Source organism: Rhinolophus hipposideros (genome assembly GCF_964194185.1).
Source record: "Rhinolophus hipposideros genome assembly, chromosome: 11".
In the NCBI taxonomy this organism is placed as follows: domain Eukaryota; kingdom Metazoa; phylum Chordata; class Mammalia; order Chiroptera; family Rhinolophidae; genus Rhinolophus; species Rhinolophus hipposideros.
In genome coordinates, this window is record NC_138057.1 from 22391981 (window position 1) to 22464069 (window position 72089).

Below are 72089 nucleotides of genomic sequence, written 5' to 3' on the forward strand. Positions count from 1 at the left end.
GAAGGCTTGCTCCACTCTGGCCCCAGCTTGAATTAAGAGAGGAGGCCGCTTTCCAACTTGGAACTGATACCAGGAGGAACAGAATGGGGAATATTATCCATTTCTGATGGGCAACAAAGTTAGTGTTCTCGAATCCCCCGGAGGCCTTCACACCGAGTTTCCATTTTAACATTAGAGTTGGAACTGCAGCCTGGGCTGCCTCTGCCTGTAATCGCTGCAAAGCCTCACAGCTGGACGCAGAGAAGGACTCGAGGAAAACATGGTCCTCTGGCCTCTAATCTGTTTGTTATTAGGTTGTTGGAAACCCCTCAGTGGGGCTGGAAGCTGATGTCAGAAGAGTATAATTCAAGTGTATGTTTAAAAAAAATAGAAGGACAAAAAAGCTCCCTTCTGTGATAATTTACATGTGGTGAATGCAAGTGTCTGGGGGGATTAATTAGCTGAACAAAGCTGGGGAAGGGACTGCCAGTGAATTGGCAAAAATAGTGACCTGAAGAGTGTCTGACCTGCTCTTAATTTCCTCTCAGGATTTAAGCAAATGCGTTGCAAAGCTTATTCCGGGGGGGGGGGGGGGAAGGGAACCCCCTGCTTCACCCCCAGGCCCAGACTCAACCTACGGGTATATGCTGAGCTGAGAGTCTATGAACTGGCTGTGTCCACCGATATCCAGGGAACCAGTGCTGACATTCCCATTTTTAACTTACTTAAGCAATTGATGGGTGCTCACCTCCTCAAGGCTTACTTAATAAAGAGAAAAAAATATGTTCTTCGCTCTCCACAAATTATGCCACTGTTCACAAGGAAGCTTGGAAATGGGGTGGTGTAATCTCAGTTTCACTGAACTCTTGTCTGGGGTAGATGATAGGTCGACAGAGGAATTCTGGAGAGCTCCCTTATGAAAAAGAAAAAAAGAATCTCCCAAATTTTCAGGTTGTTGATTTAGGGAGAAGAAAACTTTCTTGAGATTATCACTTATTTATCTGTCTATGTGAAGGTCAATCTTTCCCAATACTATTTATGTCCATCATTCATGGGCCGCATCTCTCTTGCTGCCACTGGTTTTCGGGATGTCCCAGCCTTGGAGTTTAAAGAAATCCAAATGAGACTCAGATTAGAGCTGGCTTGGAATAAATTTAGTAGTGTCGCCAAACATCAAAGCTGAAGAAGTAAATGTGCCCAGGAGGAGATGCTAACAGAGGCGAAAGCACAGCATTGGTGAGAACACAAGGACTGGGAAAACAGTGGGAGGGAATGGGGCTAGTTACAGAATGAAAGGCACCAAAACAAACCCAAACTCATTTCTCTGCACAATGGTTTAGTTGAAAAAAACTTGCATTTTATTTGTCTGATGCTCAGGACAGTAAACAGGGCATTTCCTTAAGTCTCACAGATACTCCTCACCACCCCTCATCATTTCTGAAACTGGAACGTCGTACAGCTGACATGACCACTAAATGTATCATGCCCACGATATTAACACGATGGTGTATCTTGTAGCCAATGTGCTTGCAACAGGAAAATATGGTAAGAAAGAAAGTATTTAATCTTTGCAAAATGCCAATGAGACGTGTAGTCATTTGCTCTTGGAGAGAAAGCCTGCACGTAGTTCTAAGCATGCACATAGATGAATTGGGTATATGCTGAGCTGAGAGTCTATGAACTGGCTGTGTCCACCGATATCCAGACAATGAATGAGTGGAGCCAGTGCTGACATTCCCATTTTTAACTTACTTAAGCAATTGATGGGTGCTCACCTCATCAAGGCTTACTTATTTTGGCAAAATGATAAATTGCACTCATATTTTTTCTGCCCCAAGGCAAATTGGTGAGCTTTAAAAAAAATAAAAAACAGAAAACTCTTTTGGGTCTGTTAATAATTTCCAAAGAAAAGAGCAGCCAATGGTTGAATAAATAAACCATTCTTGATGACAATTTAAGAACTGCAGTAACAGTATGTGTGCATATGTGTGCTTGTGTGTGTGAACACACAATGTGCAATCAATTCCTAATTAATCCAATTAATTTGAGAAGTATTATGCTAGCTGATTCTATGTTGAGTGTGTGCATTTGTGTACACATATACAATATTTTGCAGAGGACAGTAAAGAAAAAAGCTAATATCCAGTATCAAATTATGCTTTCTTAACAAAGCATAACAAATTCCTAAGAGTAATTTAGTAATTTACAAGAACAATTTCAAAGGTAGTTGGGCTGCCTTAAGAGGTAGTGAGTTCCTGGTCATGGGGATGTTTGAGTAGCAAGTGTTGAATGTTTTGGTTGGAGTCCTTTTATGAAATGTGGGGAATTGGATGTGATGAATTTTTAAGTCCCTTCCAGTAGGAGAATCTATGGTTCTATGACATAGAATCTGCAATATCATCTTAAATGAGAGGATATTGAAGCCAGGGTTACATCGTATTTTAGCACAGTTCGTAGGCCATAAAGCCAATGTGTGTGAAAGCATGAATGAGTTGGATTAATGATTTCTGATACCCTTTCCAGCACAGAGATGGCAGTTGATGAAATAACTGTATTAGTCAGGCTTCTCCATGTGCTGGGCTTGAGTTTCAGATTTATTATGAGAAACTGGACCACACTATTATGGAGACTGAGAAGTACCAAAATTTGTTCTCTATAACCTGGAGACCCAAGAAAGCCAGTGGTGTAATTCAGTCTGAGTCAGAAGCCTTGAGAACAAGAGTCGCTGATGCTGTAAATCCCAGTCTAAAGGTAGAAGACTCATGTCCCAGCCAAAGCAGGCAGACAGGAAGGAGAAGGAGGGGTAAATTCCTCCTTCCTGCACCGTTCCTTCTATTTGGGCCCTCAACAGATTGGATGATGCTTAATCACACTGAGGAGGGAAATCTACTTCACAGAGTCCACCAATTCAAATGCTAATGTCATCCTGAAACACTCACAGACACACCCAGAAATAATATTTAATCTGGGCACCCTGTGGCACAGTCAAGTTGACACACGAATTAGCCATCACATGAATGTGTATCAGCCTGTGACAATAATGTATATGGGATGTATGATTTCCTTCCTCGAGAATGCATTCTACCAAGCCAGCGGATCTCTTCCCTTTTGCAATCTGCACTCCCAGAATCTGCAAATTTTCGGTGGCACCTCCAATGGGATTAAGTTATGTCCGCAGTTATTTCACCGTTTACCTGCCTGTCCTTCAGCACTGAGTTGCCCTTGAATGGAATTGCTGACCACCTGGATCACACGTTGGTATGCCCTCCTAGGGAAAGTTCTCCCTGAGCATTGACTTCTTATGCCTCACCTCTTATACTTTCTCACAGGCAGGTGGACCCCGATCCACACTCTTGCATGGTTGGCTCACCTCCATTTGCCAGACATCACTGGAACAGAACGCATCCCTGTTTTAACAAAAATGAATTTTACACACTGATTGATATTTGATGGCCCACTGGTAAAAGGAAAGAGAGCCATTGTTTTAAATGTCTCTGTGCTGTTGAACATCTGATGTTCTGCAATAAAACAGACCAGGTCATACTTTAATCTTCAGTGCTCAAGTCTGTCCATGACCTTTAGTTGAAGCATCTGAAGCTCTGTGTGCTTTGTAAGAAGTAAGGCTTCTCCGTGTGCCAGGCATGGTTTTCAGAAACTTTGCTGAAAAATCAATGAGGGCTGGCAGAGGCAAGGGAGCGTGGCTTCTCAGTACAGGCACCTTGATAAAACAGCCTATGACAACAAAGTAGGCATTCATGAACAAACAGTTAAGCATCTTGGAGATGACCCAACAGGTGCAACCATTTTCCTGACTGTCCCCCAGATTCAGCTTTGCTCTTGAACTTTAGCTTTTAGGCATCTTTACGGGGTCCTTGGCTCCGCTCCCAGGTGGAGGGAGCAGAGATTTTGATGTGAATGGAGGCTTGCTCACTAACTCTGCTAGCTACTTCTCATCACAAATCTTAGTCTTTCCTTCCTGTGAAAACCTGAGTCTGTCTAGTTTGCTTCAAAGTATGATGGGTTCAGCTGAGACTTTATAAGGGAGATAGGCTCTTGTGATTTTTTTCATTCTATGTCTCCCACTTCCTCCCAACAGTTGGAACACTCTGTTCCCCCCCTCTCCCAAAGAACGCTGACCTCCACTTTTACACGGAACACAGTGGGGTTCAGCAAATCCTCCAGCAGCTTTGATTTTAATTCAAGTGGTGCGAGAGCATTGAGGACTTCTCAAGAGGATATCTTGCAAACTTCAAATTGCTATTGCCTTTTTGGGACATTAAAGAAAGTTTCTCGTGCCCCTAGGCTTCCCGGAGGACACTTCCAAACACCAAAGTTGCTTTGACTTGAAGAAAGATGACATGTATGGTAAGGAGCAGCGAGGAATAAAGATGTAGCAGGGTTGAAAATTCAGTCACACTCCACTCGGATGTGCAATATCAAATAGTTTCTGTCCTTCCTAAAGCGGGTCTGATCTTCCTTTGACACCCCCTACTTGCCAATTAACAATATCTGAGTCTCTTCCAATTTAAATGTTCTCGTTTAATTTAAATATTTTATTTATTAGAAATTCAATTTCTTTCTAGCGCTGGTTTAAATTTTTCCCGTTAGACATCTTGTCCTCTGTAGGTAAAAGCTCATTCTCTATCCCAAGGTGATTTCAGGGTGGTGAAAGAGGCTTCCGTGTTATTCAGTGAGACAGAAAAAAAGGGGCCTGTGGAATCCTCTTGATTCTTACCGGTCTTTGCTGCAAAGTGGCAGGACTGGCTTGCTCCCCAGACTAGGATCACTGTCCCCCTGGTCTTTTGAGGTGATGTAATGGCACAGGTGTCTGGCCATTTTTTCCTGGTCTCAGGGCCTGTTATGGTTTCTTTATCCTGATCATGGTTTTCATTTCCCACCTTTTCATCCCATTATCCTGGAATCCCATATGTGCCACCTCAAAGGCACTGGGGATCTATACCATTGCCTTAGACTCACGGGCCTAGGTACCTTCTGCTCCCACTGTTGTCCCATTGCCTTGTATCACGCTGGCAGTGATCACACAGGGGGCTTCTTGAAGCTTGGAGCCTCCCCCAAGGATCCCCAGAGAAGTGTGACAAGAAGTGAGTCTCTAGTCTTCTGATGTCAGCCTTCCACTCAGTCTATCTACTATGCTCCCTGTTCCAGGACTTAGGGCCTGAACGTTCAGGGCCCACCTGGCTTCCCTGGTCTGCCTACCCCTTTGCCTTCTTCATCCAGGCCCTGGGGCTGAAAGTTGCCAGCTTTCCACTCCACATCCCATCCTGATGGCAGAGAATAAATCTCTAGGATCTATTCCACCAGGTATGGCTCTTGATATACTAATGGGAACTAAAGGAATTTAGAAAATCCCTTTCCTTCTCAACAATGCCTGGCTTTGAAGATGATTTTCCTGCTTAAGAGGTCAAGAAAGTCAGCTTTGAGATTCAAACTGATCAATGGTCTCTTTGTTCTAGGCAGTGTCCCTGGGGCCAGAAGCCTCGTGCCTCAGCTTTGGAGGTGGAAGACAGCAGGGGAAGGTGATTTAAGAGGAAACCAAAAAGTTAGAAGAGTAATATTTGCAAAATATTATCCCTGTTACAGAAATATGATTCTGTGCTTTCAAGAAGCACAGTTAAATACTCCCCTTTTAGGAAATGTCCATTTATACAATTTTCCTGTTTGAAACATCCATAATTTTCAACTTCCTTCCTAAAACACTTTCCCCAGAGTCCTATGTACTTTGAAAGACTGTCTTTGAAGGGTTTTATTCCACATTCTTTCTCTATTTTTCTGGTTAACAAACAACACTGAATCAGCAATAAATGTTATCTCTATCTATTTGCTCTTTCCCTATCACCTTTGATTCTCCCTTCACTTTGTACCCCGTTTCCCGTTGGGGAACATCTAAGTCACAGGGCATTATGCAGAACAGAATCACAATCCTCATGAGTGGAAGGAAGTAGGATGGTTTGGTAGCAACATGCTGGGTGGAAGCTGTGATAATTACTAAGAAAGAACAGCCAACTAGGTTTTCATTAGGGGAATAAACTCTAGTTCTTCTTTGCATGTTGTCTCCCTGGTAATGGCCATGACCCCAAAGAAAATGGGCACAGCACAGACAGAAGTAAGTTTTTCCTCATGTTTGTCAAAGCATGTCAGTGTTCTCCCATGGACTGTGGTACAATTCTCCTAATGCAATTAAGTAGTGCCTTCTTTTTCCAGGGAAATGCACTTACAAATGTCAGTCAGATTTGCAGTCACCAAGCTGGGAAGAACTTTGTTATAGAACCTGAAACCTGGCCTGATTATGTGTTTTGCAACAAAAGCCCAAAGTCCACATGAACTTTTCAACTAGTGAGTTTGACGGCGGGGTGGGAGGTCATCATGGATGCCCTTGGCTTTTTGGATAGAAGATTTTGACTCAGTGGTGCTTAGTACCTGGTGTCTTGTCAGTCTTCCCAAACCTTCTGGACAGCACTCTCAATCTTACTCTTTGGATGTGACAGGAAGCCATGTTTCCTCTACAAATCTCTGTGGATAGGATACACTCTCTATGGCAGGTTCTAAGTAGAGAGCAGCTGGTCTCTGCTGATCAACAAGCCACCAACCCTGTTCCTTGGCTCCTCCCATGACTGGTTCAAACTGTGTTGCAACGACAGTCTTGCCCTTCATTAGTCACGTATGTGTGATAAAAATCCCTTCTATGAATAAAGGTATATAACAATTACTCAGCATGTTCATTTAATTCTCATAGATACCTGGTAGGAAGGTGTCTTGCATTGTCTCCACACTACTTCTAAGGAAACTAAAGCTGGAAATTGAAGCTCAATGTCATGGCCAGAGGAATATGTCACAGATATAGGACAGTGTAATGGTGGTCAATACAGCCCTTTGTACCAACGTACATGCAATGGTTATGGGAATGGGACTGGTCTTGAGGATGTCACATGGTGTAGCAGCTAATGATACCAGCTTTAGAACTTCCCCTCAAAGGCCATCTACTTCTGTGGGGCCCAGTGCAAGATGAAAACACAGGGACTCTTGTTCAAACAGCAGGAAAATATGCCATTAAAGGTACTAAATATAAAGTCTTTTCTTTCCTTTATGGTCTCTCTCTTGACTTATCATGGTGTTTTTTATTTGCTATTTAATGTCATTCTACATAAAGAGAAATTAAAATCTTAAATTATTAGCATACCTTTTACCATTCAACTTTATGGCGTGGAATGCCAGTTTTGCATAAGAGCATTTAACTCATGCAGAATCATCAAACCTCCACAATTCGTATTTCATAGCTGGCACATGTATTTCATTATTACTAGAATAGTGGAGACATTGCACAAAACTAACTCATCTGTTTTATTTCACTTCTTCATATGCACACGTTCTACCAACACTCTCTACGTTTGGCTAACTGCTATGTAAGAAAGGACTGAAAGGAAAAGGAATTGTGGGTTGTGCTATCTCTCCTTTTCCTTCTATGTGATCATTTTCAGTGTAAATAGTTGGCTGATAAGGGGAAGTAACAAGAGTAAGAAAGGATATGGTAGGATTCATTGATTGTTTGTGTTTCGTAAGATGCCATTGCCCTCTTTCTGTGTTAGAAGCAGTTCTAATTCAAAACAAAATGATGTAGCCTCTCAGGGCTGTCAGCATTCCTGGCACACCCCCCACTTCCCCACCCCACCCCCCGTTAATTAGATGTAGACATAACATGCTTACCTTGTACTCATGTTGAGTTTCACTGAACTCTCACCATCATTGGTCCACTGAAATTCTGTGCCGTGGGGCTTCTCACATCCTGTATGTGAATGGGGAGGCAAGGAACAGCGGTACTTACATTGTCCTCATGGCCTCTGTTCATGCGCTTGCTCCATTTTTGTCTCGGACTTCACCTACAAACCCAGGTTCAAAGATAAAATTATTAAGAATCTCAAAATGGTGACAGTGGAGCATTAAACCCAGCACCTAGTGCTCTTGAGTATGGGGCCCTGTGTGACAGACAGTACAGGTCATGTTCCTGTGAACCTGCTCTGTGGCTCTGTTTCTCACTTACGTTCCATCATAGTATGGGCCAATAGAAATGTATTGTGAGTCAAAAGAGCAAGTCCCGTATATAATTTTCAATTTTCTGCGAGCCACCCTTATAGAGCTCTGTCTCTGATTTTCCCAGATCTTTGCTCAAATGTAACCTCCATGAAAAGTACTTCCCTGACCATTCTGTCTGTAGTAGGCAAATTTCTAAGATGGTATCCATGATCTAATTTCTAAGATGGCCCTTGTATACTGTCCTTGTGCAGGTAGAACCTGTGATTTAATGGGATATAATCCCCATAATTAGGTTACGAAGCCATGATTTTGAGTTAACCAAGGGGAGATCACCCTAAGTGGGCCTGATCTAATCAGAGTAGCCCTTAGGAGAGGAAGAAACAGTAACAGGCACTGTCCTTCTGCCTCCATGAATTCTATAGTTATAGAAACTGAATTTTGCCAACAAACACATGAGCTTGGAGAAGAAACCCAAGGCTAAAATTCGACCCAGTCCTGGCTGACTCTTCTGACTACAACCTTGTGGGACTTAAGCAGAAAACCCAGTGAACCTAGGCCTTGATTCCTGAATACAGAAAATGTGAGATGACACATTTGTGTTACTGTAAGCACTCAGTTTGTAATGATTTGTTATGCAGCTAATACAATGTCTAAAGTACACTCTCCACCAGCATTCTCTATTCTTCTTTACTGTATTATTTCTCTTTATAGTATTTTTGCTACCTGCAATTATATTGTGCAATTATTTACTTGTTTACTCTGACTGTCCCACTGGAATATAACCTCCACAAAGGAAGGGACTCTGGCTTATTTATTATTGAATTCCCAGTTTCTTAGAGCAGTACTTGGCACACAACAGGTACTCAACAAATATGTGTTGAATGAACTCATAAACAAATTGATGTATGTTCAGTGTGTCATAAACAAATATATGTGTGTTCTAATTTTATAAACAGTTCTTATAGGTGTACTTCAGTTCAAGCAAACTTGGCATTAGGAATCTGAATTCACTTATTAAAAAAAGTTGAGTATTGTTCCGTGTGTTTTTTCTAAAACAATATAAAATATGAAACAATTTACCAGAAGTGCTATTAGGTATAACTTTTTAGGAGTATATGTATTGCATAAAGCAAGGTAAACCTGGCAGTTTAACAGCCTCGTTACTGTTTCTTTTATGTTACTGTGTTTTAGCATCAAACATAGAGGAGCAGGATGGAAGATAAGCAACCTTGACAATGTGAACTTGTTGAAGGACATCTCAGTTAGAAAGGTGTATTGGGTCATCAAAATGGCGGCATGAGGTGAGCCTCTGGAAATCTCCCCTGGAATTTACAACAAATTGAAAAACTATAACTCCACAAAGAACTCCCTGCACAGCAAACAGGCAAGACGAGAGACTCACTACTGAATTCACCTAAAGGTGGGCAAATTGTGCGAGGGGGGGAAGGAGGGAAGGGAGAAGTGTGGAGACAGAGCCACATGGGCGCAGGACGCAGACCTAGCTCAGTGCTTCAAGCTCACAGCATCCCGGAACTACCACAGCTGTGGGAGAGAGAACTCGGACTGCTAGGGCTCCGTTTATGGCCCACAGGGCTGAGGGGACAGCACATAACACAGCTAACCCCAATGCTCATGGCAGAGACCTCGGAGCAAAGACTGAGGGAAGAAGGCTGAAAACAGTGGTTTAAGCCCTCACTGCCAAGCAGAGAACGGAAGTCTTAGGAATTGAGACTAGCCGCCCCCACCCCACCCTCTCAGAGCTCGCCCCACCCGCACGTGCCCAGTGCTAGAAGCAGAAGAGTAGCAGTGTCAGATCAAAAGAACAGAATATGTGCAGTTCTGAGAACTGTGGTCTGTAGACACAGATTTGCAGCCCAACTATTCAGGCAAAGGGGAGGGAGCTGTGGAAGCAGGACCGGCTGCCATCGCTCTGGGCCACCTCTCACAACTCACCCCGCTCCTGCCCCACCTATCTGGGTGGATCCCTGCAGGAGTAAACAGAACTGCTGAAACACATGGGCTCTGAATCTGGTACAGGAAGAGCTTTGGAACTTCAAAAGCTCTCTGCATCCCCACAGGGATGCGGTGCCCTATGACCCAGGAAAACTGTTAACAGAGGAGAAGCCCGCCTTCCATGGAATCCACCCATTGTGTGAGAAGCTGGAATAGTGCAGAGAAAATATAACACTACATTGTGAGAGAGAAAACAAGGCTGCAGTTGGAGAGAAAATAAAACATTCTATCAACACATACTGGAAAACAAAAGAAAGACCTCTTCCTATCAACCTGTTGCAGAACCCTCTCCTGTAGATGTCTAAGAAGATAAATAATAAATTATTAATTGCCATGAATAACCAAGACAACAAGACAGTTCAGAAAGAAAGTGAAAAGTCTCCAGTAAAGGAACTTAAAGAAATGGAAATATGTGACTTAAATGACAGAGAATTCAAGATTGCAGTTCTGAAAAAACTCAACGAGATGCAAGAAAACACAGAAAGGCAATTTAATGAACTCAGAAACACAATCAAAGAACAACATGAACATTTTACCAAAGAGATTGAAATTTTAAAAAAGAACCAAATAGAATTTCTGGAGATTAAGAACTCAATAGAAGAAATTAAGAATGAAATAGCCAGCTTAGGTAGTAGAGTTGACCAGATGGAGGAAAGAATAAGTGACATCAAAGATAGAAACCTGGAAATGACACGGATGGAAGAAGAAAGAGACTTGAGACTTAAAACAAGTGAAAGAACTCTACAAGAATGTTCTGACTCCATCAGAAAGAGCAATATAAGAATAATGGGCATACCAGAAGGAGAAGAAAGAGAGAAGGGAACAAGAGTATATTCAAACAAATAGTTGATGAGAACTTCCCAAACTTGTGGAAAGAACTGGATCCTTGAATCCAAGAAGCATATAGAACACCTAATTACCTCAACCCCAACAGACCTTCTCCAAGGCACATTGTATTGAAGCTGTCAAAAATCAACAACAAAGAGAATCCTCAAGACAATCAGGGAAAAGAAGACGGTAACCTACAAAGGAAAGCCCATTAGATTATCATCAAATTTCTCAGCAGAAACTCTACAAGCCAGGAGGCAGTGGAACCAAATATTCAAACTATTGAAAGAGAAATTATGATCCAAGAATAACATACCCAGCAAAGATATCTTTTAGATATGAAGGATATATAAAGAACTTTCCAGACATACAGAAGCTGAGGGAATTTTCTAATACACGGCCTACACTACAAGAAATACTAAAGGAGGCTATTCGACCACCATCAACAGGGACAATTTGTGGCAACGAAAACATAAAAAGGGGGAGAGTAAAGGCCTGAACTGGAATATGGGAATGGAAAAAGTAGGCATGCTGAAGAAAATGTAATATTCTAAATATCAAACTTTCTTTTACATAAACTTAAGGGTAACCACTCAAAAAAAAAAAAATCTGGAACTGAAATATATACTGTAATAAAAGAAGAAACAGAGGGAAACATCATAGAACACCACCACACAGAAATAATAGACAACAACAAAAAGTTTTCTTACCAGAAAACTAGAGATAGAATGACAGGAAATCCTCACGTATCAATAATCACCCTAAATGTAAATGGACTGAACTCACCAATAAAAAGGCACAGAGTAGCAGATTGGATCAAAAAACTAAAACCATCCATATGCTGTCTCCAAGAGACGCATCTCAGCTACAAGGACAAGCATAGACTCAAAGTGAAAGGGTGGAAATTGATACTCCAAGCAAATGGTATCCAGAGAAAATCAGGTGTAGCTATACTAATATCAGATGAAACAGACTTCAGGATGAAAAAGGTAACAAGAGACAAAGATGGACATTTCATAATGGTAAAGGGGACTATACAACAAGAAGACATAACAGTCATCAATATTTATGCCTCTAATCAAGTAACACAAAATATACCAAGCAACTACTAGCAGAACTAAATGGAGAAATTGACCAAAACACAATTATAGTACGGGACATAAATACATCATTGACAGCTATGGATAAATCATCCAAACAGGAAGTAAATAAATAGCCCTAAATCACACATTAGATGAAATGGACATAACTGACATTTATACAGCACTTCATCTTAGAACATCAGACTATAAATTCTTTCCTAGTATACATGGAACATTCTCAAAGATAGACCATATATTGGGACATAAAACTAGCTTCAGCAAATTTAAGAAGATTGAAATCATACCAAGCATATTCTCTGATCACAAGTCTTTGAAATTGTATATCAACTACAAAAAGAAAGAAGGAAAACCCACAAATATGTGGATATTAAACAACATACTTTCAAAGAACAACTGAGTAAAAGAAGAAATAAGAGGAGAGATAAAAAGATACATAGAAACAAATGAGAATGAAAATACATCCTACCAAAATTTTGGGGATTCAGCAAAAGTGGTTTTAAGAGGGAAATTTTTATAATTACAGGCCTATCTCAAGAAACAAGAAAAATTCCAGATAAATAACCTCCCATTACACCTTAAAGAACTAGAAAAAGAAGAACGAATGAGCAGAACTAAACGAAATAGAGAACAAAAGACAATAGAAAAAATTAACATGACAAAGAGTCGATTCTTTAAAAAGATTAATAAAATTGACAAACCCTTGGCTAGACTCACTAAGATAAAAAGAGAAAAGACACAAACAAAATCAGAAATGAAAGGGGGTAATTATCACGGATCCCACAGAAATACAAAGGATCATCCAAGAATACTATGAAGGATTAGATGCCACAAAATTCAATAACCTAGAAGAAAGGACAAGTTTTTAGAAACATATAGCCTTCCTAGGCTGAATTATGAAGAACTGGAAAACCTAAATAGACCGATCACCAGTGAAGAAATTGAATCAGTCATCTGAAACCTTCCCAAAACCAAGAGTCTGGGACCAGATGGCTTCACTAGTGAATTCTACCAAATATTCAAAAAAGATCTAATACCTGTCCTACTCAAACTCTTCCAAAAAACTGAAGAAGAGACAATACTCCCTAACTCATTTTATGAGGCCAACATTATCCTGATACCAAAAACTGGTAAGGATAACACAAAAAAAGAAAACTACAGACCAATATCTCTGATGAATACAGATGCAAAAATCCTTAACAAAATTCTAGCAAATCGAATGCAACAATGCATTAAAAAGATTATTCATCACGACCAAGTGGGGTTCATCCCAGGGGCACAAGGATGGTTCAACATCCGCAAATCCATCAATGTGACACATCATGTAAACAAAATAAAAGACAAAAATCATATGATTTTATCAATTGATGCAGAAAAAGCATTTGACAAGATACAACATCCATTTATGATTAAAACACTTAATAAAACAGGTATAGAAGAAAAATATCTTAATAATAATAAAGGCCATATATGACAAGCCCTCAGCTAATCTCATAATTAATGGTGAAAAACTGAAGCCCTTTGCTCTACTTTTAGGAACATGACAGGCCTGTCCCCTATCACCTCTGCTTTTCAACATAATGTTGGAAGTCCTTGCCAGAGCAATCAGGCAAGAGAAAGAAATAAAAGTCATCCAAATTGGGAATGAAGAACTTAAACTGTCACTCTTTGCAGATGACATGATGCTATATAGAGAAAACCCTAAAGACTCCACCAAAAAGCTATTAGAAACAATCAACGAATACAGTAAAGTTGCTGGCTACAAAATCAACGTACAATAGTCCATTGCATTCTTATATACTAACAATGAAATCTCAGAAAAAGAAATTAAAAAAAAACACCACAATTCCTTTTGCAATTGCAGCAAAAAGAATAAAATACCTAGGAATAAACTTAACCAAGGATGTGAAAGACGTATATGCTGAAAACTCCAAGACATTTTTAAAAGAAATTGAAGAAGACACAAAGAAATGGAAAGACATTCCGTGCTCATGGATTGGAAGAATCAACATAGTTAAAATGGCCATATTACCCAAAGCAATATACAGATGTAATCCAATCCCCATCAAAATCCCAATGGCATCTTTTAAAGAAATACAACAAAAAATCATCAGTTTTGGGCCAGCCTGGTGGCTCAGGCGGTTAGAGCTCCATGCTCCTAACTCTGAAGGCTGCCGGTTCGATTCCCACATGGACCAGTGGGCTCTCAACCACAAGGTTGCTGGTTCAATTCCTCGAGTCCCGCAAAGGATGGTGGGCTCCGCCCCCTGAAACTAAGATTGAACATGGCACCTTGAGCTGAGCTGCCTCTTGGATGTTTCAGTTGGTTGGAGCACGGGTTCTTAACCACAAGGTTGCCAGTTGGATTCCTCGAGTCCCACAAGGGATGGTGGGCAGCGCCCCCGGCGACTAAAATTGAACACGGCACCTTGAGCTGAGCTGCCCCTGAGCTCTCGGATGGCTCATTTGTTTGGAGCACGTCCTGTCAACCACAAGGTTGCCGGTTTCGATTTTCTCAAGGGATTGGGGTCTGTGCCCCCTGCAACTAGCAACAGCAACTGGACCTGGAGCTGAGCTGCGCCCTTCACAACTAAGACTGAAAGGACAACAACTTGACTTGGAAAAAAGGCCTGGAAGTACACACTGTTCCCCAATAAAGTCCTGTTCCCCTTCGCCAATAAAATCTTTAAAAAAAAATCATCAGATTTGTTTGGAACCACAAAAGACCCTGAATGGCCAAAGCAATCTTAAGAAAAGAGAATAATGCTGGAGGTGTCACACTCCCTGACTTTAGCTTGTACTACAGGGCAACAATAATCAAAACAGCATTGTATTGGCAGAAAAACAGACACAGAGACCAATGGAATAGAATTGAGAACTCAGAAATAAAACCACATAAATATGGACAGATAATTTTTCACAAAGAAGCACAAAACATACAATGGAGAAGAGCCTTTTCAGTAAATGGTGCTGGGAGAATTGTAAAGCCACGTGCAAAAGAATGAAACTGGATTGCTATCTGTCACCATGTACCAAAATTAATTCAAAATGGATCAAAGACATAAGCATAAGACCTGAAACAATAAACTTCATAGAAAAAAACATAGGTACTAAACTTATGGATCTTGGGTTCAAAGAGCATTTTATGAATTTGACACCAAAGGCAAGGGAAGTAAAAGCTAAAATAAATGAATGGGATTATATCAAATTTAAAAGCTTCTGCACAGCAAAAGAAACCATCGACAAAATAAAGAGGCAACCAACTGAATGGGAGAAGATTTTTGCAAACCGTGCCTCCGATAAGGGGCTAATATCCAAAATATACAAGGAACTCATGCAACTCAACAACAAAAAACAAACAACCCAATTGAAAAATGGGCAGAGGACCTGAAGAGACATTTCTCCAAAGAGGACTCACAAATGGCAAATGGACATATGAAAAAATGCTCAACATCGCTAATCATCAGAGAAATGCAAATAAAACCCCCAATGAGATATCACCTCACCCCACTTAGAATGGCTACCATCAACAAGACAAATAGTAACAAGTGTTGGAGAGTCTGTGGAGAAAAAGGAACCCTCATCCACTGTTGGTGGGAATGCAGACTGGTGCAGCAGCTATGGAAGGCAGTGTGGAGGTTCCTCACAAAATTACGAATAGAATTACCATATGACCCAGCAATCGCTCTCCTGGGTATCTATCCAAAAAATCTGAAAACATTTATCCATAAAGACACATGTGCTCCAATGTTCATTGCAGCTTTGTTTACGGTGGTCAAGACATGGAAACAACCAAAATGTCCTTCAATAGATGAATGGATAAAGAAGTTGTGGTACATATACACAATGGAATACTATTCGGCAGTAAGAAAAGATGACATAGGAACATTTGTGACAACATGGATGGATCTTGAGAGTATAATGCTAAGTGAAATAAGTCAGACAGAAAAAGCAGAGAACCATATGATTTCACTGAAATGTGGTATATAAACTAAAAACAACAGAAGAACAAGACAAACAAATGAGAAACAAAAACTCATAGACACAGACAATAGTTTAGTGGTTACCAGAGGGTAAAGGGGGTGGGAGGAGGGAGATGAGGGTAAGGGGGATCAAATATATGGTGATGGAAGGAGAACTGACTCTGGGTGGTGAACACGCAATGGGATTTATAGATGTTGTAATATAGAAGTGTACACCTGAAATCTATGTAGCTTTACTAATAATTGTTACCCCAATAAACTTTAATCAAAAAAAAAGAAAGTGTATTGAATGGATGGGATGTGTGATCAAAGTGCTACCAATGCAATATACTGGCTCTCACTAATAAAAATCACTTTAGAAAAATATTCCAATGATAGCAGTGCCCAGAACAATTTATTGGATTATTTTAAATTGTTAAAATGGTGAATGGCTTTATGAATTCAAAATGCATTACCAAGTGGAAATGGACAAAATAAACTTGCTAATACCCAATGAGCTCCCCTGTTTGTTCTCTCGTGATGATTGATGATGTACTAGGATACTCATTTTTACTCCCTTTTTGAGAGGGGATTTTAACGTTGAAAATTACGAAGAACAGAGAGATGTTTGCCGCTCTAAGAAGATGTTTCCATGATGGTGGAGCCCAAGAGTGCTACCCCGTGGGCTGTCTGCTAGGCAGGTATCTCTTGGCATCATCGCCATTGGTCTGGGGTGCAGGATACTCATAGGTGGCTGCCTTCAAACTGGCTGCCCAGCTATGTTGTCCCCTTTACCTCCGGCAGCATATCAGCAGCAATGCTGTGACAGCACAGGTGTGCTTTGAGATCTTGGGCCATTTCTCACACCATAGGTAAAATTTACAAAAGCGAAGATTCTGAGCTGTTGGAGTGACATCTGACTTTGTGGGCTACTGTGCCTAGCCTGCAGCCACGAGGTGTTTGTCACACCTCCACTAGGGAGAGCATGGGGTCTAGTGGTGAGAGGCAGCCATGGGGCCAAGAGGATTCCCCCCACCCCTCATCCTTTGCTGTGAACCCTCATTCCTGTTTCCATACACAAAATGAAATGATTTTATTTTCCTCAGAGAAAATATCTGATAAAAGAAAAAAATATTCTGCAGTCACCAGGAGGATAGAGACTGTTGCCTTATCTGAGCAAAAACTTTTCATTCATGTAGATGAAGGTCTCAGTAGTTCTCACATGCATGTTCCCTAGAACTATGGGACATCAAAGCAGACCTTCTTGGGTGGCTTGCACCCCCAATATACTGCCAGGGTTGCCTTCTGTATACACCCCCTAGCCTTCCTCACTGGCCTGCTTTAGTTCCCTGGATGACCTGGATGACCACAGAGTTTGCTAACTGGTCTTCTTTCTTGTTACTCACACCCCCACCTCCACCTGATTCAGCCTTCTCTGGGTCCCTTCCGGTGTAGCCACTTTGAACACTCAGAGTGTTCCAGGCTGCTTCATGCTATGGCACATTGGCTCATGGTTGCTCCCTCTTCTCCCTCGTGCCCTCCTAGAAACACGAGAAGGGTCAGTTCCAACTCCTCTCTCTATGAAGCTCTTCTTCAGGCTTAACTCCTAAGTTTCAATCTCATAGCCGGCTGACCCTGGGCTAGGTGCTGGCTGCAGCTTCTGTGGGGATAAAACCGTGAGTAAGGGAGGCACGTAGACTAACCGCTCCCCCGGGTGCCCCATGGTACTCTGTACAGAGGGCTTCCTTAGCACCTGCACGCTTTGCCTTAGTTGTGTTCACTTCTCTGCATTCCCTCTTAGACTGTGCACTTCTTGAGGGTGAGGGCAGTTGCTAATTCATCTTGATCTTCCCAGCACTTGGGACATTAGAGCATGCAATAATCTGTGCTGAATAATAATAATAATAATAATAAATCCCAATGCCAAATAATTACAAAGGGCTTGCCATATGCTAGACCTTGTTCCGCCTGATGTTTTATGTATATTTATGTATATTTATGTATAATAACTCATCACAATCCTACATTATTATTATTCCTAATTTCCAGGTAAGGAAACTGCGGACAGAGTTTAAGTAAATTGTCCCAAAGGACATAGCTGGTAAGTGACAGATATGTGGCTTCCCTAAACCATACAGAATTCAAAGGAGATGGAAAGAAGGAGTGGCGGGCAGGATAGAGGTATAGCCAGAAGGCATGAGCTGCGTCTTCAAGGTCAGTTTCACCTTCAAAGCTGATGCTAAGGGAGGTATAGAGTACCATGAAGGCTGGTGCATGGAAAACTGCTGGCTGCCCCACCACAATCAGGCCCCGTTTGACTTTTCACGGAAGAGACGACCTTATACAGGGAGGGGTGATGGGAAAGCCCTCTGGGTCCCTGCTGCCTCAGTTGCCTTCCTCTTGGAGCTGTCCACCAATCTTATCACTGTCACCACAGTTCTGAGGTCCGTTGTGAAAATTTGCACTCTATGGCCAACTGGAAGAACTGTATTCGGTTCTGTTCAAGTAACTTGCGAATTACCAAAAAGCTGTGTAAACACTTCCCAAGAATAGCATCATAGGGAAACATGGACCCCCAGTTTTCACACTAGAACCTTCCATGAAGCTAACAGAACAAGGTTGTCTCTGGTTGGCCCATACTTCAGTACCTGAGGCTTTTGCTCGAGGTAAAAATACCTCTCAGGGAAAATAATCTTATTCCCAACTCTGGGATGAATCCTGACTAGTCTATGTCAATCTTGATAGTTCCATTTCCCTTTTGGTGATTGGTTAGGAGCAGGCATATGACTTGGTCTTGGCCAGTGAAAGGTGATTGGGAATATACTGATGGGCTTCTGGTAAAGGTTTCCCTGTTCTTAAAAGATAGAGTCACATCTTCTGCTGATATTTTGAATGTGACACTGGAATTACTGTGGGTATTTTGGAACATGAAGTTCTAAAACCCAAGCCCCAAGGGCATAACCAGAGGATGGGAGAGAGGAAAGATGGAGAAGGAAAGAACCTGGGTTTTCATTGATGTCACGAGTTGCTGAGCTAATCAACACTAGAACCACACTGCCATGGGACTTCATATCCCATAAGATAATCACATCCTATTGCCCACATCAGCAGAAGCCGCGTGTGTCCTCTTACTTGCAGCCAAAGGCCTCCCAACTGATAATGAGTGGTTGGGGTTATAGGAGCTGAAGGACTGTCACAACCTAATTTATTTGTATTTTTTTAAATGTCTTAGGATGTTACTTTCATTTTTGTCAGTTTCTATATTTTACAAATAAAAAGAAGAACTGAAATGGCCTATAGATAAATCTGCCCATTCTTACGTTACACCACTGGGCAGTGGGGTTGGCCCTGATCCTGGGGCCAGACAAATCTGGCCTTTCCTTTCTAGCTATGCGATTTTACCTAAAAATCTGAGCCTTCTGAACTGTAAGAATGAGAATAATTATGGCCACTAACCACTAGGATTGCTATGAAGATTGAATGTGAAACTCAGATGAAAGCCTGTCTGGCACCTCACCAAATGTTATTCCTTCTATTCTGTGAACCTCCACCTGTAATTTTTCCCAGGACTTCTGTGGCCCAGGAAATAAAGGGATAGATGGTGACAGTAAAGAAATGGGGTTTGGTTCAGCTCTCAATCTCATCAAGATGGTCCAGGGGGTGAGAGGAAACATACATCTAACTTGGAACAATAGTAATCTGAGGGCACCTGATAATGTCGGGAGGGACAAAAACCTGCTTTCAGCTACCCAACAGTTGCACACAGCTTCCTTGCCCGGCAGTTGAGAGTGCTACAGAGGTGAACAAAGGCCACACCTGGGTATCACTGCTCCGTCTTTGGGCTGCGACGGGGGAGAATAGGACTGGACTGTCTGGGTTTTGCAAATTTCACTTAGGGCAGCTTCAGGCAAGCACGTGGCCCCCACTCCCTTTGCGATCGGTGTCTTGTACAAGCTCAGGGCAGCAGATCCCCCACAGCTCCCGGGGCCCTCTGCTCAGTGGGCTATAAAACACAGCTTTGAAACTGCCACTCTGAAACCCTAAACCGGGGCCCAAACCTGTGTGTTGGGCCAAGTGCTTGGGAAAGGTTGGCCAAGGTTCGCAAACTCTAGACTGAATTTGGAGGGCACTTTCTCAGCCTGGGTTTCTTTAGGGCTTGAGCCTGTTTCAGCAGGTGGTGGTCTGGGTGGTATGTGAACAGGCCAATTTACAGGGCTCGGGCAGAAAACTTTGAGGTTTTTGGAAAAGTGATTGAACCTGAGTTTCACCTTCTGGAAGGAATTCTGGCCCTCTCTCCCCAACCTCATTCCCATAAGGCTCATATATTTCTTTCACCCACGACCCCAACCTTTCAAGATTCAGGAAGTGAATGAACTAAGCTACCTTGAACAGATTGGCTTTTCAATAATTTGGACACGGAAACCGCAGCAGGGAATAGTTTTCACTTCAATATGGTTTGTAAAGTCAGGCTTATGATGGCACAGGTAAGTACTCCAAAAGATAGTGTTAAGATCTCCCTTCTTACTTTGAACAAACTATGACAAATCGTACCCGGGCTGCTACTGCTAATTGGAGCCCAGGAAGCCTTTGTCAGCTGTTAGCCTCTGGTCTAAGCACTAGGATAAAGGGTCCCATGAACTAACTAACTAGCTAGAAACTCATGAGTGTCCCCTTTACACCACATCCCTTATGTGTGTGCGTGTGTGTGTGTGTGTGCGCGCGTGCACACTAACTTCACCGGTGGAATGCCAGTCAGAAGATTGAAAAGAGATTAACAAAGCACTATTTTCAAAGGTGTGGGCAGGGGTAAAGGGAATTAAAAAGAGGTGCTGAAGAAGCACCTAGGCTACCTCTCATATCCTGATCCTCAGGGCTGGACCCAGTGGGAAGCCAGAGAGCAGAGAGCACATGAGGGGATGGTCTGTAATGTTCCCCTTCCCCAGGCACAGCAGGCTGAAGGAGTCACCAATCAGTTCTGCGTCATAATCACCTGGAGCGGTTCGGTGACAAGTATAGATTCCCAGGCTGCCCCTGGGAGATTTCAGTTCAGGAGGCCCAGGATGAGCCCAGAGAAGCTAGGCCTGTATATAGCTCTCGGGTGCTTCGGATGCCCGGCCAGGATGAAGAACCCCTTCTCACATCACAGTGATGCACTTGTGAATGAGTGTTATCATCTGGATCTCACGATAAAATTATTAATTTTATCGTTGTGTTTTCTTAGTAGGTCTTTGTCAACCATCTCCTTCATCTCTGGACTCCAATAAAACAAATAAATGAGAAAATGCCAACTCTAGATTCCGAGTTGGACTACTTCTGATCGTTTCCTTCAGAAGAAATTCTGGCCACATCTATGACGTGATGGGGTTTAATACCTATATGCTGTCCTAGTCATATGTTCAGTCAATACATTTTTGTATAATTTTTAGCACAGCAAAGAGGTTCATAGGGATGCAGGGAAGTTGGAAATGGCTCGAGGGTAGTGATTTTAAGAGTTAGCAAACAGAACTAAAGGGGAAAGATGAAAGGAACTGCAATAACGAACTTGGAGAAGACATGGCTGAGGGGTTAGAGAAGCCATCATCTGAAACGACAAGATTATTAAAGAGAGAATGGCAAACGATGCTTATTCGGAAAAGACAGAACAAACAGAAAGCAGAGAGTGTGGCAAGAGGGATTTCAAGCTCTGACTTAAGGATCATTTTCCAACAGAGGTGGTTATGAGCTCCAGAATGGGCTGTGAAGCTCTTCACTGGTTCAAAAATGCAAAGGATTTGCACAATGTTCTCTGGAGGTCCTCCCCTGATAGGGCCACACTTGAATAGGCAAAAAGTCAGCCTCAGTAAGGTGGAAAGGCAGATTTAGGCCCCCTACCTCACCCCAGCTGGCATAAAAACTTGCATAACGTCCCACGGCCTCAGAGGCTTCCCGTCCCCTCATCTGTAAGGGAAGGTTTTGGACTGTTTCTGATACACCACATACTCTGCGCAGGCCCCGAGGCCCACCTAAAGTTCCTAATTCCTGTGGACGCCCCATGTGGTGAACACCTTGCTGGCTGGCACACCTTCTGAAATGCTGAATTCCTCTTTGAAGATGAAGAGTCTTTGTTGACTGGTCAGTTGAAAATTCATCACACCCGCATATGGAAATTGTGTGTGGCTCTAGACAGTTTTTTGGCTTGAAATTGATTTCACTTTGCAGGATTTCCCAGAATTTTCTACCTCTGGGGAAGTAAAAAAGTGCAGCAAGATGGCTCCGGTGACAAGGACCCACTAGGTGTCCTCACTGTCGTCCGGGGGCCAGGCGCTTTACATAGGCTGTAGGAAAGTTCTCTCCTCATGGCCCCTTTCTGTCTCCCGGGGTCTGCACCCACAAGGCTGGTATAACAGAAGGAGACAGACCCTCTGTTAGCTAAGTACTTGGGATGGAAGAAGTGCTGTGACTCTGCACTGAGAGCCCTGCCCGTCCTCCACCTCCTGGCTTGCCCAGGGATTTCTACTTGCCCCAATCATTTGGGAGAAAATGTGACCCATCTGAAGGAGTAAAATGTAGCGAAGTCCTGAGAAAGGGATGGAAAAGGGGGTAAACCTCACCTGGAAGGTTGAGAGACGAAAAAGAGGTGGGATGTCCAAAAGGAAGAGGCTCTCCTGCTAACAGAGATGTGGCATTGTGGGCTCGCTAAGAATTGAGAATTACGAGCCCCAAATAAGGAAGAAAATGGGGAAGGAGAAACTAGTAGGTTTGCATGAACAAATGCTCTTGAATACTCACTCCCTTTGTGGTGTCTGTAGCCCTTGGAATGTCGAATTTGAACCTAGAGTGAAATATTTTTTAAAGCATTCCTCTAAACTAGGAGTCGGCAAAATTTTAAAGAGCCAGACAGTAAATATTTTAGGCTTTGAGGGCTTGTCGTGACTATTGCCATTGTAAGGGAAAGCAGCCATGCATCTACTTTGCTTAGACATAGAGAATACAAGCACAAATGCATATAGCTGTATTCCAATAAAACTTAATTTACAAATGCAGGCAGGTAGCTGGATTTGGCACGCAGGCCGTAGATTGCCACTTCCAACCCAGACCAGGGCTTCTCACTGTACATGTAGATCACCGGGGGAATCTTGTAAAATGTAGACCCTGACTCAGTAGGTCTGGGCTGGGGCCTGAGATTTGCATTTTGATCACACTCCCAGGTACTGTTGGTCTGCAGACCACACTTTGAGAAATGAGAGTCTAGAAGTGTCAAACAGCAGTGGCCACAGAAGCCAGAAGGGAATGTATTTGAGTAACATGGCTTGTGTGGGCTCATCTGAGGGCTGAGAGCTGGGGCCCATGGAACCCGCAGGGAGCTTGCTGGACTAGAGACTGAACCCACTCACAGGTCCTGCTGTTTGGTGCTCTCTGGGAATACCGTCTGGGTGCCCAGACATTCTAACTCACCAAGAAGAACTAGAAGTATGGCTTTTATGGGAACAATCTCCTGATTTCTAAAGTTTTTTTATCCTCCTGATTTTTAAGGTATTTAAAGGTTGGCTCAGAAGTTTTTAAAACCTTGTGTGAGCCAAATCAAATTCATATGTGGAAAGGCTCCTACCTACAGGTTGTCATTTTGCAACTGCGGTTATTGACCAGCGTTCCCGACCCCTTGACATGAATGAACGAATGAATGAATGAATGAATGAATGAATGAACGAACGAATGAACTGGGACTCCTTCCCATGATAGGAGAATGGGATTGGGTTTATACACACCTCATCTCTCAAGCTCAGGACCTGGGAAAGAAGATATGCTCTTGATTTTATGAAAGAGGCTAATGAGTTTTGAAGAAGATGTGCCTTTATTTAGGGGTGCAACTTATACTTGCAGTGAGGTAGGTATTAAGCCACACCCTTCAGGCAGATGAATAATAATAATGCAGTCCCTCTAGACAGACTAATTACACAAAGCCTTTTTTTGCAGGACAGAAACTCCACACCTATGGGGAGATGACCTGATAAGCAACTTTCTCAAAGTCCCTGGGCTAGTAATCAAGATGCTGGTATTTGAGCCCAGGACTTACAGACCCCAAATTCCATGCTCCCTCTACCACTACCCTCTGACTCAAGTTTTGATGGATAGTTGCAAGTGAAAAAGTTCAACCTCTCATCTCCCTCAAGTCCAGACATGAGCCGCATTTGTAAGACACAGGCATAGCCAATGTGATATTTTTATCTGAAATATTTACAGGTGGAAAGGATTAAAGCAAATGATGGACTATTGAAGGTTAATGCCACCTTTTAATATGGAAAAACTACTCTCTCCACAAGAAATATACTTGTGGGATAATCTTGAGATATGTGTGTGCGTGCTCAAAATGTCAGCCAGAGTTTCATTAATTTCAGACTCCCCCTAGAACACTATGTTATGGTTCTGAGCCTGCGTGTAGTGTGCTGACACAGGCAGGACCCACGGTACCCAGCCCTCGGGGGTAAATTTATGGTATGATGTGTGAGGAATCCATCATGCAATTTGGCCCGTGCCCCCAGCTTCTTAATCAGAGATGGTAGATGCAAGACAAATGTTGTCTCCATGGCTTTCGGTGCTGAATCTCAGCTTCACGCTTTGATCCATCAGGACAAACATTCCCACCAGGCAGCCAATTAATAAGATGGCTTAGGACCTAGCCGCTCAGTACATGCAGGAGTGCTTTACCCTCACATTCTCCCAGGCTGTTATTTAACAATTCTCTAGGCTAAAGGGTTGTGTCATGGAGTTTTTAGGCAAGCAAGGAGACTTGTGAAAGTAGCTAAGACATAGCCTCCCTTATTCTGGCCAAGTTGTGAAGACCATGCTCACAACTGAACTATCCAGTGTCTAAGAATTATGGGCCCAGCAATTCCATCACAGGCGTCTGCTTGATGAGCCCATTTTAAGGGCTCACTGTCATGAGGGGTCTCTGGTCCCGCTCCCCGCACTAGAATGCAGGATACAGTGAGGCCAAAAAGGAACACCCACCCATGGAGCCTTAGATAGGGGAGTCATACCACTACATTCTTGCTGGCAGCTGTGTGGGAGACACAGAAAGCAGGAGCCACACGACCTGCAATCTGCTTCTCTGCCAACCAACCAATCTCCTTGCCAGCGTAGCCAGGGCAGTTACATTAGTGGCTAATCGAGCCAGCACCTTTCCATGTAAGGCTGAGAGCCTGGAAACTGCTCTCTGGGACTCTGTCCCCACACTCATCCCACTCATCCTCCTCCCAGCATTGTACAGAGATTAAGAGGCAGCCCCTAGAGACAGACGACCTTGGATTGTACTCCTGGCTCCTCTAATTTCAAGCTAACCTGGGGGATATCCCAAGGGTTACTTTCTTCATCTGTAACACGGGGCCAATATTACTTCCCACTTTGCAGTATCATTGGGAAGATGAGAGATACTGTGTTGATAGTCCCCGGCATAATACTTGGCACTTAGTAAACCACTGCTGAGTTGTAACCTGTGTTTGCTGGTTTCTCTTTCTGTGGTTTTGCCTCTGTGTGGTGTCCTGGAGAAAGCACCAGCTTTGGGGCCGCTGGACCAAGATTTGAGTTTCTACTCTGCCCCTTACCAGCTGTGCAATTTGAGGGGAAGTCTTTAATTGTTTTCTTCTTTTAATGTGTATTAAAATATAGCTAACATACAATATTATATTAGTTTCAGGTGTACACAATAGTTATTCAACATTTATATACCTAAAGAAGTGATCACCATAAGTCCAGCAATTATTGACACTGTGAAATGTTATCACAATATTATTGACTATATTCCCCATGCTGTCCATGACATCTCCACGACTTATTTGTTTTATACCTGGAAATCTGGACCTCTTATTTTCCTTCACCCTTCCCCCTTTTAAAATTTTTCAATTACAGTTGGCATTCAATATTATTTTATATTAATTTCAAGTGTACAACCTAGTGGTTAGACATTTATATAATTCAAGAAGTGATCCGCCGGACTATGGCACAATATACAGTTATTACCATGTTGACTATATTCCTTATGCTTTACTTTATATCCCTGTGACTATTTGGTAATGACCAATTTGTACTTCTTAATCTCTTCACATTTTTCACCCTGTCCCCCAAACCTTCTCCCATCTATCACCCTGAAAAAAATCTAGTACCCACCTGATACCATACATAGATATTACAATATTATCAGCTATGTTCCTTATGCTGTACCCTACATCCCCATGACTATTTTGTGACAACCAATTTGTTCTTCTTAATCCCTTCTCCTTTTTCACCCACCCCCATCCCCACTCCCATCTGGCAATCATAAAAATGTTCTCTGTATCTATGAGTGTGTTTCTGCTTTGTTTGTTTGTTTACTTTGTTCTTTAGATCCCACATGTAAGTCAAACCACACTGCATCTGTCTGTCTCTGACATACTTCACTCGGCACAACACCCTCCAGGTCCATCCATGTTGCCACATATGGTGAGAACCCATCCTCTTCCATGGCCGAGCAATATTCCATTGGGTTTTGTGAACCTTTGAGAGATTTTAAGAATGTTCGAAGCATGAGCCACTGCAGGCCATTTATATGGAAAAGCCACTGGAAGCGGCTTGGTTGTGTCTGAAAGTTGGGTGGGGCAGGGTCTCAAGGCATCACTAGTGCGGGGCAGACAAAAGGTTATAGCCAGTTTGATGGAGACTCAGATATGGCTGCTGCCTTCATCTGCATGCAGGGAGGGGGAGGGCTCAACAAAGAGACAACGGCTTCTGCCAGTTCCTCCGTTGGGGACAAACCTGCCCCTCGAGCGCCCACCATGAAGTTAGACAATCCATATCCTCTCCGTTTGTCCCTTCTGCCTTTCAAGCGGTTGCCCCAGTGCTGGAGCTCAGAACAACTGAGTCCATCAGCAAGTAAGTCCATGCACGGGCCCTTTCAGAGAAGCACCTGAGAGTGCAGCCACCCTCCATCTCACTCAGCCACAATCTCTACTGGTTTTCACAGCCAAAAATTATGGGAACTTCTCTCACCAGCACTGAAACCCTGGGCTAGGGAGGGGCTATGACTTTTCACTCTTCAGGGGAGACCTCCAAAGCTGAGATATTCCTCTCGATTTTTAATGGTCACAGGCGGATATGGCACCAGCCCATTCCACATCTCTGCCTCTCCTACTAGTCTCGAGGCGGCTTCTCCTATATGTCTGTAGTTGTACAGCTTTGATTCAGCTAGACTTCAGGTGATTCTCAGTGATGGTTGTTCTGTAATTTACTTGTAATTGATGTGGTCCTGAGCAGAGGCAAGCACAGCATTACCTACTCCACCATCTTGACCAGAAATCTCAGAAAGTCTTTAATTTTGCAAATATTTTCCTCATCGGTAAAATGGACATAATAATAGTGCTTGCCTTGGAGAGCGATGGTTAAAACTGAACAGGTAGTTGTATATAAAATAATTATATTACAGTGCCTGACCTATACTAAGCATTCAATAAATGTTTATTATAAACATTAACTAGGATCTGCACTTTGAAATCCATGAAGGTTTTTGCTACATGCAGAAGAATATATTTCCACCCCTCCTCCAAAACATATCAAAGAAATCCAGAAAGTCTAATCAACTTCAGGAACTTTTATCTTTAAACTCTGAGATTATGCCAGATGCAGACGTATTTGCACTTACTGGGGAAAACAAACTTTCTAGGGTGCAAAAGTTATCAAGAAACAATCAACTGCAGCACAGTTCTTTCTGAAATAAATACAAAGGTGCAATGTTGGGGAAATCCATAAACCCAAACCAGAGTTACTATTTATTGAGCAACTCTAATGTGTGGCACATAGAGCTGGATGCAGGGTAAATGAATGCTAAATCCAATTACCCTAAAAGGCTACTTTTATCATCCATGTCTAAAGTGTGAGGAACCAAAAGCTCAAAGAGATTGAGTAACGAGGGTCTCAGAACTCAGAAGTGATCGAGCTGGAACTTGAGCCATCTCACTCCAAACCTCCATGCTCATCACTGTCATGAAGGCTGTCCCTTGGACACAAGTTCTCTTCTTTGTGCTTTTCAGCTTTCCTCAGACGTCAGGCAAGGCAGGTGTTCATGTGTGTTCTGCAGAGTAAACTGAGACTCAGAGAGGTCATGGAACTGGCATGTGCACACACAGCTGGGAGCAGAGCTGAAGCTCACACCTCTTCACTACACCCATCTTGCTCTGTGATCAGAACCTAGAGGCTTCCCTGGAAGGCAGAACCCACTGACGACATACCTGGGGTGGCATGAGAGAGCAAAGTTTATCCAAGAGTCCCTTAAAGAAGTTACATTTTTCCATTATTGCTGTCTTGCTGGAAACTTGTGTCATCTTCAGAGGAGACCCAGAGACCAATGTGAGGGCTGAACTGTTGCCCCAAAGAAACCACAGAGGGCAGATTTCCCTGCGATGCCAAGACAGCTAGCTGGGGTCTGCACGTATATATTTCTCACTATAAAGCAAACAAGTCGACTGGCAGAGCACTGTAGGGAAAATGACATCACTGCAGAATTTTAGGGCTAATCATTTAGCTGGATTAGCCCCAAAGTGCTGTGTCTAAACTCAGCATCCCTGCCTCTTTATGTACTCCAGATGAAACACATTAGCAGAAATATGGCAAGGGACACTCACAATACTCGGTTCTACACTCTCAGCAGTTTTTGCAAATCTGCAATTAGTCTAAAGGGCCTGGGTAAATTAGGCCTCTTGATAAATGAAGCAACCTAGACAGGCCTCAGATTTATTGGATCCTGCTGTCCTGCTGTCCAGAGCCCCTGTCAGCTCCCTGTAGAGCAGGGACCGTGCAGGGGGAAAGGAAAGGGAGCCAAGTCAGACCCGGAATTGCCCCCAAAATCTTTGAAAAGACCATGTGTGAGGTGGCTGCCTCTTGGCTTTAAAAGTCTCTGCCAGGACCATAGTAGGTGAAGCAGGAAACCTTTGCCAGAAAGTTCATGTGGGGGCAGAAGAGGCCCATTTTCTTGGGGGTGAGGGGAGGGGGGAGGCAGAGTTCTGTCTATTCTGGGCCACCCAACCTCCTCCTGATTCCTGGCATTGGAGATGGATACTGATGGCACCTCTAGCCTCCCCTCCCAGGGTTCTCTCTCCCGGTTCTGGTTCTTAACCCATTACTTCCCCAAATGCAGTTTTCTGCATGTTTCACGCAATAGACTACATGGGTGTTTTGACCATATGGAGAGGTTAAACAGATTCCAGAAAAGTGAGTGTGGCTAATGCCTCAAAAGCAAACATCCAGGGGCCAGAAGGCTGTCAGTGGCTGTGGCTCAGGTAAAAGGGACATATGGGGAGGGGTTGGTCTAGGCCTATTATCCTGATTTATGTCTCTGAATCACGGGAAGCGGTTCGCAGACATATTGGGGTGACACCTGCTAACTTTGCTGCTGTTGCTGCCGAGGCTGCGGGTGCTGAAGTCAGCTGAACCGGGCTGGCGGAGGGGCCCAGCAGATGTGCAGATGTTTTTGGGGTGGCGAGAGTCGTTTTTTGTTAAACCTCCCTGATTTATTTATTTTTACAACATTTTTCTTCCTGATTCCTACAGTAATGCATATTTGGGCGTGATGGGTACCTACCCTGATTTTTCTTTTATTCAAAAAAAATATATATATTAGGTTGGTGCAAAAGTAATTGCGGTTTAAAAGGTTAAAAAAATTTGCAAAAACCGCAATTACTTTTGCACCAACCTCATAGTAAAGTAATATAGACTCTCGTAGACACTTTAAAATTGGGGGGGGGGGTGTCCCTACCTCTTTGTGTCTCTCTCTTACAGTCTCAGGATCTCTGTCTCTCTCCTCTCAGGAACCTAGCAGGGCATGCTGTGGTTTTCCAGCCCCTTCGCCCCATTCCCCCCAACTGAGTACTTTGCCACTCAATTGCTAGCAGCATTGGCATAGGGTCAGCAGTCTAGTGAAGAGTCCGAGAACCCCAGGGTGTGAGCTTTCCAAAACCTGTTCTCCCAGAGGCAGCAGGAAGTGCCTCTCTGAGCCTCCTGCAGCCTATGAGTCAGGGTCTCTGGTCTGCAGATCAGCTGGGCGATTCTCCTGTCAGCCCACATTGATTTTCCTGTAGATTACATTACCTCCAATCACAAAAGAAATTGTGCTCCTCTCCTGGAGTGTCAGAACAAAATGAATAGCAAACATTTTCCTTCAGGCAGCTCAGCTCTCCCCTCAAAGGCCGCCTAAGCAGGTAGGACACTGTCCTTGTCCGCCCCCCCACCTTCCCCACCCCAAACTCCTTAAACCTTTCCTCTCCAACTCAGTGAAAGAGTTTTAGGGCTAAGGAGGGGCATCTGATGCAACTTGGAGTACGCAGGACACCCAATTAGGCCACAGCGAGACCTTCTGCCTCTAAAATCTTCTAAATTATGGGATTAAGAGGGTTTAGACAGGGATGAAAAAAAGAGCTGGTGACACCAGATGTGTTCAGAATTTAGAATGTGCTTTCTCGTATATTAAAAAAGATCCTTTGAATATCATCAAAGAGATCGAACAATTTTTATGCCTTTTAAAAATTGCTTTGTGTACGGATTGGGGTCTCTGGTCTCCGGCTCACGTGATGTGTGTGTGTGTGTGGGGGGTGGTATCACAAGGGCCTCTCTTTCATGTTTGCTTGGTGCCAGGTCCACCTTCCGAAACCCTGGCGTGCGGGGAAAGCCATGCTCATCTGGGCAGCTTTGGCACAGAGTCCTGGCACTGTGGGTGTAGAGAGGTGTCAGCACATTTTTAAACAACGAACTAGCAGCAGAAGGCAGGCGCCAATCTCCGAGGTGGGCTTTGTGGGAGAGGTGAGGTCTGTGTCTGGCTAACAACCTGCCTGCAAAGGCTGGACGAGGAAAAGGCACAAGACATATGAAAAGTAAGAGAGCGCCTTCTCTCTAGGGGCACCAGGCTAGCCACATAAACATAAATCTCCAACCAACTGAGCATGAGTTTCTGTGTGTCCATGTGAGTGCAATGAAATAATGAGAGCAAAAATTTTAATTGATGACCAATATTTATTGAACAGCTACCATGTGCCAGGCACTGGGTAAGTGCTCTGTCTATCATCTCTCCAGCCTTCCATGTATCATGTAAATTTAGTCCTCACAACAAGGAGGGGGACATCCTCCCTGCTTTATTGATCAGAAACAGAGCCTTAGAGAGTGGATGTAACTTTCCAAGATGTTCTGGGTGGATGTGTTCCCCCCAAAATATGTTGATATCCTAACCCCCAGTATATATGGATCGTCTTTGCAGATGATCAAGTTAAGATGAGGTCATTAGGGTGGGCCCTAATCCAATATGACGGGTGTCCTTATACAAAGGGGAAATTTGGACCAGAGGGAACATCACGTAAAGACACAGGGAGAAAACAATCATTTACAAGCCAAGGAATGCCAATGACTGCTGTTAAACCACCAGAAGCTGGAAGGGAGTCCTGGGCAGATTCTTCCCTCCGCCCTCAGAAAGAACCAACCCTGCTGACAACTTGATCTTGGACTTCTAGCTTCCAGAATTGTGAGACAATATATTTATGTTGTTTACGCCTAAACAACACATGCGTACGGCACTGTGTTATGGCAGTCCCAGGAAACCCATATACAAGGTCACATAGCCGGTCAGTGGTGTTAAGTGGGTGTATGTCCAGGGCATGCCTGTTACACAGCACAGGCTGCACACTCTTTCTCCACAAAGAAGTACACAGCATCCAGGCTTGTTCAAGTTGGCCTTGAATCTTTTGTAGTTTCTATGTTGAGGTGGTTGGGGGCCAGAAGCCAAAGGGAGAAATTATTATGAATCTAGTGTCTTACTTGATAATTTATATGAAGGACCTTAAGATGTTTATATCCTTTGACCTATTTCTAGACCTCTATTCAAGTGAAATAATAATAACCACCGACACATGTTTACACAGAACTATTTATCATAGTACTATTTATGTAACAGGTAGAACAACCCATATCCCAAAAATGTATGAAATGCCACGTTTGTCTGTATTTTAAAGTGAAATTAAGTCTGATTGAAGCCAATACTAGCCAGGGGTGGTGAGAAGAGCTCTCAATTCCTCCAGCTCAAGCTGGGTTTGAGGACCTTGACAGAACCTCCCAGCCATAATAGGTTGTGCCAGCCCCATAGGCAGCCACGTGGCACACCCTCTCTGAGGTCACCCCATGACACTAGGTTCAGCTGGGACCATAGCTCCATCGTGGGTCAAAGTTCAACCCTTATTTCTCTTCCCAGTCTTGGGAGGGGCCAGCCTCTTTTCAACACCTGTAGCTCATAGCCTTCCTTTCTCCCCTCAGACAATGTAGTCTGCCGGTGTTAAGGGCCCCTTTGAAACACAGAGGCTCATGCTTTTCTTTCCATCTGGGAACAAACTGAACCTTTTATAAATACCTTCTTTCTCTCCTCTCCTCTCCTCTCCTCTGTTTTATCTTTCTTCTATGTGACCACAGACAGCAAAACAAGACAATAGTACTTGATTTTTAAATAACCAAACTCGAGCAGTTATGACAGCAACACCAAAATGCCCAGTAGTACAGGCTGATTACATCAGTTATTAGATGTAGACATTAAAATTTTAGTTAGCAATAATAGGAGAAAATGTTTAAGTTGTAATGTGAATGGAAAAGTAGAACATTCTATTTGTTTTCTATTGCTGCATAGCAAATCATTTTAAACTTAGCCGCTTAAAACAACACCCATTTATCTCTTGTAGGTTCTGAAGGTTCTAGAGGTCAGAAATCCAAGCAGGCTTGATTGGGTTTTCTGCTCAGGGTCTCATGAGACTCAAATTAATTTGTCGGCAGGCAGTGTTGTCATCTGAAGCTGGGGTCTTCTTTCAAGCTCATTCCCGTCTTTGGCAGAATTTGGTTCCTTGTGGTGGTAGGACCACGGTCCTGATTTCCTCACTGGATGTCAGTGGGGGCCGCTTTTAGCTTGTGGAGGCTTCCAGCATTCTTTGCTACATGGTCCTCTCTATCTTCAAAGCCACCAAAGGAGGACCTCCTTTGCTTCACATCTATCTCATGCTTCATATTTCAGGCTCCAGGAAAAGCCCAGTTTCTTTTTAGGTTGCCCTGATTAGGTCAAGCCCACCCGAGATACTCTTTTCTTACAGTCAGCTCTGCCAATTAACATAACCTAATTGTGGGATGGATATCCCCTTATATTCACAGGTTCTTATGCCCATATTTAAGGGGGAGGAGATTAAACAAAGTCACAGGGCATCGGGGGGTATCATCTTAGAATTCTGTCTCACACAGATATCAACAGTAGAAACAGCAAGAGCTCAGCCATGGAATATTTATATGCTCCAAAACCACTGCTGTGACATAAACCTCCATGTTAATAAGATATTTCTGTGGGGTAGGATTATGGATGCTTCTATTTTCTTCTTTATGCTCTTCTGTATTTCTCAAGCATTTTACAATTAGCACATATTAGTTTATAAACAGAGGGGAAAAACACATTATTTAAATAAAGAAACAGTTGGCATCAAGCTAGGATAGTAATACATGACTAACAAACATCTGATCTGTTGCATTAAAGCTGTGTAGCTGAGTGCTTTGTTCATTTATTCTTTCATTTATTCACCAGCCTAGGGATGGAGGTGCAGGCAAATTGCACTTTTCTGTAGGAATATATGGTGATGGAGACCCTTTGTCTAGAATCTCCTTGGAATAGTTCATACTTTTTAGCAAAAATATCCCCAAAGGCAAGTGGCATTTCTGTTTGTAATTACTCCTGGGGAAAAATATTGAAAGTAAGTTACTCAAACTGGTGGAGAAATACTTTGCGATTTCTATTTTCCCACCACCCCCCCCCCAATAACTTGATAATTTTTTTGCTTTTGAAATTTCCCATTGTCTTTGTTAGCGGAAAATACCAGCTTTTCATAAATAACCAAAGTCTTGGCTCAAATTCACTTTTTAGCCTGACATGTCAGAAGGAGCCTCATGCCAAAACTCTCTCTCAAAACAGAAGTTGTGGCCCTGGGAGACCCAGCAACACAAATGAACCAGAAACCCTTATGGTGGGAATCCCCTCCACTAACATTAGAAAGAGGAATTGCTCAAGGAGGATAATCTCAGCATGTGGCAGCGTCCCCAGGGGAACATTGACTGGCCATCTCCGGCATTCTGTGCTGGTTGCAAGTCCAGGGCTCAAATCAGAAATGAAGAGAACGTGAAATCAATGGGGTTGTGCAGAAAATCAAGCAGGGCTGCCTTGGACCACAGGTGAGGTTGGCATAACTTGCCTTTGGGGCCCTCTCACCTCCTCTGCTTGGGTCAGGGCCTGGGTCCCACCTATTCTCAGTTAAAGAAAATCATTAGGGTATTGGTTTTTATGCGATGACTCTCCCGGGTGTTTACATTTTAATAAGAGGGTGGAAACGGTAGAAAAGCCTTACAGATAGCAAGGAAGAGTTTGCTGATAGTGGAAGGATTAGTAAGGAAGTTATCTTGAGGCCCTACCCAATATCCCCAAAGTCATCTCTTTCAAACAGTCTGCACAATAACTGCACAGTTTTTGTAGTGTTGACCTGGCTCAGGAATAGGCCCTAAGGATCCTACTTTGTTGGCCTTCAATGGGAGTGTCTAACTGCAGGAAGCTCTCTCAGGTACTTATCCCTGACACAGGGAAAGAAGCTGTGCTTTCTGAGATCGGGTATATTGAGGCAACGCTAAAATCAGGTCAGTTTTAATTTTTAAAGATTTATCAATTTTTAAAATATATGCAAAGTTACAAATATGAAGTGTAAAAAGTAAATGGAAAGTCATGAAATTACAACTAAAGATAAAGAACATTATCACCGTACACCTACCCCTGGTACATTTCCTCGTGTTGGCCTCTTTCCTTCCCACCTCCTTCTACACTTGGCATGTAACCACTAGCTGGACGTTGCTTTTCCTGTGTGTTTTTTTTTTTAAAAAAACATTCCTTAGTCCTACCTTTTCATTATAGTTTTACCACATAGCCACTAACCACATATTATTTAGTTTTGCTTATTTTTTGAACTCTATATAAGTGCTATCATGATGTATATATTCTTTTGTGACTTGCTGTTTTTATTCAACATCATGTGTTTGTGATTCAACCATTTTTATGCCTGTAGCTTTGGTTCATTCACTCTCATTCCACTGTATTCCATCATACAGATATACCAGAATTCAATCATCTATTCTCTTATTGATGGACCAGTTTTAGTGTTTAAATTGGTTTTAAATATGCTTTCCCCATAGGAATTAGGGTGGTATTTATTCAAATGGGGTAAAGACAAGGTGTGGTTGGCTAGGTGTGGCTGGGTGATTGGGAAAAAAAAAAGGAAGAAAGAAAGAAAGAAAGAAGGAAGGAAGGAAGGAAGGAAGGAAGGAAGGAAGGAAGGAAGGAAGGAAGGAAGGAAGGAAGAAACATTTTGAGGGTACCGGGTCACTGTCCCAATTCTGCCAATAATTTCCTGTGCATATTATTTTACCACCTTCAGAAACAATTTTCCATAAAACAAAGGAGTTGGATGAACTTCAGGTTTCCCTCCAAGGCAACCATTTAATTCAGTGATCTGTTCACTCACTTAACACATAATGAGCACCTGCTATTTGCCCCCATTGCTAAAGATTCAATGGGAAACAAAACCGTGGTCTTTGCCATCACAGAGCTTTCAGGCTCAGGAGGTGTTAGAGAAAAAAGGAGCAGACCAAAAATAAATATAACCATCTTCAATGTTATATAATCACCATAGAGACATGGAAATATCTTTATTGACAAATGGAATAATAGGATCAACAATAGGAATAATAGTTCATACTTATTGAACTTCTGCTATGTTAAAGTTGTTTTTTTAGTTTACAAACTAGAGAAGTACTGAGCTGGAAGCACACATGGGGTGAGGATATAGGGTTCTGGATAGGCCTAGTTTAGATAGAACAGTCAGGAAAGGCCTCTTGGAGAATGGATATTTAAGTTTAAGAGGAACCAGCAACACATCGTCAGGGGGAAGAGAATTCCAGACTAAGTAAACTGCACATGCGAAACCTCCAGTTAGACCAAGTGTTCCAGAACCTGCAAGAACTGTGTGAGGAAGCATGGCTCCAGGTGAGTTCCAGACACATCTGTGTAAGGCTTTCGGACTTTACCTATATGTAAAGGGAAGGTATTAAAGCATTTTTAAGCAGGAGAGTTGCATTGACCAGATCTGTATTTTTGAAAAGGTTACTGTGCCTGGGGTGAAGAAAATGAGTGAGAAGTGGGTAGACTGGAAACAGGCTCTAGTGGGACGTGACATGGGCTCCAAACATAGCAACGGTGGTGGAGACGAGGGAGAGAGGAAGCGACTGGGTTCCATGATGGTTCAGAGCCAAGTAAGGGGCATTGTTACAGTTGGTTTTTAATGAGAAACATAATCAACATTAAGGAGCGAAGGGGAAATAATTAGACTCCAACTCACTTCACTAGAGAAGAGAAAGTTCAGAAAAGACTGGGCTGGGCAGATAAAGTTGTAGTTCTTTCGTCAAGGAACAATACAGATCATCTTCTCATCTTTCTTCCTCCCTCCTTCCCTCCCTCTATCCCTCCCTTCGATTTTCTAACTGTTTTATCCTCAGAGCATCTTTAAAGATTGGAAAATGTCCTTTTCTACCAGAATGCAGCAGACAAGAACCACCTTCCCAGTCATGGAGAAGAGAGAGGATCTCCTCACCCCCTAGGCCCCACCCCCTCATCTGGTCTGTGATAGAGGTCCCTCCAGCACTCTCCCACTCCCCGCAATCCTTCCTGCTACAAGTGCCTGAACACTGCTTTGTCAGGCTCCACCTTGGCATAGACTTTATATCTCCCTAACAAAATACTGCCCACTTAAAGTACCATAAAACATGACCGAATGGGGAATATCAGTGGCTGTTTAGTATGCTTTAAAATTCTTTAATTTGCTGTACCACAATAACTTGCACTTTAATAAAAGCAATCTCTCGTCTTAATAGCCACACAATAAAGAGTTATTTATAAGAGGCAGCATGCAGGCCTGAGCCTTCCAGGTGTGCCCCAGATTTCCAGCACTCGGAGAGATCTGCTGGGATGGTGCAGACCAAACAGGCCTCCTAAATGCTGCCATTTTGTCGTGTCACAGCTCCGGGGCTGCAGCCAGCCCCAGGCTCCTGGCCCTGCACAGCACGCTCGGTGCGCTGATTTATTTCGGTATTACGTTTAATTGTTTCCTTCTTGTGGAAGCCTTAACATGCGATGCTTGTAAATCTGACCCGAATCCTCCATATGGCGCTCTGGTTTTCCATTTTCAAATGCATTCGCCCTGGAATAATGACTGTGGTATAACTCAATTTGAGTTCTGCTGCTGGGGACTTTATTACATAATGCTTTCTAATTGACCCTCATAGTTTAATAAGACAGAACATTTCACCAGAACATTGACAAAAGTTATTAATTTTCACTTCAGCAGAGACCCATGTCCCAATTAAATCCCCTGAGAATGCCTGACTGACTGACTGACCTCATTATGGCTAATGCTTATTAGTCCTGCGGAGAGGATAGCATCACACACTGTTAAAATGCCTAAATGAGCACATACAACCGTCCAACGTGATTACAATTTACATACATGACTAATTTCACTCCCCTAATCCTTGTCTGCTGCAATGAACGTGTTATGCTGCTGTCATACCAGGAGATCAGCCATTCAGGATTTGGAAGGTGTTGTACAAATACCCTGCAAGTATGCTCAGCTCCACCCACTTAAACTAGATCTGCCTTTCTAGGAAGCTATTTCAAGTGTGTGGGCGTCTTTAAATGGGGAGATTGACTTGCACTCATTCCTTCTTTAATATGGAACAACTGATACATATTTGGTGTTTTCTGCTGTTTTTCTTTTTTTTAAATCCAACTTGAAAAAGAGAGGAAGGAAGGAAGGAAGGAAGGAAGGAAGGAAGGGAGGGAGGGAGGGAGGGAGGGAGGGAGGGAGGGAGGGAGGGAGGGAGGGAGGGAGGGAGGGAGGGAGGAAGGAAGGAAAGAAAGAAGGAAGGGAGGGAGGGAAGGAGGGAGGAAGGAAAAGAAACTACCACCAGCAGCAGCCAACTTATTGGATAGCCTTCCTGCTTGGATAGCTTTCTTCCTGAAGTGGATTTTTCTTCCCGAATATTTGCACATTTTCTCTCAGCTTTCATTTTGCAGGATATAGTAAGTAGGGGCTTCTAGTCACCACACCGGCCTTGTTTTGTCAGCTTCAATGCGAGGGGATCACAGATGCCACCCTGATTCACCAGTGATGGGACCACCTACTCAAACTAGTCCCCTCTTGTGAGAGAATAAGCTGGAAGGTCAGTTGGATGAAAAATGAGTATTTGCCCAAGCTGGTAAAATTGAAGACTCAGAGTGGTGAGAAATTGAAAGTACAGAAGCCTTACAGTGTCTGAGGTTTCAGATTGTTATTTGACCTTTCTTTTCTTGGTCTACACAACAGTGTTTATCTTTCAGGCAGTCTGACCATGGCTCAGTGTCTGCTTCTCCTGTGCATTGTACTCATTCCCCCTGGGCTGTATGATTTGACACATGACAACAATCTAACAGCGGAGATCAAACTTCTCTTCAGACTCTTTGCAAGGTGACAAGTAATATGTATTGACACAGCAAAGTGCACTCTGGAAATATGAGTGGTTGGGCGGGCACCCGACCTCCTTGCTCAGCTAGAGATAGCTTAAATCATAGGCTTCAGCTGCCCACAAAGATAAAGCCAAAATTTAAATAATGATAACCAGCTGGAAGCTGCAATTCATTGAAATCTTTTCTCTCTTTTTTTCTCCTTTGGGTACTGTCATATGGAAAGCAGGAATTTGGTGGGGAAAACAATAGTAAAAATACCAAAAGAAAAAGACAAAGGCAAAAGAAATTAAACTAAATCTCCCCAGGGAATATTTGAAAGTATTACACTTTCTGTTCAAGTATTACATTTTCTGTTGCAGAATGGGGGCATTCTGCAAGTGTTTCTTAAGTCCCTCCTTTGTATCGGGCCCTGTGGATGAGACCCCTGCCCCCAGGAAGCTCATGGTCCAAGAGTCCATACTGTTAATACTGAAATGCAGGTATACAGAGTGATTTGGGGTTGGGGATGAGGGTTAAGTTGGTCCGAGAAGGGCTTCCTAGAGAAGAAGACATTTAAATTGAGCCCCACAACTAAGTAGGAGATAGCTAAGCAAATCAGGAAGGAGGGGTTGTGTTCCAGGTGGAGAAATCATCAGTTTTCTGTCTCCATTCATTAGGCCAATGGATATTTAGCCCTACTATGTGCAGCATGCTGTTCAGGATCCCTGTCTGCACCTGACGCTGACGAGTGCCTTCTGGTGGTGACTCGAGGTGTGGTAGTCTCATCAATGAGAAGCGGATTCAACGGGGAATCAGAATGGGAGGCCCTCGTTACCCGTTTGTGGCGTAGATGATTGAGGAAATGCATACTGTGGAGAAATGAACTCGTTCACACCCAAAGAAGATTTTCAAGAACACTGCTGTACAAGAAGAATCATCAAAGAGTAGTGTGAACTTGAGGAAAGGAGAGATCTATTTTGATGGGAAGTGGCGTTTGTTCAGAGATGTTGCTGACGAGATAGATGGCCACTAAGCCTTGTGTGTGGTTTTCATGTTTAGACCTTATCACCTATCCTTCTTCCCTACTGGGGTCTCCTTCTGTTGAGCTGCAGCCAGCTCACACTGGCTCTCAAGAACCAATTGTGCCTCTTTCCCACTCGAGGTTCAGTTGCATCACGTTGGCAGCTTGAATTTGGTCACGGTGGGAGTATTTATAGCACCTGAACTGGTACACTCTACAAACCAGCGCTTTCTCCCCCAGTCACCCCAGCCCCCAAAGAGCCAGTTGTTAAGCACTGACCAACACACCAATGTCTGTACTTAGGGAATCACTGGGTTTATGGAAAACACAACATTGTTTTTATTAGAAGCCTGACAAATGCTCACTACCACAGCACAAAGCTCTGGGAAAAGTCAGTGTACATGTCTGGGACTCTGACTTCCATACAGAGCAGTCTTGGGATCATGGTTGTCTGCAGAGAGGGAAAGAGAGACTTTTAAGTCTGTTGAAAAGATTCTGAGACAGCTTCCTAAAGCAACTGCATGGATGAATTACAAAAATGAGTGAACCAGGAGGTTAGCCAGGCTACTGCTCTAGAAAAATGGATGTACTGTAGTCCAGGGCGGGCAGAATTTGAGGGGCTTGACACACAGCTAGACAGGACATCCTATGGGCAGTTGGGCAGCTTGAAAGGCGGGCTGGTGCTTGAGAGAGAGGCTGAGAGAGTTCTGAAGTAGCGCCATGGCAGTTATCAGCAAAGAGATGGTGGCTGGATCCATGAAGTGGATGGGATCACTTAGGGAATGGATGTTTGCTGAGAAGAGAACCTAGGAGGGAATTCTGGGGAGCACCAAACGGCAACAGATGAGCCTCACAGGGGGAACAAGAGGGGTTTGAGAAGAGAGGGCAAAGGGCTGTGAGAGAGGTGGGAGAAGGATTCCCAGAGGCGGGGCCCCAGGAGCCAAGAGCAGAGACAGTTCTGAGAAAGAAAGCACAATGCACACGCAATGCAGTTGTCATGTAAAATGAGGAATGAAAATTAGCCTATGGATTTGGCAATTAGAATGTCAGTTGTTTTTCTACTAAAACTGCTCCAGCTGAGGTCACTAATGAAGCCAGAGAAATAGAATGATTTGACCAAAGTGGATTCATTATAACGAGTCTGACATTAGAAATGGAGGCACCTGACTCCCCATTAAGTGCTCTTTCTTTTCTATTACATATATGTTTAAGCCACCCCAAATCACAGACCTAGGTTTTCATTTTAGAAGAACAACTTTGGGGGTAATTTAAGGTCTGATGCAAGCAACTTCCAGCTGTCTTTATTAAATAGGTTTAAACAGGTATCATTTTTGTCCCCAGATGAAAGTATCCCCTTAACTAATATTTTGATGTGCTGAGATCTAATGATGAAGGAAGGAAGCCAAGGAGAGGAATGATGTCAAGACAAGCGCCATCCACTCCTCTGCAAATCACTCCTGGCTCTCAGCCTGGCTGGAGACTGTCTTCCATTTCTCATGCCTGCCCCACAGCAAGAGGCCAAAAGGACACTCTGAGACATTGGCTGGCATACAAGAGTTGTTTCTTTAATCTCGAGTGGGGAGGGGCCCTTTCGGAGACAGGCCCATCCAGAGTGGAACTCCTGTATCCATCATGAAGACCTAAAACAACCTGGGAATGTGTCCCCAGCAGGCACTACTTTAGCCAAAAGTTCTGCCTCCATTTCCAGACCAAGTCACATGAAGGTCACAGAATCTATAAAAGCCATATCTATCAGCAGGAAAGAGCCTGCGTGTTTTTTTTTTTTCCCTTTGCCTGAAAGCAGAGGTCAGAAAAGTGAAACTGTGAGGGGCAAAGGTTTCATAAGCCCAGTGTATTTAAACCACCTCATCCCCCAGGCGATCCCACACCTCTCAGTACTGAGGTTAGAGCATGAGGTGAACTGGCAGAAACCTCTCTTGCAAAACAGTCTGTCCGTGAGAAGAGAAAGTAAAACAAATAAACCCCCAAGGCTGTGAAACTCTCCCATCGCCACCCCGGCCCCAGGCTGACAGGGGTTGAATCAGCAAGCTTGGATAGATAGCTGGCAGTTGGCAGGGAAAGCTGGTGGGTTTGCTAGGGGGCACTGCAATCCATAAAGGAAAAATGGTCTAAACAGAGCAAGAGGTTTTTGTTGTTGTTGTTATTGCTTTACCTGAGCAAATGAGCTCTGATGTTCTCACCCACGGAAGAAAGCTGCTACAGATCTGGAGACAATTTTTCTACGATGGACAAGGCAGTGAGGGCTTCTGGCTGATTAAAGGAAGTAGCTACTATTCACCAGCTCTCAGAAGAGGTAGCATAAAGAAGGAGTTGCAGCCAAAATAAACAGATGGCTGGATCGGGTGGGGGATGCTGTCATGAGCAGACACACAGGTAGCACAGGCCCCAGGCAACCACGCAAAGCCATTAGAAAGGAGCCAAAACTCAGCCAAGAGTTCTAGAACCCTGTGAAACAGCATGTGCTCTGACCCAGGGGGGTCGCCTTGGAATTGTCACTGATCCAAAAGTAGTGAAGTTTGCACAGAGCAGAGGGACCCAGCAAGCAAGCAATCCTGGACACCAGGGAGGACTAAGAAAAGATGGAACTGGTTGTGAAGGGAGAAGTTAGCAGAGTCAGCATAACCTCAGAGCCCCCAGAGTGCCTGGAAGATTGAGCAGCAGCTAGTGTGTGTGCCAAACGGCAGGCTGCTTCCAGACCCAACTCAGAGCCACTGAGGCAATTCTGCAAACATTCACTGCATACCTTCTCGTTATCAGGCACAAAGACACAGTTCTACCTTTGAGGACCTCGTGGTCTGGTCAGTGAGTGTTTTTTAAATAGATAAATTACACCACGATATAATGGTTGTAAAGAGAAACCTGAAGGATCATGAGGTGGGGAGCTGTCAGGGAAGGCGTCGGAGAGGAGGTGATATTCATGAGGTCTATACCAGGAAATCGTGAGCCAATGTAATTCACCTATGGGCTCAAGGACTGATGTGTCCTTTTCTGTGCAGCTGCTCTACCCCTCCGTCTCTGATATCAACTTCAGGGCCGATTCTCTATGACCTTTCAGCTCAAGCGCCTATCATCTTGTGAGTACCTGACTCAGTCTCTCAGTGTTGTCATTCCAACTTCTCATGATAGAATCCCATTGGCCCAGATTAGATCATTGACATCTGTTTGGTGGATTGGCACCAAGGAGGATAATGCACATGATTTATAGTGTCCCCCTTTTGAGATACGACTGGTGTGGATGGGGAGGTGATGGCTGGCATAATTACTATGGTGAACTTACTCATGTGAATACTTTGGAAATACAGGAAATCTGCTATAAACATCCAGGATGGACTATTGGCTCCTTGTATGTGCTCCGGTTGCCACCATTGCAAACCTTTAACACCAGAAATCTTATCATAAAAATTTATCTTCATGAGGATCCCTCCATCACCTGAACTTAAATTCTAAACTAAAGGTAAAAACGTTAATCATATCACTGTAATTCTGGAAGATAGCATCTGGCACATGTAATGCTGAACAAATTTTGACTGTACTGATTATTGTATCTGCCATCACCTTCATTCTCCATTTTTCTTTCACTGCAATTGTCTGCTACCTGCAGCTTCCCCTTGGTGGGAGACAGGCATGCTTGAAATGATGTTTAAATTAATAATAGACAACAGAGATTCTATGGGACAATGGCAACTGTCAGAAAGGATCCCCCAACTTGTGTCCAAAGTCCATGTTTATGCAGGGGGGTCCTAAATTGTGACCACTGTAGGATAGAGGTACCTGGGTGTGTTCACCCAAAGGCTTTTACAGACAAAACTAAGGAGCGCTTGCAGGAGGCCTCCTTCTAATGAAAGATGGGATGGACAGACAGATGTTGCCTCAATGTTAAAGAGGCAGAGACTATCTGAGCATACCTGGCCCAAAATGCATGGAATCCTATTTGAGGACCAGTGAAGGAGAGCTGGAAATGAAAACGATATGCCCTGCTTCACTGAAAGCTCTATGAGACTAAGACAACACCATTTGGTACCTGTGGACAAAGCATAATATGGGAGGGAAGAAGTCTTCTATTCAGACAGTGTGGCTTGGAGATATTGAGAGCTGCACTTTTGGCCATGGCAGTAAAGGTGTCTGGCACCAACTAAGTGGTAGCACTAGTCAGACAATACCCATCAGAGATGACAACAGAGCCCAACATTAGTAATAGTGCCTGGTAGACAGAATGGTACCCAGAAGGTAGACATTGGCCAAGGAGCCCAACACGATACCATCCACACCTAACTGGTCTTGTTCGTGAGCACCTAGGATTCAGCCAACTATCTGGGCAAGTACTCTGTAGAGGTTGAGATCCTGCCAGTGGGTGCAGAATGCCACTGTAAGGTATTCCATTTGTACCCACAGGTGGTTGGACTTGGGGAAACTTGAGTGACACGTAAATCGAGTTACCGAGCTCTCTCTTGATCTGCAGCCCAATGTCTGGGGGAACTGCTCACTCCAGCAAGAATGAGGGGTCTCTTAGAAGGACATACAGGAGATCCAGAGGCAAAAGTTGTCAGCTCCTACCAAGAAAATCCAAGGGCACTAAGAGATTGGAAAGAACAGCCGCTGATGGCAGAGTATAATCAGAGAGAAATGAATAGAAACTGCCCAAAGAAAATACATGCGCCCTAGCAACATGAAGCATAGAAAATAGGCCAAACAAATAGCTCTAAAAAGGATGTGGTAGTGGAAGGGGAAGTAATCAAAACTAGGAAAACGAGAAAGTATGAAAAAAAAAATCACACAGAGACTCAGCTAGAGAAATTATAGTACAAAGTTAAGAAAGTGCAAAAACACGATAAGGAAAGCAAAGGTGAGGTATGAAAAGAAGATTGCCAGAGAGGCTGAGATAAATAATAAGGTATTTTTCAAGTACAGAAGGAACAAGAGGTCAGGACAAGAGCCGATAGGGCGTCTAAAAGCTGGCAGAGGTAATTTATTGATGGAACATAAAGACATTGCTAAAAAATATTAAAAGGCTTTTTTTTTTCTTTCCCCTCTTTACCTCTGTTTTCACAAAGGAAGATGGGGACATATGCCAGAACAGACATAAATTTCCCAGGAGTGAAAAAAAGACATATTGAAGGAAATCAGGATCGTGTCGGCACAGGTGATCAAGAAATTAGGACATCAGAAAAATTGCGGCAAGTCTAGAGCCAGGCCGGAGCTTCCTTGAATGAGGGACTCAGAGGCCAGCGAGGTCCGAGGCCAGGGAAGGGAGGATGGGAGAGAGTCTACGGTGTACAAGAGCAGAGGGGCAGCAATCTACCACCAGCCGGCTTAGGAAGCAGTTTTCAGCTGTGCCTTTAAGCACATATTGTAGTTGCTTTCTCATCTCCAAAATGGGGAACAGATTCAGGGCTTTATCAGGACTTTTATACTCCAACTGTTGGCATCTGATGATTGCTGATGGGTACTTGTTTTTAAGAGTTCCCAGCATGACCCAAGTTTGGGGCAAAAGTTCACTTTCCTTCCCAGTAGAAGACTCCAGACCAGAGGCAGAAGACCTGGGTTGTGGATAGGACGAAAAATGAAGCTGCATGGATGTGCTTCTCTGTTCGAAAGCGTCAGCCCTCTTTGAAATTTATTTCATCCCATTCCTCAAACTGTAGTAATTGTGACTGGGTTGTGCAGCAATTAAAGAGAAGAAGTTCATTCTTATGCTTCCAAAGATATGGCTTCATTTTCATAAAACAAATCAAGCTGTTGGTCTTGAAAACAAGCTGAATGCTAAGAGAGAAAAATAAGTGGAACCAGAAGCTTCTAACACTTGGTCACAACACAACAGTCCAGTGAAAGAGAAGTCCAATTTCATCTCACCAATGCTGACTGAAAACCTACCCATTTCAGGGCATCACCAAAATAAATACGACTTGCTCCTTGTCCCTCACAAACTCATGGCCTGTACTTTAAATCTCACTATTTCAAAATATGCAATCTGCTGGTCGGGAGAAAAGCCTTTGTGGCGATTTTCACCAGGAAATAAAGCAGAAGCAATGATACCTCATTTAGGAATACTAGACATTTGCAGATGAACATTTTTTCAAGTAAGTGAACCTTCAGATACTTGTCAGGAAGTGCGCTGGAGTCTTCGATGGAGTAATACAGGGCAAGAAGACCACTGTATACTCAGGCAGGGCTGCACCGAAAGCCTAGCTTGTCTGCTCACTAGCTATGTGACCTTGGTAAGGTTTTTATCATCTCGGTTTCCTCATCTGTAAAATGGGTCTAATAAAACTTTCCTTGTGGAGTTGCTATGAGGATAAAATGAGGTCATGTATTTAAATCGAAAGCTTGGCTCTTGTAGAGGTACCACAATTACTCCTGTCCCCTTTTAATTGGAGAAACTTAAAAAAATTGACAGCTGAATGATTAAACATTTACAATTTGTTTGTATCTTCCGTTTTAAGACGGGGATAACACCCACTTGACATTTGGAACTTATACCTACACTCTGTTTCGTGTCTCTCTCTCTCTCTTAAGAGGGGGTAGCCCCTTATTTTATAACATAACCCTCTGATTTCTCTGGCCACACGTGCCTGAGGCAGACCAGTGACAATTGATCTCAGGGACAGAACAGACACTGCCCCTGCTTGTGTTGCAGGAAATACCCCTCCTAAAGTCCTCCTCACTTGGTTCTGGAGTTTCTAAGTTTTGAAGTTTAGTCGCGGTGAAGCTCATTCAGTGCCTGCTGTGTGCAACTGAGAATCAAGTGGTGACAAACAGGACACAGCCCCTGGCCTCGTGGAAGCTGGGCTTGAGTAGAGCTGTAGAGTCATGTCATCACACAGATGCCTGTTTGTAGTCGTTTGACTGCAGCATCTTGCAAGGGTGGCAGGTACTAAGGAGAGGAGATAGTGGTGCTGCAGGAACCTGAAATAGGGAAGTTGTCCCAGGCAAGGAGATCAGATCAAGTTACCTTGAGAAAGCGATGCTTGAGCTGAGTGGAAGGCCCGGACAGAACTACAGGTGACCGGGAGAGGAGAAGCAGTCTGGGTAGAAGAAACAGAAGAGGCAAAAGCCCGGGGCTGGAGTAAGACAGAGGCAGGGCCTCGTGGCCACAGTAAGCAGTTTTGTGCTTAGCAGCAATGAAGATCTACTGAACAGTTTCATGTGGGGAAGTGATGTGATTAGTTTAGTGTTTTAAAACAATTACTAAATGTTGGAAACTGGAAAGGAGGTCTGTAAACCTATTAGAGGGAATTACAAGTGTCCCATCGTGAATGGATAATGGCCTGGACAGGATGCTGTTTAAAGTTGATGGGGGGCGGGGGGATTTGATAGATTTTAGGTACATTTAAAAGATAAAATTGACAGGAGCTTGAAGATGGCTTATGTGGAGTGAGAAGTGGGGAGATGAGGGGAATGGTATGTTGAAAGGAAAGGAGGAGTCTAGGGAGATTCCTAGGATTCTACCTTGTGAAACTGATGGGGGTGGGAGGCATGGTTCGTTAAGTTGGGGAGCACTGGAAAGCATCTAGTCTTGGGGATGTGGGAGGATCCGGAGCTCTGTTTCAGGTATGTTGACCTTGAGGCTGCCACTGAGAAATTCAAGAGGACATAAAGAGAGATTTAGTTATGTGGGTCGGGAGCTCAGAGAAGTCTGGCTGAAACCATGGGTGTTATTATCAGAGGAGGTTCCTAGAAACACCCTGAGATGAGGGGTTGTGTGCAAGTTGTTGGTTAAGGCTGTGCTCCTAGGGAGTGTGGTAAGGGAAGGAAAAGAAGCAAGCCAGTGTGTGATCTCGGGCAAATCCCTGCAGAGAGTAGGCGGAACCTCTTCTCCAAGGGAAACTCTGAAGAGTAAGTTATGCCTTACAGTTTCCTCAGCCCACAGCGAAGGACCCTCACTGGTAGGGGGGATACCAACCCCCAGACATTTTCTCCTCTTTGCCCTACAGGAAAAGCAGCTCCTGTAGCCTGAGGACAGTCCCCCACCTCCTCTTCCAAGAGCTGCAGTGAAGTGAGCACTGACACCATCATTATTGGGGTGGACAAGATTGTCTAGGGAGAGAGAGTGTGGGAGGAGAGAAGGTCAAGGCCCCTGTGCTGAGGAACTCCGACGTCATGGCCTGATTAGAAGAAAGCTTATGACGGTGAGTGAGGAGGACCTCCAAAGGAAGGGGCAGCACAAGACTTATTTTTCCCCATTTTAAAGATGAGAAAATTAAGGCTTCGAGAGGTTAAGTAACCATCAGTTTCATGGGGAGTTTGCACGTGAACAGTTTTCCAGACTAAGATGCATCCTCCAGATGCATGCAGGGAAGGTTTTGCCAGTGTTCAAGGACCCCAGCCGTCAAGGGAGCTGACCCTCTTTTGAAGATGTTTATAGATGCTTGTGCTCACGGTTGAACACTTGCCTTGTCAGAGCCTGAGAACAAGGGAGGTGAGAGAAGGAAGGCCAATTTCCTTTATCAGCGAACCTAAGCATCTCCTGTTTGGGAAAGATTGTCATCAAAGACCCTGGGATGATGATTTTGCAGGTGTGAGGTGTGGAGATGGGTGCAGAGGTTTGAACATTCAGCCAAGGGCTCGACTTGCATAACTAGCGGGTTGGCAGTGGGAAGAGGGGCCTGGAGCCACCCCCACCGGCACCGTGGGAGGGACAAAGGTGGGTGTGAAGAGGGCTTAGGGGTGGATGTGCAGAGTCTCAGCTGCCTAGAGCGCAGGCCCAGCTGCACAGCGTCCTGGGGCTCTGAGTTTATTTTCCTACTCTGGGGAAGCCGCTGTTGACTCTGTCCATTAAACAGGCTTGCAGGATGTCTGCTGACCCCAGGTTCTCTCTCCCCTGAGGAAGCTCCACTACCTCAGAGATCAGCAGGGGTGTACTAGTTCCCAGGGCTTCCCCATCCACAGGGAGGGTGTCTGGGGTGGAGTGGGCTCTGGGCTGGGACTCAGGGGCCTGCCTGTGGGACACAGAGCATGACCCTCTGTTTGCTGAGTGTCTGGCACGAAGAGCAGTGAGGAAAATTGGAAGTAATAATACCTGCCCCCTGAATTGCCTGGGATTAATTAGGAGAGTGATAATGCACAGCATGTGCCTAGGATGAAAATGAGTTATCGTCCCGTTATTAATATAGCCGGATGGATGATTGGTTCCTATAAAACAAGGCCACTTCTCAATAAGCCAGAGGTCATTAGGTGTCCTCATAGGGTGACTTAGGGAACAGCATATGGGTGTATTTGTGAGGGATTCCCACTGGTTTATTGGATGGTGAGAGCCAGCAAACAAAGCTGTTTTGCCTAGTTTAGTAAATAAAATGCAAAGACCCAGCATGACGCTTTGTTTATATTTTTTCTTAAACAAAATATTTTCCATAGAACTGGATGCTAACATTAAATGCAAAAAGGGGGTGGGGAAGAAGAAACCTAAAACCAATGTAAATTGGAAGCAAACTAGTGTTCATTTCCTGTGGAGGAATTTTATATTTTTTAATGGAGTTACTGTGGCTTTTTATTTCAGTACGAGGTGAAGAGTCAAAGCATGAGGATTTAAGGCTTCCAAGTGTGTGTCGTTATATGAACAGATCCTTAAATTTGCCAGCACGCCCCAGGCACTGCTCCTGCATAAGTAATGTCTCACTGCCAGGGCCAGGCTGAGGGCCCTTTGACTCCCCTGGAAGTTATGCAGGGATAAGGGGAGTGTCAGGAATGCAGGATTAGGCCCCATAATTGAGGCTGTCATTAGCTGAAGAGGCAGGCGGGTTTGTGAGCCTTTCCAAGTTTGCATTTATTATGGCATGAAGATATGGCTCCTTTGGTATAAAGGGGGTAGGAGGGATTTCTGCAAGTCGGCAATATTTTCTTCTCTCTCTCTCTCTCTTTTTCTCTCTCTCTCTCCCTCCCTCTCTGTCTCTCTGTCTCTCTAAGTTGGCTGGTTCTGTAACATTCATTATGCTCTCCTTAATAGATCCCAGAAATGCTGAAATAGTTCTTTAGAGGAAGCATTCACTTGAAACAACAAAAGATTAGAGAGACCTTAAAAATGTTGGATTTTCCTTTACCTTTTGAGAAAGGCCAGCTGGAACCTTCTGAAATTATTCCCATTCAGGGTGCAGCCACTAACAGTACTGATGGTGAGGATGAAATGTTATTTTTGTAAATCACATGTGGGTACAGCAATGTCATTTAAGCTGACACTCCTTACTGGATGATACTAGGAATAGAGACCATGGCCAAAGCTGAGGATTCCGCTACGGCATAGGCAGGCTAGGGGATTCGTAAGAGAACAAATGGCCTGTGATCATTCTTGCACATACATACAAGTGGCATTCTTAGTACACCCCTTCTTTTTTAAAAAAATTTATCTGTTTTACTATAGTAAAACATAAGTAACATAAAATTTATCGTTTTCATCATTTTTTAAGCACACAATTCACTGGCATTAAATACATTCACATTGTTGTGTAACCATCACCATCTATTTCCTGAACTTTTTCATCTTCCCCAATAAAACTCTGTATCTAATAAACAATAACCCCTCTTTCCCCCTCCTTTCAGCCTCTGGTAACACTATTCTATTTTCTGTCTCAATTGAACTATTCCAGATACCTCATTTAAGTGAAATAATACAGTTATTTGTCCTTTTGTGTTCAGCTTATTTCACTTAGTCTAATGTCTTCAAGGTTCATCCATGTCGTAGCATGTGTCAGAATTTCACTCTGTTTCCAGGTTGCATAAAATCCCACTGTATGCATAAACCACATTTTGTTTATCCATCCATCCACTGACCCACATTTGGATTGCTTCTATCTTTTGGCTATCATGAATAATACTGCTATGAGCATAGGTATGCAAATATCTCTTGCTGAACCTAATTTCAATTCTTTTGGGTACATACCTAGAAGTGAAATTGCTGGTAGTTCTATTGTTTAAGGAACTACAATACTGTTTTCCATAGCAATTACACTATTTTACAGTCCTACCAGCGGTACACAAGGGTTCCAATTTCTCTACATCCTCACCAACACTGTTATTTTCTGTTTTTTTTTTTCAATAGTAGCCATCCTAACAGGTGTAAGGTGGTATATCTCACTGTGGTTTTGATTTGCATTTCCCTAATGATTAGTGATGTTGAGCATCTTTCCCTGCATTTGCGTACAAATGTCTGTTGGAGCCCCTGTTTTCAGTTCTTTGGGGTGTATGCCTAGCTGTGGAAGTCCACGCCACTCAAATATTGAAACTGGCTCCCAAGGACTTACTAGTTAACGCTTTGAATGGGTTACTACAAATCTTTGAGAGTGTAATAAAACTTCCATTAATCAGGATTCTTAGAGCCAGCAGATCAAAGCTGTCCTGCCCAGCTAGTAAATAAAATGCAAAGATCCAGTACAATTCCCATGTTTATTTTTTTCTTTGAAGAAGGTATTTTCCACAGAACTGTACACTAACATTCAAAGTAAAAAAAAAAAAAAAAAAAAGTGGGGGGTAGGTAGGGAAGAAGAAACCTGCAACTAATACAAATTAGAAGCCGAGGTAAATCCTTAGGGGGAGAGGATATTCTGGTTCACACAGGGTTAAGTAGACATCTCTATCTTTGTTCAAATCTCGCATGTTGAAATTCTTCCCAAAATGTTTTACTCTGTGTTTTAGATGAATTTCACAGCTTGTCCTAGGAGAATTTCTCTTTATCCTAGAGGAATACTCTAGTATGACCACCTGGGAACTAGGTTCTTAGTGCGCTATCCTGGAGGTTTAGATTAGAAGGTATCAAACATGTCTAGTTACGTTACAGATCTAAAGGTAACGTGCTGTATAGGAGTGTGAACTCTGAGTGGGTTAAATGTTCAGAGATATGGTTTCAGAAAAGATGTTCTGTAGCTCTTCTTTCTGGCAGTAATTGGAGAGCAGGGCCTGTTGTCTATTAAAGCCACTCCTAGTTAATGAAAATAAAACCATGTCAACTGCAAATAAAAGAATGTTTATCTTTCTATTCTCTATGGAGGGAGTTGGAGGGTCCAGGCTGGGAATGTGTCTTACTCATCCCATTGTGATAGCACTTCACGGATGTTTCACTGGGAAAAAAAAAAAAAAAAAAAAAAAAAAGCATGTTCAAATTCATCCGTGTTTCACCTCATTGGAAATGGCGGTTTAGGCTAGATTCTGTATTTATTCATTATAGTCCCCCTGGCACTAGCTCAATGCCAGGTTCCCAGTAAGTGATCAATAACTATTTACTGAATGAATCTCTGTTGCTTGAGCCTTACTCAAGCTCACTGCAGCTCACTCTCATGAAGTGAAGGCGGTGGTTCTTCGTCAGCACTGGGATAGAGCATTTTGCTGGCCACGCTGGGTCCCCGGTGCTGCTAGTGTATACAGGCCCACTCTTCACCCCCCTCCTTATATATGTTTGTGACTGTTCCTTTAATTGCATGGGGAACTTGTTTTGGGCAACGAATAGATGAAGAAAGCAGTAGAGAAAGGAAGATGTTGGTTCGAGTGGCTGGAACAACTATATCGAGTCTGGCCTAGTAGACAGAGTTTGACCCCACAACTAGAGGTCTGAGAGCCAGAGCACGAGAACATGAGAGCACTGTTCTCCTGAGGTTCTGGGCATAGACCTGCTGTGCTGGGCCCAGGTGACAGTGTGGCTGGGGCGGTCTCTATTCTCCTCTCTTCTGCACAGGTCCATTGCCCTGCTCTGGGCACTTTGGAGATGGCGACCTGGGTGAGACACGGCACGCGGGAGACACTCACAGCAGGAGCTCCTAGTTCGAGGGGAACTAGGGCAGGAGAGGAAGGAAATGTGGGCACCTGGTGCCAACTGCAGGTGACAGACAGACTGTAGGCTCACGCCAGCTCCTCGTTTGGACTCCCAGAAAAAAAAGAAGGGGCACTTTGAAGTTTACTACTGAAGCATACATGATGTTCAAACCATAGCACTCTGTGTGTGTTTGTGTGTGTGTGTGTGTGTGTGTATGTGTGTGTGTGTGAGCGCACGCACGTGCCCAGCTCTCTCCAGACGGTGATACCTGAAGGATTTTTATTTGTACTCCAAATTACTACCTTTTTATCTATAAGCAACCAAAATCTACACAAAAAACCATCCATTATTCAAACAGATTTATCTACAACTTGGTATAAATAATGGTCCTTGTGTCAAATAAGAAAGTCAGGTTTTCCTAGTGCTCCCTATGTGTAAGGCATGGTTCTAAGCACTTTACATATTTTAATTAATTTAATTCTCCCAGCAGTCCTATGAGACAGAGAGTCTTATTATGTCTTCTTCACAGATGAGGAAACTGAGGCACAGAAAAGTTAAGTAACTTGGCCAAAATTACAGTCAGTATGCGGCAGAGTTGGGATTCAAACCCAAGAAGTTGGGCTCCAGATTCTGAACTTCTAACCATCATGATACATACATAAAATGACAGCTTTATTGAAATATAATTTACATACCATAAAATTTAGCCTTTTAAAGCGTACAATTCAGTGGTTTTTAGTATATTCACAGAGTTGTACAGCCATCACCACTACCTAATTTTAGAACACTTTTACTACCCCCAAAAGAAACCCTATATCCAGGAGCGTTACTTCCCATTCTCTTCTCTGCCCTGTCCCAGGTAACCATTAATCTACTTTTTGTCTCTATGGATTTTACTATTCTGGACATTTCATATACTCATAAATACAATAAATAGTCATACAATATGTAGTCTTCTGTGTCTTGTTGTTTTTTTTTTCATTAGCATGATGTTGTTAAGGTTCATCCATGTAGCAGTATGTATCAGTACGTAAATACTTTTTATGTCCAAATAATATCCTGTTGTATGAATAGACTACATTTTTTATCCATTCAAAAGTTTATGGACATTGGGGTCATATCTACTTTTTGTTTATTGTGAGTAATGCTGCTACGAATCAGCACACTATAATGACTACCACAAGTTTATAAAAAACATATCAATATATATTTTACATACAATGACTAATAAGCTAATAGGTCTATCTCTTGGAGGATTCAAGCCCTCTAAGCAGGTAGGCACTCCTCTGCCCATCTATATCCATGTGACTGAAGAAGGTTCTGGCAATCATACCAGATGATGCGTGTGAAAGTGCTTTCTAGTATTTTAAAGCATCAGTCCAAATAGTCATCAGGGATGTGAACTTGTCCAGTTACTTGAGAGTTCTAATTAGATACCAGAGGATAGTCAGTTGATTAATTGAGGCTTTTTTTTGTTGTTGTTGTTGTTGTTAAAAACATGATTTTTCTTCAAAGGTTCCATGCTGTGTTATTTGCAAACAAGAAAGTGCCCCCGCCCCATGCATCTCCTCAGCCAGTCACAATGGGCTTTTCTTCCACCAACACCTTGTGGGCCCCAGAGATAGCAGTGTCTCTGCTACCATTTCCCTCTTTCCTACTGTTGTTCACATTGGCCATTTCGTTGAGCATTTCTCATGTCAAGAAAAAGAAAACAATTAACTCTCTGATCCAGTTAGGAATACGTGTACCTGCGAGTTAACGGAAAACCTGACCATGGCTTAAACAAAATTGAATTCTTCTCGTACCACAGGAAGTCTGAAGGTTGCTTGGGCAGCTCCGTGACATCAGGACTGATGTTGCCGTTTTTATCTTGAACTTTTTCTCCTGTTCACGAGAAGATTGCCCAACTGGAGGAGTCATGTCTGTATTCAAGACAGAAAGGGGGGTTTGGGTAGAGGTGGTGTTAGGAAAGCAGAAGCATTCATTCCCAGAAGCCCGTAGAAGACTTATGTTTCCATTTCCTTGGCCAGACAGATCAAATGACCACCCCTCCTCACAAGGCAGCCTGGGAAAAATCATAGTTAACTTTTCCAGCTGCTATAGTGGGGGACATGGGGGATGTGAAAGAAAAGGGGATTGGAAATAGGTGCTGAGTTTCAAGAAAAAAAAAGTTTTAGCCACACTCTCCTTAGCAAGAGAAGGTTAGGAAATCTAGACAGACAGGAGGCAGTAGCAGCCGCTCTGGTGGAAAAGGCTGGCACATCCCCAACTCATTTCCATGTGATATGTTCACTGAAGTTCTCCATTGGCCTTTCCTGCTCCCAGACTTGTGATTGTGCTGGAACCACTCATCTCCCCACAGACACTGGTTTGGCTGCATGATGATTGAACGCATGTCTGGATGCTTTAGCGATGTGACCATAGTACATTGTGACATGCTGTGGTCTCGAGACACTGTGACTGAAACCAGTCTGTCTGGCTGAGCCCTGTCTAAGTGCCCGAAAATTGTTCCGGCGTTCTGGGGCCAGCTCGGAGTGTCAAAAGGGTTCAGCAAAGAGCTTTCTGAATCGGCCCCTCCTCATTAGGAGTAAGATGCTTGAGGGCAGGGCCCAGTCTCACCATTCTCTTATGCCTCCCTTCCCCAGCGGCTCTCCCCTGGGTTTTTTAACAGTCCTGGGCACATAAATGGGTCTCGATAAATATTTGATGGGAAAACTCACATTCCTGGTGACTGGTCAAAGATGTGTCACTTATTATGAAGTATGCCAAGAAAGTCACCCACTCGTTTGTCCCGTAAGCACTTTAGTGATTTAATCTCTGAACCAATTACTTCAATACAGTTTCCAGAAATAGAGTTCTCCATCCTTTGAAGCAGGTTAATTGTCAATCAATATTTTATCTGTGTTCATTCATCTGACAGACAATTAGTGAGGGCTCTCCAAGTGTCAGGTATGGTGCTAGGCACAGAGGGACACAGAGAAAATGGAGTGCTGCCCGCCTGGACTCAGAGAGGGGTGGGCCAGGCAGACATGTCAGCAATGTGACCAGGGCTATGGGAAGGGCTAAATCAAAGCACTGTGGGCTCACAGGGGGCATGTGACTCACGGCCCAGATGAGTTTTGGGGTTGTGCAATTAGATTGGCTGCCAGAATCTCCTTTCTTAGACATTCCAAGCTGACTACTGGCTAAGGGGGTCCAGGAGCATGACCCTGTCTGGCTTTCCCCTTCACCCCCCGAAGTTGGGTTCACTAATGAGAGCATGCTCTTCCCTGGAGACCAGCTTCACACATGTTCTGAGTGGTCTCTTTCAAGAAACAGGACAAAGGAAAACATTAAGGAGAGACTAAGGATGAGATTCAGCAAGCCAGAAGGCCAGGTGCCTTCTCTGAGTGAATGTGGCGGCTTGAACCTTTTTTATTCCCCAACGACTAGAACATGCCCCTTCGTTTTTACAGAGGGGGTGGGATGAGGTGTGGGAGGATATTTGGGAAAGGCTGTCCCTACAAGATGGCTCACTGGATGAGGCCATCTGAGGGCAGGGCAAATGGCACACAACTTTCTTCACAAACAGATCAATTAAGGAAAAAAATCCCACCAACGTATTTATGGAGGCATCTTACTCCTTCATTCAAAGGTAAGTGAGTTTACGAAATCTTATGGAGGAATCGTGTATATTCTTGCAACTTAGATGACTCACTTATATAAATAGTGAAACAGTGTTGGAAAAAAAAATGACACTGTTTTGTACCCTCTAAAGGGTTAACGTCAAGAATATTTGAGACTTAGCAGAAAAACAAGGTAACTTTGTGATCTTTTTTTGTAAAATATATTGAAGGAGGCACCCCCTCCTACCCCAAATTTGTGCTGTGGGAGGAGTGGTGCAGCGTGGAGCTCGTGGCCCTAAGACTGGGCACTATCACACACTACAATTAGTGCCTGATATAGAAAAGCTAGCTAGAATGAAGCTGGAAGCACGTTTGAAGGGGGATATTTCTAAACTGGCAATTACTTGAGGGTCTTTTTACAAAATAAAATTTGGATCTTGCTGTACCTTAATTTTTAATAGGCACTAACAACAGATTAGTTAAATCGGGATGTGGAAAGCAATTATGTAATCCCTGGTAATTTTTTATCCAAGAATCTCACCAAATATTTCATATGTCACCTTACTAATGCCTGTTCCTGACCATTAATCTCTGGCCATCTTAGGGTGGCACTCACTCCCATTTTATAGACACAGAAGTTGAGGGAGTGGAAACGAAGCACCTTCATGGAGAATCAATCATGTAACAGAACCGAAGCTTTGAGCATCCTGGCTTCCAGTTCTTGATTCTGGCATTGACATTGGGCTGGCTCCCTTCCCTTCTTGTGGGTACAACTTCTAACACTTTGGCTTTAAAGTTTCACTTTATAGGGCTGATGAAAAAAATTACATTTGCTGAGATGATAGCAAATGCTGACTTCTTCGTCCTTTGGTCAAGGCAACTTCCTTGAAAGGGCTTTAAAGTAGGTTGACAGAATTCAGAACCAACCATTTTGTCTCAATTGCAATGGTTGCTCATCCACAAGTAACTAAGAAAAAAAAAAAAAGGCAAATCATGCGGTATATTGAATTCCGGGTTTCTTTGAATTGATCCTCCTTTAAAATGCTTATTGAATTTACTGGCCAACTTAATTAAAAGAGTACAACTTCTCCTGTGGAAGAATTGTGCCCATGCCTTTCTTTTGACTGTTTTTAAGTGACATATGATACAGAGAGCTGGACTGGTGACCAAGCAAGTCAGCACGAATTCTTTCTTAAGGTGTTCGCCACACCAAGGTGTCCCCTACGTACCACAAAGCTCTCAGACAGTGGGTGCCAATAGAAAGTGAAGAGACTCAGAGATTTAATCACTTCCCACAAGTTGTAAGAGATCTAGGCAGGATTTGAACCCTTGTCTGCCTGACTCCAGAACCCATGCTCTCAACTATTAGGTTGGTGCAAAAGTAATTGCAGGTTTTGCAATTATGTTTAACCTTTTAAACCGCAATTACTTTTGCGCCAACCTAATATTTCTACACTTCCTTGATATTTATTAAATACCTGCAATAAACAAAGCACTTCTCAAGTGTTTTGCAACTATACAAGCCACCCAAGATTGCCCCAGAGGTGACGGAGGTGACAGTCTTGGTTTTTGTCTTGAAAAAGTCAAGAATTTCATTAGCCCAGCTGTAAGAGACACAGACCCTGAATTAAGACATTTCTGCTGAGAATGGAGTGGAAGAATGACTTCTGGAGATCTTTGGGAAAAAGAGAGGGTCTCAATATGAAAAACCATATGAGTACCCCAGGCTTGGAGATTAGGAGTTGGGAACAAGAGAGGAAACAGCCTCAGGCAAAGACAATAAAACTTGATTTTAGTTTGACATGGTGGCGACTTGCTTTAAAAGAGAAAGGAGGAGCTGGGAAAGACATGGTTGTGAATAGAGGGAAGATAGTGTGTTCAGTTTTTTTTTTTTTTTTTTTTTTTTGTGTGTGTGTGTGTGTGTGTGTTTTAAGACATTCCCTAGAGCCTGCTACAGTTAAAAGTGAAGGAATAGAGGAGGTCAGATAGAAACAAAGTGCAGAGGGAGAATTGAAGGGAGCTCGGAGAACAGAAGGTAAAAGATCACAGGAGAAGTAAGAAGAAAGCCAGAGGTAACACAAAGCCCCAGGGAAGAAGCGTGGCAGCGGAGCAGGCCAGTTTAATCAGCTTCGCCTAAGGCAGCCACAGTTAAATAAAGGATGCAGGGCGGGGAAGTGTGGCCTTTCTGGAAAGACAAGGGTCAACCATGGTTTAGGTGACATCTTTTTGGGGACAAAGTGACAAAGACGGGGAGTCAGCGAGAGGAGCCCAATTTGCAAGAATGAGGAAAGCAGGAAAATGATAAAGGAACAGAAGCAACAGAACTGCTGAGGTATTCAGGGGCTAGAAGTTGCTGGCAGGAGGGTGACAGTTAAGGCACAAATGACCACAGGCGGCAGAGGAAAGTTTGGGGCTATCATAAAGTGCATATTTTGATGCCCCTCTGAAAATTGAAGTTCACTGTGGCTATAAACTATGAACAAATCTGCCCCAGGCACGTACAGCTTTGGTCAGTCTGGCCAGCTTAGTGCCGACCACAAAGAGACCTGATCTGGTGATTAAAGTGGTTGAAACAGCAGCCCAAATCTGCCACAACCTGTTTGTGAGTTTGCCGTCTGATGGAGGAGGCAGGGGGCTGGCAGGGGGGATCTGATGGACAGATGTGGATGGAAATGAAACAATAAAGGCTCTACGAAACAGCTCATTTTTTAAAACAGTCACTGTTTCCAAAGGAGAGAGCCCACTGAACTTCATTTTGGAGCAGATTGGAATCGAGGGGTTAAGGGGGGGGGGAGTGTGGGTCCTGGGTCAGACAAGCCTGAGGTTGAAACCTGGTCCTACCACTTTTGAATTGAATCTGGGCAAATTATGCCCTTTCCTGGACCTCCGTCTCCTCATCTCTAGAAAAGCGACTCCTCTTGCAGGTTCTCATGAATGCATTCTGCGCAGAGTCAGCCTCTGGAGAGGGGCTGGCAAGTTGTAGGGTCTTGCCTTAGCTGTAGGAGTGACAGGGAGGCATGAGGGCAGAACAAACAGTCTGGTAGGACCCAGCGAGCGAACTTCCCAGGGACAGATTTTATTAATGTTGTCGTACAATAAAAAAAAATCTAATGTCAAAATCACCCTTATTTCAATGCACCCATAGAGGACAAATCAAGTCTTGTTTCAAAATAACAAATGCCAAATTTTAGGAGTCTGAGTGTTGAGGATTATGAGATAAAAACATGAGGATCAATCTGTTTTTTAAAAATAGCTTATCATGGCATATTTATTAAATATTGCAATTCTATTATCTATCATCTATCTGTCTATGTATCTTTGTATCTATCTATCTATCTATCTATCTATCTATCTATCTATCTATCTATCTATCATCTGTCTATCTGCCTACTATTTATTTAATCTATCTGACCATGCCAAGAAACACTTGGCAAACTGCGAGATCCCTAGTGCTACCTTTTAAATATGCAAGTTTGAGCTTATGAAGTGCAAGGAAAGTCAATTTTCTATCTGTCTTTAGTGCCACATTCAGACTGAAAACCGCCGTTTAAAAAAACCTTTTGGTAAATATTTGAAATATTCTAAAACTGACATTCTGAATGATATTCTGATACCACTTCAATAATGTTTTATAAAATTCAGAGGAAAAATAGAATTAAGTAAATTTGAACTTTCCCTTTTCCGAGGCAGTTAAAGGCCGTACTATTTGCATATTCTAATGTGGGATCATTCTAGCTCAAGGTACAAAGCTTCAAAAGAAACTGTCCCTAGCAGGCCAACCAGCATAAGCCATTAACCTTTGACCTTTCATCTGTGTAAGACAAAAATCAAAGTCTTTTCAGAGTGGCTTCCGTGTAACTACTCAGCACAGCCCAGGCTTTCCAGAACTGTCTTTGGAAGCACAATTAGAAGGTTTAAAAAGCAGAAACACAGGATCCATCCTATTTACACATTTAAAGTAAAGGTCATTCTCAGAAACTGGGCTTCCCAGATTTCTCCCCCAGAAATCCCTTAAGATATGTAATACCAACATAAAGGGAATCACAAATCCAGTTTTCAGAAAATGGCATTAAATATAGATTTAAACTTTGACCTTTAGTCCCAAGTGAGAGGACAAAAAATTCTCTTTACAGTGAACGGCATGTTGCTACTAAGCTTCAATGAGTAGGAGAGAACCTGCCTGGTAGTAGCCAGGATTAAGAAGCAACAATCGATTTACCTCCAATGCAGGTGTGCTGCAAATCCGCTGGGTCCAGCTATAGCGTGTGATTGGGCCAGGCTCATCTATATTCTGAAGTTTGTAGAAGTAGCTTCTGGGAAATGGGGGTCTTCTTGGCTTGGGGAATTGACGTTTCCACGGCAATATTTGAAATGCATTCGAAGTGAGCAGGAATAAGAGATGGAGTACGCAGGGTCTCACACTCCACATTAGGGTCATGAGCGATAGTGGGAAATCCATGAGTAGTAGAGTGATGGATTGGGTAAACAGGGAAATCATGGAGACCCAGCACATTCATATTTTTACATCCCTTATTACCCTGATTGCTCTGCAGACGCTGACCAGTGCCCCAAGCTGAAGACCCACTCTGCAGCTCATCTTCCTGCTACATCACTGACACGTTGCTATCGGGGCCCAGGTGAGGGAGGAGATAGATGATGGACAATGGGAAGTGGAGCTGATTGGTAAAAGAGACTATCGGTTATGTGAACACCCAGATACAGAAGAAAAAATATTCCCTGGCTGTGGCATCTGCCAGAACAATTGAGGAGGTAATGAGGTAAATAGGAAAGAGCACTGGATTCAGAGTTAGTTTGTTTTGCTCCTAATTAGATTACTAAACAGCACAATTATTCATTTGTTCATCTCTGTCAGTCGACAGCAACTGACAGTCGCTGATCTTTAGTATAAACTTGATCTTGCTGATTTTACATCCATGGTTGCCCACTCAGTGCCTGGCTCACACTGGGCGCTCATCAAATGTTTGTTGATTGAACAACTGAGGGAAAGAAGAAAATGGTTGGTACTCATCCAGTTCAAGTTTCATTTGAAAGAAAGCAGATAATGGGGAGCGGTAAAAAAACTTGACTGAGGTCCTGCTGTTTGTCCATTGCAGAAATAATAGTAACAAGGATAATGACATAATTAACAGAATCAAGCGCTTCAATTGTGCTAACTGTTCGTGCTGGTTATTTCTTGGTCTGTACTTAGCTCCATATTCACTGTTCTATTTTCTTCTCGGTATACAGGGGTTGAAAGCCAGAAAGCTACATTTCCCAGACTTCTTTGCCAGCTTTGGTTAGTTCTGTCACTGGGAAGCACTCACAGAATATTGAGAAATAGGAACAAGGAAGAAGTTATTATGTCACTATTTAACTAATTAATTGTCTCGTCCAGGTGGCAGCAACAGGCAATGAAAGGTGACTGCAGGCCATGGTAAGTGGCAGCATCTGTGGGTTGGTTGGGCTTCCAGGCTCCTGCACTCACAGCCTCAGCAAGGGCACAGGCTCCTGGCTTCCTCATCAGGACGACGGTTGTGGCTTCAGCAGGAAGGGCAGCAGTGGCACTCTAGCAGCTTCATGACACAGAGCTCGTGAGCTATGTATGGGTAATCCCACCTCCCTTTTCGCTCCTGGTAAAAGGGACTATCGGTTATGTGAACACTCAGATGAAGAAGAAGAACCTACGGGGAGGGTAGGTTCTTCCTACAGTTCCTTATCTCTCTGGGGACCGTTGCTTTCCTGCTTTTGTACCAGTAGCCCTTCCAAAACATTTGTAAAAAAAAAAAAAAGAAAAGAAAAGAAAAAGAAACTCTTCTTGTACTAAATCTCCCCTGCTGAAACCCCCACAGTGCTTTATGTGGATTCTTTCATTGTATTCTCAGAGAAACCTATGAGATGTGAGCTATTACAACTATGGACCTATTTGACAGATGGGGAAACTGAGGCTAAGAGACACTAAGTGACTTGCCCAAGGTCACACAGTGAGGTGGTGCCCGAGCAGAGGCATTAACCAGTCTTTCTGATGCCTAAAATCTGTGTAGTTAACTCTGCCCTCAAGAGCAACTCTGCTTCCCCCACTGGATAATGTTATCGAGGTCCTGTGGCTGCTTAGCTATGGAGTTTTTCTCCCCTGTGCTGCCGGGAAAGACTTCTGTGGCCTCTCTTCTTAGAACATTCCTTCTGCAGGACCCTTGTTTTCTTGCCTCTTGACCTGAGCCTCGTGATGAAGTCATTTCCTTCATTAAAATCTTTATAGGGACTGGTATATCCTTTAACAGCAGAAATAGCTAAGGACATGTGCTGTTGGCAGGCAAAGCGAGACGGTTACCTTGAGTGAGGCTCTGAGGGGAGAGAGGGGAGTAGGATGAAGTGGCCCAGGGTTATCACACAGCAGATGGGGGCCCCTGCTCTGTCAGGACAACCTTGAAGGCCCCGCTCCCTGGCTGGGAGTGGAGATGAACCAGATGACTGAGGAGTGAAGGAGTGGGTTCCCACGAATAGCTTAGAATGATGCCTGACTTACGGTGAGCACTCAATAAAGAACAGGCCACAAAGCATGAGGTGCTATGGGAGATACCAAGACAAATGAAAGCCAGGTCAGCCCCAGGAGACGTTCATCCAGAAAGGGCTGAGACCACCGCCCATCCAGACTGGGAGGGAAGAACTGTGAAAGCAGCACATGCATGCTGTGGGGTTGTCCCAGGGAACAGAAGGAGCCACCAGCACAGGCTGAGTTGAGCAGGCTCTTCATCGGGCTGAGATATAAGGAGTGGTGATGGCGGAAGGAAGCACGTGCCCAAGCAAGGGAATTGGAATGAAGTTAAAGTCTAACCTCTCAGGGTGGTTGTTATGGAGCTCTGTCATCTTCCTTCGAAATGTCTGAGAGTAGTTTCTGTGGATACCACCCCCTTCCCCCCACCCCGGCCCCCAAGCCTCAGGTGCTGCTCAGGGTTGAAGTTTCTTCCACACGAGACAAACTCAAGGAGAAAGTTGGCCTTTACCACATCTTTTCCAACCATTCTCCGTCTTTCCTCAAGCACTGCCCACCTCCCCCAGGCCCCCCAAGCCCCAGACCCTAGGACTCAGTCACTATTGTGACTCAGCAGGGACAGAACCCCTTCCGTCCCATCAAAACCCATCTATCCCTTAGCCTGTTCCATTAGGCCCCTGCTATGGAAAGGGGAACTATTTTGAAGCACTCACTTGAACTGAGACATCAGTGGCTTGTTATAACTTGAAGTGTTCCTCTTCCAAAGAGCATTTGTATTTTAACACGGGCCTTCAGCACTTCATTCAGAGGAGTGAGTAATGTGGAATTGCAAATGATGTGACATAGAATTTATATCAGTGAAGACTGTGGCTGGCTGTAACAGAAAGCCATACTATGATGGCTTAAATAAGTAAAGGTGTTTACTTCTTACACACACACACACACACACACACACACAGTGTTGATTTGTCTGTCCAGAGCTTGTAAAGCAGTTGGGCAATGTCCCCACAGGCCAAGCCTCCTTTTCTGCATCATCCCCACCATTGCAAGTGGTTGCTGCTCCTTCAGGCATCACCACCATGAAGGAGCAAGAGGAAATATGTGGAAGGAGAAGGGGCCCAGAGGCCAAGGGGCTGCTTCTCCAGCGTCTCTGCCTGCATCTCATTGGTCAGAACTGAGTCACATGGCCAGCCCCAGGCTGGAAGGGAGGCTGAGAAGTGAGGTTTCGTTTTTATTTATGTTTAATAGTTGGGCAGGGTGACATTCAAAGCCAAAATCCAGGTTCTGTTACTGAGTAGGAGAGGAGAACGAACGGCGAGGCGAGTTGGCAACAGCAGTGTCTCCACACAATGGGCGCCTGCTGGGGCTGGAGAGACTTTAGAGGACATTTTGTCCCACCCTTTGTCTATGGAGATGATGCAGAGTGACAATCAGAGAAGTGAAGGGGTGGCGTTGCGCATGCCCAGACCAAGCGCCCAGGTCTCTGAATCCCTGTGCTGGGCTCCTTTCATTCCTCCATTTCTTATCTCCAGCAGTTAGGGGCCGTGCTTTAAAGGGAGGTGGAAGACACTGCCCTTTCCACCACTGCCACTCACGCTACCTCTTCCAGGAAGTGTACCCCTGTTTTTACTGGCACACTTAGGATGGCTTCATGTTTCACCTTTTTTTGAAAAACCATTTCAACCATTTTCAAGCACACAGTTTAGTGCCATTAAGTACACTGACAATGTGACATTGCTGTGCAATCATCACCAATATCCCTTCCTTTACTTTTCATTGCTAATCTAACGTTGGTTTTATCAGGTGTTGGGTTCAGAGATGGGGATTTGAAATAGGCAATTAAATTTTAATTTATTCAAAAATACAAAGTGTTTTTACTTCTCAAGGCGACTAACAGCTTAGAAACACATGTATTTTCTTCCTGGAAACATGTGGTTTCTTATCTGGATTATTTATCCCCCTCCAATAAATGTTGCTACATGTAAGGCTCTTGCAGAGAGAGCCAGCGTCAGGGCTGTGAGCTGCTCCATCTTTTATTCAGGGGCATCAATATCAATCCCCTTGTGTTCGTATTCAGATTCTACAAAGAAATTATTTTCTTTGAATGTTCCTGGGGCCATTTGTGATTTTGGACAGATGAACATTCCACTGGATTCCTAATCCCTTAGAATTGGGCCATCACCAGAATAATGAGGAGACATTTGGGGAGGTAAGGGTAGCCCCCAGCCCACAAACAACCTTCCACTTTTGGAAAAATTCCCAAAGAGTCTCACAGGCAGAAAATGGATCCCGTAACTTCAGTAGACTGTAGAACTCTAGAGGGAGACAACTGGTGCAATTTCCATCTCTTGAAACATTTAAAATGTATCTGATCAAAGAAGGAGAAAATTAACCACAGTGTAGGAAGCTGGCAGAGGGACAGACAAGATGACCTAATTTGCCTTTCCCATTACTAATTTCAGTAGGAGTCTTCCCTGGGAATTCCACGCTGAAATTCCAAGGCAAGAGTACCTCAGTGGGATTCTGAAGGCTGCAAGAATGACAATCAGGACTTGTGATTTTCAAAGCCTATATACTATTGCATCCTTTGGGGGTTAGCATGGAACGAAATTCTCCTCAGATGGATACACTGGGCCCCATTCTTATCTACATAATAACTATGGAGACATTTTCCTTTTGGGTTTCAAAGAACGTGAGTTTGGTCTATCAAAGTTGGCGTTATGCAATGAATTTATTACTCGTTGAAATAAAAATCAACACAAATATGTCTTTGCCTTAAGAAAAAAAAAAAAAAACCCACACCACTTAGTTGCTTTACTAACCTCTGGATTCAATTAATTTTTAACATGGAAGTAAAGTTCCCTTTTATTTTTTTTTCCTTTCAAGCCAGACATTTATTTTTAACAAGGGATGAAATCATCTGAGAACAAAACGGGACATCTGTTACTTTATATCTGTTTATTTTAAGTACTTAAATCTGAGTTTGATTTCACACAATTTTGACATTGTTGCTTCATTAATAATCCTTACGTAATTGCGACCTCAGAGTGTGCCCTGCGATTGCAGCATTCACTTCTCATTAGTGCAGAGGCTGATAGGAAAGCCAGAGTCACCCTGGGATGGGAGAGGCTTCCATTCCAAAGCTGGTCCAAATGCTGACCTCAGCAATAGCAGGAAACCACCTCAAAAAGTGCAAGAAGAAGGCCTCTAGTAGGGCCCAACATGAGTAAGTGATGCCTGTAGTCTGCTGTTAACATTTGCACAGGAGTTGTTAGATGGGCAACCTGTTGTTGCAAAATAAATAAGATATTGCATACAAAACACATACAATTAACACATGTACACGTGTGCAGAACAGCATGTTGGAGCAAAGGTTCTATTCATCCACCAGGTCAACCTGCCTTTCAAGGGCACTGGAAAGCTGGTGGAGCCAGTGGGAGGCAGGTGCCAAGTGATGGGCAGAGCTAGGAAATGTGACAGCTTCGCAAAGAGGGGACTCTGGATCTTTGGCCAGAGTGGGGTTGACAAAAGGGATGACCTGGTACCTATAGTTGATAATCAAGGTGTGCAGTTCAGAATGGGAATTTGAAATAAAGGCAGGGGAATTTTCAATTGGTTCATTCATTTATAGACCAAATGTTTAAGGAGCTCTATGACAGACACTGGATATACATTGGTAAATAGATCCTTCTCCTTCCAAAGGTTAACAAATCAGTGTGCTGAGAGAATGACAGAGGGGCCTAGTTGATATTTAAGGTGTCATAGATGGATACTTGAAGAGTTAAAATGTAAGTTGAGAACTGAAGGATGAAAAGGAACTGGATGAGGAAAGGGGAAGGGAGAGAGAATTTAAGCTCGAGGAAACATACTAATGAAGAGTCCAGAAAGGGAAGAAGATTGGCTTGTTGGAGAAATGAAAAGGAGCCCGGCTAGAGTGCAGTGAGAGACAGGGAGTGGAGAAGGAGATGGGAATCATGCCTGGTTGAGGGGAGGTGTTTGGATTTAACTTGTGTGCACAAGGGAAGTTACTGATAGTTTTAAGCAGGCAAGTGGTATGATTTGGTTTATTCTTTTAAAAGCTCATGCTAGCTACATGGGGGAATGGAATACAAGAGGCAGGGAGATTAATTCATAGGCTGCTGTGGTCCAGCTAAAGGGGTCAGTGAAGATGGTGGGAGGGGGGTGGATTGGGGAAATCTTCAGGGTAAGACCAGCACGGAGTGCTGAGGGATTGGTTGCAGGGAGTGAAGAAGGAAGAGGGACCAGGAACATCATGCATCTGGGTGAATGGTGGTGGTATTACTGAGATGGGAAAGGTAGGGTGCGGCTGGGACAGGGAACAAAGCTGTTGGGATAGCGTTGTCAGGAATCAAGCATTCCATTTGGACATGCTAGCTTTGAGATGTCAAATTGACTGTTGAATATTTGAGTCTGGAGTTCCTAAAAGAGGTCTGGCTTAGAGCATAAATTTGGAATTATTGACAAGTAGATGGCTTTTAAAACCAGGACAATGAAAGACGTTACCTAGATTTTGACTAAATGTGGGTAATTGTTGTGCTGGCTAGTTTCTCTGAGGAAGAAAGAAAGATATCATATTTACTTCACACTATTTTTTGAAATATTTTACAGTAAATCACAAATACGATATTTCACCCCCAAATTCTTCAATCTTCAAAAAATAAGGACAACTTTTTACTTAAGCAAAATTCCAGGAAATGACATTTATGGTCATCAATTCAGTGCCAGGCTCTTGCCCCATCCCTGGAAGTGTCCATTTTTATTTTTCTCTTAAATCCTCACAACCAGTCTATGAATACGGTGTGATTAGCCCATTCTACCAATGAGGACACTATAGCTCAAAGAGTGTTAGTAAACTATCCAAAACCAAATAGCTAGAGACTTGTGGAGCCAGGATCCAAACCCAAATCTGACCAATTCTAAAGCTTTCCCTCTATCCCTCCTTAGCTGTATACACAAGCCTAGAAACCCATCTTCATGGAAGGCATATGATTCTTCTCCCCCTCTGAACCTTACCTTTGACTCAGCCTCTTTTTCTTGTAGAATTACCCTCTCCTCTGAGTATTTGAGTCCATGATCCCCACTCTTTGCTGAGGTCAGCCAGGCTGGAGTGGACCACTCCCTGAAGGCATTAGAGTCCAGAAGAAAACTGACTGCAGCCTATTAACCCAAATAGCATAGGTTTAAAAAAAAACAACAAAAAACAACTTTCATTCAGTCCTAAGCTGCCCACACGATGCAAGGGATGGGAACGATGGACTTTTTGTGGAGCTTGGCAAGCCAGAGGTGTTCTGATGGTAGTGACAGGATGGAGCAGGATACACTACCATTTTGCTTTCTGTAGTTATATCAATGCCTCATCCTCCCAGTGCTCCACTCAGAGGAAAGCTTGGGGCTGTGCTCCTAGGGAGGCTTGCCCCAGCTGTTTGCAAGCCATTAAGCAATGGGATATTCCACAGGAAGCAATGGGATAGGGGCAGTTGACTCAGGTACACTGCCAGTTCTGCTCTCCTCTGGAAGGGTGTTCTTAGCTCACTCCCACTATCATCCTTATGGTAGAATTTAGATGTAGAGAGGCCTATATAATTCAAAGGAGGATATATGTACACAAAAACACTCATGGGGGGGGTGGTGGTTCCCATCACTCCCTAGCTCCCTACCCTGCTTTATTTTTCTTCATACTATTTGTCATCATCTGCTATAAATGCATTTGCTTATTGTTTATCTCTCTCTGCTAGAATTTAAGCTTCATGAACGCAGAACCTTTACCAGTTTGGCTCACAATTCATCCTCAGCACCTAAAAGAGTGCCTGACACATAGTAGGCACTTAATACATATTCATTGAATTAATAATTGAATCAATTGATCGATCCTATGATTCATGAGCATCTAAATGTTAACCAACAAGTTCAAAATAGTTTGTAACAGACTTCTGAACACACCTCCAACAAACCTCTACAACACTTTGTTATCCCACAGATCTCAACAACAAAAAGAAATGAATGATGATAGAAAAAAGGGTAGAGAAGGAAAGGAGGGAAGGAAACAAAGGAGAGAGTGAATACAGAGAACATCAGAGCACACCAGAGGGAGCCCCACTCAGACCAAAATGGCGACACCAGGCTGGTTTCCAAGACCTCAGTGTGGGTGGGGCACAGGAAGGTTTGCACTCCTTTAAAGCCAGATACCTCAAGGAAACATAGCTTTTGATCATCAACATATTCCAGGCTGGCTTAGAGGTCTGGAGAGGATATTCAGGCACTCTGAAATACAGCGATAATCAAGAGAAAGAGGGAGTCTTAAATTGAGGATGGAGAGCAATATACTCAGGTTAATGGAAGCACTAGCAATATTAAATGAAATTGCTCTACCACTTCTTCATAAGACGGCACTGGGGAGCTTGCTCTTTGCATAAGCAGGGAGGGTGCTGGGATTTAGCGGGAGGGCGGAGGAGTTGGGAATCAGTCATGCAGCAACCATTACAGTTCATGGGAGCCCAGCTCACATTCCCCTCGGCGCACCTGCGCTATTTCCTCAGACCCACCCAGGAGCCAGGCAAATATGGGCAGGATTTCAAGGGAGCCTGGAGCCAGGGGAACCGGGTTTAGTCCAATTAAATGAAGCAGTATCAGGTGGAAAGTAATTCTGAGTATTCACCATTATAGGGAGTTTTGTGTTTAAGCCCCTCTGTGGATCTTCTTTTGATGAAGAACTAAACTTCCGGGTCTAGAGGTGGGAAGGAGGAATTGCTCCAACGCGCAGTGCTGAACCTCCTCCAAGGAAGGCAAACAAGGGTCTGCAAAATTGCCTAAGGGCTGAGTCTTCTGGCTCTCTCAGGCCCTCCCACCAGAGTCCCTGCACACATCTTTGGATATGTCACTTCCGCTTTGTAAAAATAACAGGAAGACCCACCACTCCCAGGGGTGCTAAGAACCTGTGTCTGAATGACCATGGGTGGGGGCCAGCTCAGTGAAATCTTTGGGGTCTTCTTTCTGCTTCCTGCCTTTCTTTCTTTCTTCCACTGAGCTGGTCTTCTGAGGGCAGTAGAAGCCAAAGAGTGAAGCCAAGCAATAGGGTTGAAAGTCAAGTGTCTTATGTAACTGTGCTAAGGAAACACAAGTGTAGGTAATAAAGGAAAGAGGAGGAATGTGCAACTCATGAGTTCAAATAGCACAGAGAGGATGAGTTGCTTTGAAATTGTTGAAGATACTGATTGGAACAATCTCTATCAGTAGACATTTACAGAGAATTTAAAAGTGAACCAAGAACCCTGCTACATGCAGGGCACTAGGCAGAGGAGAGGGGCAATACAGAGAAGCACAAAACAGGGTTTAGGTCCTGGGATGGCTCTTGATGACAGTGCCCTGAAGATATTTGTAGAGCTAGAGACAAAGCATAAATATGTGAAATGCAATACCCATGTATAATTTAACCCCACAATCAACAGACCTTTATTTCAGCCCCTAATTCCTCCTTGCTCGCAACAGTCTTCTGGGCATATTTGAGTATTCTATTCTGCTTATCACTCCCCATGATTATCCAGCCATGGCCACCAAGGGCACTGAGAGCAGAGCACGCCAGGTACAGTGTACTGTTGGTCAGCTTTTTGTTTTCACCACGAACCACTGCTTCTAAAAAATGCCAGTTATAAAGTACTTCTCCTCCCATGCCCGAAAAAGCTTTTGTTGGTTTAAGTTAAACATTTGTTGCAGTTACTATTGAATTATAATTATATATGTAAGCACATTTGTATTGCTTATTACTTAATAAATGTTATATTCTACATAGAAGCTAATTAAGAAGTTCTCAGCCACACAGTCCCCAATACAGACAGACACACATTCATGTTCCTTTTGGGAGTAAATTCTCTTTGAGTTCATACTGGGTGTGGATTATGTCTCCAACTCCTGTGATAAAACATCTCTCTACATTTAAACAATAGATAAAGAAAAACCAGCAATAGTACACGATGAAACAACAAAACTTGGGTTGCATCAATTCTGTTATTTTATGTGGCCTCTTAGAGGTTTTGTTTTAAAAACTCAAGACAGTGAAACAGAGTGCAAACTGTGAGGTGAAATATTTGTGTTTAATATGTGTAAATTTAAGTGCACACATGAAATATTTTGCTGACTTTGAATAATATCTTCAACACAGAGATTTCCTCTTTTTAAATTACTGATTATAGTTTGAAAGCTAAATAACAAGTAGAAATCATTATTATTAAGTACTACATGCTGATTCCTAAAAACTAATGTTGTGGCACAGAGGAGAGGGTGTTAAATAATGCCCCGCCCCGCATGTCAAAACCTCCTGGGACATCACTGCTTTCCAGAGATTCTAGAACTTGACCTGCAAGGATTAGGGCCTGAACTCACGACCTGAATGTTATTTGGGTTGGTAGAGTTATCATTTTTATGTACCGAGGCAATTCAGGTCCCTTCATAATCCTACCTCTTCTCTACTTTCTCTTCTCTGTGTCCCAGCGTTTTCTATTCTGAGCCCCTTCTAGTTACCCTATCTCATATTCTCACAAAAAGAATTTGGAAAAACAAAGCTGACTATGTTTTTTTCTTTAAAACTTGCTACTTATGTTACCTTATTTCCACTTCCATATTTCTTTTTGGCCCTGCCTTCGTTCTTTGATATCTACAAAGCAAGCCAACCAAAGAAAGGGTGCCCTTGGAAAGAGTACAGGTTTGAAGGAACCACCCTCCCAATCCCCAAACTAAAAAAAAAAAAAAAAAAAAAAAAAAAAGAAAGAAAGAGAAAAAAAATGATCAAAACTTGCTTTAGAAGTCCACTTATTGAAGGACTGAAAAATATGAATCATGATCAGGGGATTTATCAGAAGTATTAAAAGAAGACATGTGGGACCAATTTCCAAAATAGTAAAGCATTATTTCCCTGGAAATAATCCAGGGAAAACATAGAACTGGGAATTACAATATTTTACCAGAAAATGGAACAAATCTTAAGAGAGAAAGGCTCAGTGAGCAAGACAACAGGACGATGAGAAGTTAATATAGCGTGTTTATGAAAAACTGAGCTTGCCAAACAAACTCGATATCTTCTAACGTTTCAGCTTCAGGATTAGCAAATGAGGGAGCTTCAAAGCACTTCATACATCTTCATTTTTGTGATGGATTTGATATGAAGACTAGAAGAGGGTTTTCAGTAATGGGAATTGGAAAGTGACTAAAAGACCCACAAACCGAAGGCACTGCCTTAGATAGGAACTTTCCAGCAAAGTGCCAAAAGGAACTCTCTCTGGTCAGGGTTATTTCACTGATGTCTGGAAAGGGAATCAAATAGTATACTACTGCGTGGAAAAGTCCAGGTTTCAGAGCATTTCCATGTGATAGTGACCGGGGAGGATTAGCAGTCTGTGATGTGGAGAAGTAGAGTCACGGGGCTGAGCAGGCAACTCCTCAGAGCCCAGCTGGCGAGGTGCCACCCTTTCAGGCACTGACAGAGAAGAGTGTGTTTAGAAGAGACTCCCAGGGCAGAAGAGGCTGGCAAAAAAATAGAGGTTGTTCAACTCGTAAAAGAGAAGCCTCAGGAATAACACAAGTGCCTTCTTCATATGTCTGTAGGGTTGATTTGCATAAGAGGGACTGTTATGGGGTGAGTTATATCTCCCTGAAATTTATATGTTGAAGGCCTAACCTCCCATCACCTCAGAAT